The following is a 72,089-nucleotide window of genomic DNA, read 5'->3' as shown; positions in this document are numbered from 1 at the left end:
GCCCAGCGGAGCGGTGCTTGACAGGAAGGGCCCAGCGGAGCGGTGCTTGACAGGAAGGGCCCAGCGGAGCGGTGCATGACAGGAAGGGCCCAGCGGAGCGGTGCTTGAGATAAAGGGCCCAGCGGAGCGGTGCTTGAGATGAAGGGCCCAGCGGAGCGATGCTTGACAGGAAGGGCCCAGCGGAGCAGTGCTTGAGATGAAGGGCCCAGCGGAGCGGTGCTTGACAGGAAGGGCCCAGCGGAGCGGAGCATGACAGGAAGGGCCCAACTGAGCGGTGCATGACAGGAAGGGCCCAGCGGAGCGGTGCATGACAGGAAGGGCCTAGCGGAGCGGTGCTTGAGATGAAGGGCCCAGCGGAGCGGTGCTTGACAGGAAGGGCCCAGCAGAGCGGTGCTTGAGATGAAGGGCCCAGCGGAGCGGTGCTTGACAGGAAGGGCCCAGCGGAGCGGTGCTTGAGATGAAGGGCCCAGCGGAGCGGTGCTTGACAGGAAGGGCCCAGCGGAGCGGTGCATGACAGGAAGGGCCCAGCGAAGCGGTGCTTGAGATGAAGGGCCCAGCGGAGCGGTGCTTGACAGGAAGGGCCCAGCGGAGCGGTGCTTGAGATGAAGGGCCCAGCGGAGCGGTGCTTGACAGGAAGGGCCCAGCAGAGCGGTGCTTGAGATGAAGGGCCCAGCGGAGCGGTGCTTGACAGGAAGGGCACAGCGGAGCGGTGATTGACAGGAACGGCCCAGCGGAGCGGTGCATGACAGGAAGGGCCCAGCGGAGCGGTGCTTGAGATGAAGGGCCCAGCGGAGCGGTGCTTGAGATGAAGGGCCCAGAGGAGCGGTGCTTGAGATGAAGGGCCCAGCGGAGCGGTGCTTGAGATGAAGGGCCCAGCGGAGCGGTGCTTGACAGGAAGGGCCCAGCGGAGCGGTGCTTGACAGGAAGGGCCCAGCGGAGCGGTGATTGACAGGAACGGCCCAGCGGAGCGGTGCATGACAGGAAGGGCCCAGCGGAGCGGTGCTTGAGATGAAGGGCCCAGCGGAGCGGTGCTTGAGATGAAGGGCCCAGAGGAGCGGTGCTTGAGATGAAGGGCCCAGCGGAGCGGTGCTTGAGATGAAGGGCCCAGCGGAGCGGTGCTTGACAGGAAGGGCCCAGCGGAGCAGTGCTTGAGATGAAGGGCCCAGCGGAGTGGTGCTTGACAGGAAGGGCCCAGCGGAGCGGTGCATGACAGGAAGGGCCCAGCGGAGCGGTGCCTGAGATGAAGGGCCCAGCGGAGCAGTGCTTGACAGGAAGGGCCCAGCGGAGCGGTGCTTGAGATGAAGGGCCCAGCGGAGCGGTGCTTGACAGGAAGGGCCCAGCGGAGCGGTGCTTGAGATGAAGGGCCCAGCGGAGCGGTGCTTGACAGGAAGGGCCCTGTTCAGCGGTGCTTGTCACGGCGGGGCCCTGTTCAGCGGTGCTTGTCACGGCGGGGCCCTGTTCAGCGGTGCTTAACAGGAAGGGCCCTGTTCAGCGGTGCTTGTCACGGCGGGGCCCTGTTCAGCGGTGCTTGACAGGAAGGGCCCTGTTCAGCAGTGCTTGTCACGGCGGGGCCCTGTTCAGCGGTGCTTGTCAGTGGGACTAATCTGGGACTGTATTCAACACGCTGTGTATTTGGGCGGTGCCTGAACCTTTGACTTTAACCCGGTCCCGTGCGACTAGATAGCTGCTGTTGGTGCTTTATGCTTTTAGGTACTATTTTACAGTTTATTATTTAAGACTCTAGCTCTATTGATTGGCTATGTCATTTTGGTCTTGTTTTTTTCATTAAATATTTCTGCTCTATATTTCTAACCTGGTGTGAGACCTTTACTTTTTTCACTGTTTTACTGTTTGAAGTGTTGTACAAATACTTTACACTTTGCCTCTGAGTTAAGCCTGACTGCTCCGTGCCAAGCTACCAGATAACTGAGTACAGGTTAATTTGAGGTTTGCTTGAGCCTTACCCTGACAAGAATTGTGGTTGCAATTTGACCAGGGCTCACAGCTTAGTCCACCACTAACCCAATTTCTAACAATAATGCAGTGATCGAAACTGCACTTTCAATCTCGTAAATTTGGGTTTTTACATTTCAACATTTCAGAGCTATATTTCTCTTTGCAACAACAGGACCAATTCACAGGAGGTCCAGTCTATATTGTATGATGTCTAGATCAGATGCCTGTGCAGTACAGCTAACCTTGGATCCTCTCTCAGCTGCAGCACATAAGCCAGAATGGGGAGTGCTTACTCCAAAAAGGGATTGATCTTTGAACAGAACCATGTGTAATGGAGGAAGTCCTCAGGTTGAGTCTCATGTCATAGCTATGGAGGGGTTCTTTTTTAAATGAAATGCCACCATCTTTGCTAAGTGATGTACATGCAATATAAATAGTTAAGCTGGATCACTCTTAACTGGGATGCAATAGCCGTTTCATGTTGGGCCATTTTGGCATCTTGCTATTCTTCATCCGTAAGTGTGCCCACATACCTTTCCCAAGACTGCCTGACTTTTTCAAAGTTGTCAGCAGCATTGCCCACCAGGGAACAAAAGTGTAAATATATTTTGTGCTTTGTCATGCCCCTCCATCAGTAATTTTGCTACTGGAAGATTGAACTCTCTGACGTCAGTCCATCTCTGATATCAGACGAGATGGCATGTTGTAATTGTAATTGTAATTGTAGTTATATAGTGCTTACTACCCCTGACAAGAGGTCAAAGCTCTTTTCGGTGAGTAGCATGGTACTCCAGAACCCAAAAAGATTAGTGGTGGATTAGTATAGGGGAATATGAGTACAGAATTAGTATTAGTATAGGGAGGTCTGATTTAATTTGAGGGGAGGATGTAAGTCTGTTAGTTGGACTAAATAGAATAATGGTGGTATAGAGGAGGGAAGAATCCAGAAGTGTTAGTTGGGGGATCATAGAAGCAAGATGAGTTCTGTGATGAATAAAGGAGAGATGGAGATGGGAAGCATCTGTAGAAATGGATTGGGGAGATCTTAGTAGCAAAATGGGGTTTGGTATGAGTTAAAGGAGAGATAAATGAGGGAGAATTTAGTAGGGTTGTTTGGGAGATCATAATAGGAAACTGAGGTTTGTGGTGAGCCAGGAGGGGTAGAGGAGGGAAGAGTCATGGAAGGATTATTATGAAGATCATAGTAGTTGAATGGGTTGGGGATGAGTTAGAGAATGGAGATAGAGGATAGATTGATAGAGGTATAGGGTGATGGTGAGAGAGTAAAGCTTTTGAGAGAGTATTTTCTTCTCTCTTCTACAGTAGGACTAAAGTAATAAATAATTGATACATGATTACACAGCAAGGGAATATATACGGAAGGAATATCATATATTGAGATTTAAGTCATATTGTATGAACACAGACTTTTAAGAGTTGCAGTATTTGAAGTTAATTTATTTGTGTACTTTTATAACATTATTTTATCTTTCCTCAATATTTCAATTGTAAAATACCTGTAGACAAGTAGTTAAGATAATATATACATATAGTGATAGATAAAACAAAAACAGAGATGTTTAAGCATCTATTCAAACAACATATATCGAAAGTATGCAATGACCTATGAACATGTTAAGCATAGAATAATATGCACATATGTATACACATACATACATACATAATATAGATATACTAATACAAACATCTACACATACATACATATATGCATGTAACCATAATTAAAATATACATTTATTAAAACAGGCATAAAGAATATGCATATCTTTTCAGCTAAAATTATTATCATACCTATATGTCCAAATACAAATACACATATTTAGATATATACATATAATTAAATTATAAATGTTTACATATAGAGGGATAGGCAGTCTATTGTTGTTTGAGTATGGTGGTTAAGTAGGAAAGAGCCAACTCTTGAGTAGTTTTCTGAAGATAAGATAGTTAGCCATGGATCTTACGTTTGGGGGTAATGAATTCCATAGTTTGGCCGCTTGAACAGAGAAAGATGTACCACCTATTGTCTTTTTCTTGTATGGTGGTGTTTTCAGACAGGGTGCCAATTTTCAACAGTTTCTTTTTTTAAATAAATTTGTGATTTTATTCCTGATGAAAAGTGGTCTGTTCCATGTATTGCTTTGCGGGTGAAACAAAGCAACTTGAAGGTGGATCTTCTGGCAACCGGTAACCAATGTAGGGTCCTCAAGGCAGGGGAGATGTTGGCTTGTGGCTTTTCATGTAGGAGAAGTCTGGGAGCAGAGTTCTGAATGTGTTGTAGTTTTTTCATTGTAGATAGAGATGATCCATGGTAGAAACAATTAGAGTAATCCAGTTTAGATAGTATAAAAAAGTAGCTTGCACCTTGTGTGGAAATGTGAGGTGGGGGAAGATGTGTCACAGAGATTTCATGGTGATGAAGCTTGAACTTGCTAATTTGTCCACTTGAGCATTTATTGTTAACTTGGAGTCTATAGTAATAACTAGGTTTCTAACTTCCTTAGATACTTTAGGAGGTGGTCTCAGATCATCAGGCCAGGCACAGAGTGGGACATGATTTTTCCAATCGCCACATATGAGTATTTATATTTTGGAAACATTCAGTTTGAGATGGCTCCATGTTATGGCTCCATGTTATCCACTGATCAACTGCTCTGAGGCAATTGAAGATTTGTGAGTTCCCAATATCTTTCGGGCATTTCAGTTTAAGGAGTATTTGTGTGTCATCTACACAATTGTAGCATGTTAGTTGAAATTCATTGATCATTGCCGGTAATGACATCATGTAGATGTTGAAAGGCATGGGTGAGATGATTAAGCCTTGATTAAACCTTGCTTTTATGAACTAGGGTTTGGATAAGAAAAAGGAGTATAGATTGCATTTGCTCTGTTTTGAAGGTAGTATGTGATCCAGTTGAGAGGAGTCCCCTCTATGCCGGCTTCATGGAGTCTTTGCATTAAGGTGTCATGATCAACTGTGTCAAAGGCAGCTGAGAGGTCCACGAGAAGTAGTGCAGCAACTCCATTGCAGTCTATTGTGTTTTTAAGATCATCCCAGATGGTGATGAGGACAGATTCAGTGTCTTTTCTTGGGCAGAATCCAGTTTGGTAGTCTGAAAGTATGGCGTTCTCTTCAATGAATTGTGACATCTGGGCGAAAGCTGCTCTCCCTATCAATTTGCCCAAGAAAGGTCCATTTGTAATAAGTCTGTATTTGTTGGGGTCATGCGGGTCCAGGTTTGTTTTCTTTAATAACGGCAAACGTATGCCTTTTTAAGGTCTTCAGGAAGAGATTATTGTAGTTAAAGAATTATTGATGATTCTTCTTATGAGTGTGGCAGCAGAGGTAGATAAAAGAATGTTATTGAAGATGTGTCGTGGACAAGGGTCAGAAGGGCAACCGGAAGGCCTGCTTGCTTTGACCAGATCAATACATTTAGTTTGTGATATTTGTCTGACGCACTTTTGGAGGGGAGTTTTGGAAATAAGTTGGTGCAGGTGGTTTTCCTTTGTTTTAGACAGGAGTCCAACGTGTCTGCATTGGTTGTGTAATGCTTTGCCAGTTTGTCTGTGAATTATTGAGTAATGGGATGAGTTCCTACCAAGCATTTAGGTTTTCAAAATTTGTTGAGAATTTTATAAAATTCCTTATTCGCAGATATATCGTTTTGAATTCTTTCTGAGTAGTACCTTTTTTTTTTTAGCTTTTTTGGTTGTTTGATTGATGATTTATATATTTTGTTAACTTTGCGTAGTTGAACTTTGTCTTGAATGTAGTTTGTTGTAAGCCACGTTGTTGCAGCCTTCTGGTTTGTGTTTTTACCTTTATTAGTTCTGAGTTTCTCCAAGGTGTTTGTTTTCTTTTGTCCTTTGAATTATTGAGTAATGAGATGAGTTCCTACCAAGCATTTAGGTTTTCAAAATTTGTTGAGAATTTTATAAAATTCCTTATTGGCAGATATATCGTTTTGAATTCTGTCTGAGTAGTACATTTGTTTTAAAGCTTTTTTGGTTGATTGATTGATGATTTATATATTTTGTTAAGTATGCGTAGGTAAAGTTTGTCTTGAATGTAGTTTGTTTGTTGTTTTACCTTTATTAGATCTGTGTTTCTCCAAGGTGTTTGTTTTCTTTTGTCCTGTTCTGTTTTCATTTGTGGTATTAGGATATCAAAAGCTCCCTGTAGCCACTCATAACGTTTTTAACAGAATTTATTGTGTCTAGATCTGTGTTGGCTGTTAGTTGTGTTTCTAAGTATTCAAAATTGAGTTTGTTCCAAGGTCGTTCAGTGGTTGTATGTAAGCTGGTCTTGGGTGTTGTTGATTTTCTCGTGTTTTATGTTGGAAAGTTACCAAATGGTGGTTTGACAATGTGACTGGTGTAATGCTTTGAACGGTTTGCAAAAATGACATCTAAGATGTGTGTCGGATTGTATACAATCTGATGTAGGTTCAATGCGACTAGGCCAGTGATTATATCTTTTGGGTGATGCATATTGGGTTTGGAAAACCAAAGGTTTAGGTTCCTAAGAATGCATAGGTTGGATTGTAGTTTTATAAGGTTTGAAATGGTGTCTAGAAATGTGGCTGGGAATGTTGAATTGCTAGATGGTGGTCTGTAAAGGAAGAGGAAGGTGCTGGGGGGAAGTTGGTATAGGGTTGCATCTGGTGATGAGGGCCTAACAACCTTGTATGGAGATGCTGTCTGTTTTGCTAAGATGTATTGCTTCTTTGAGTATAACTACTAGTCCACTGCCTCTTTTACCTATACAGTTTTGTGTGACGGTTTATTTGCCTGGAGGAACTGCTTCATGCAATACTGGGGTCATGTCATCTTCCAACCATGATTCAGTTATGAAGAGTACGTCAGGTTGTGTGTCAGTGAGTAGGTAAGAAAATTGACATTTAATTGTATATCCATATCGTATGACTCAATAGACCTTTTTCTTTTTTTTATATGCCCAGAAGATACCAGATGGCAATAATATAATTTTCAAAATTCTGTCCAGTAATACTTTAATGTAACTTTTTTTTAAAGTAATGTTGATGAATGAATTTAAAAAGTGTTTTTGTTTGTAATTCATTAGATTTGTTTTTCTTTAATTTGAGCAGCTAAACAGTATATTTCCATGTAGATACTTTGTTAATTAGTGTGGCTAAACAGGCATAATTGTTTATAACAAGTGTTTTTCATCAATCACCCATCTATTTTTCCAAAATATATGAGTACTTGTCTTTTCACAGTTGATCACATATGTATTACTTAAAGCATATACTAGCAATGTATTTACTTTTGTAAGCTCACCTACATCTAATAAATTCCCAATACATCATCATCTTTGTTAGATTTACCATTTAATGACAGGGAAGTTGAGCTATCTGCCACCAAAACATAGAAAATTATTGATCCCAGGATTCAGACCCTAGGAAGGCAATTTAATGCTGAGACAATTAAAGGTTCTCATTTGATGAACTTGTGATACTCAACTAACAACAATTAACTAGTCTCCCATTGTTCACTTATATCGAAATGGGCTAACCTGCCTTAAAGAATGCACATGGTTCCTCTCCATAAATACTATATTATTCCCATGACTTTAACTCCCCCGCCCTCACTCCCACCCAAAGTACTCCTTCATTGTGTCACTCATTAGTGTTACTTCATATAAATTGTGTTTTTAAAGAAATTGTACTTCTGGCTTCTATTGCTGTAACCAATGCTACTATATAAAGTGCTCTGTCAGCCTATTATGTCAAGATTGCTCTGTATAATACCATAAATAAACAAACAAACAAACCCAGATTGATATTACATTTTAACAGCATATATTTAAAAAGTAGTGCCTCGTTCCTTCACATAATCTCTCAGCTTCTCCCCGCAAAGATGTCTGGCAGATTTAAAACTGGCCTCAATGGCCTCACCACCTTCGCACAGTTCAAAGAGCACACACCTTTCCTCTTAGCATTTCTTACAAGCCAGTTTCTTTAACTACGTTTTGGTGAACTTAGCCGACTGAAAGGTTCTGGAAGCATCCAATACCCAAAACTACCTACAAATTTCAGTTAGTTTGGATCAATAGGTTCACTGAGACCTACGCAAAATATAAGTCTATAATTCATGATCAGACAACACTGCTGCATTTGGAAATTCATCCAAGGCACACGTTTTTTCAGTTTAAAGGCTTGACAAGATTTTGAAGTATACTTTTTGGCTGATGGTTTTGTTTGGCATTTCACATACTATTATTTGCCTGGCATAATGCTGAAAGCTTATGTACCCAAGTCTCTTATCACACAAAGGGAATTATTTTCTCTTCTTGCTATTACACTAATCAAGCAAAATGTTCAAAATGCTTTGGGGACATTTTGCATTATGAACATAAACAACAGCTCCCATCATTTCTTGAAATAGTCAAATTTTCTATTTAATGAATAGACAATAGCCTTTTCATCCTCCTTATCATATTAGTTTTTTGCACTGTGTCCTTAACCTGTAAAACTATAAGCATATTTTTTTGTTGTTGCATTGTTTGTGACCTAACATGACTTGTCAAACAAATATTGTCCATTTTAGCTATCACCACACATCATCTGCTTGTGATTCTAGACTTTCGTAATAGAAATTCAGTAAGTTGTAGCTACTCGTTTGAAAAAACAGGATGGTTAACATAATGAAGAGTATGTGGGGGTAATGATCGGTATTATTTTTCCAGTTAGTTCAAAAACTACCAGATATTGTCTAAAATGTTATGTTAACAAAGGTGTAATCTATTGTGGGAAATCAGCATAACCATACCTAGTTGCAAAGCTAGCCCTGCCTATATTTGACATTTGGAATGATTTTCCAACCTTAGAGTACTGAGGGGTTCATCGCAGTTACCCATAGTCATATTCAAATTACACAATAACCCACATTGCTGCCATACAAAATTTCCATCAGCCTAAATTCCTGAAGACTATCACTATTTACAAATGCTTGTCATCAAAATCACTATACATTATAAGGTGAGCACAAGATTGAAGTTGTGTTTGAATATTAATGTGAAAATCACCTGTGATTTGTAGGATAGTGTGCGCTATTAGTGTTTTTGGGGGTCATGGTATACTTTTGCAAAGTTGATATATTTTTGAGTTTCCCTTTAAGTGATGCTGCATGCATTAGACTCAAATAAGAGCAAGCATCCATCTTTGCAATTTGTGCTAATAGCATTGTTAATAAGTAGAGATACCATCCCTTAGCTTTTCCATGGCTTGATGGAATAATAACGTGGTAACAGTAACTCTGACCCCTAGCCAGCATAATCAATGTAGTTTGCCAATCTTTTTATGTTTGGAACATGTCAACCCTTTAGTTACTAGGCAATACACTCATCATTATCACAATTATTTCGCCACTAGTTAACATGTCAACATTGTGTCTTTCATAGGTTCCTATGCTCTAGTATTACCAGACTGCCTCTGCACTGCAAACAGCTTTCCTAGATACAGTATATATTTTTGCGGTCCTATTTTCTCTTGACAACTGTGATAATCCACATATTCATTGGTGTCTTGACTTTCACTGCTTGACTTACTAACAACTAAAAGCCCAAACCATGCAATTCATGATATCTTATTTATGTACGATGTGCTCAATTCGCCATTCATATATTTTTAGCAGTATTCAGACTACATCTATAGTGAGCACTTCCGGGCACCAATTCAATACCCATACTACTTGTTAAAAGTATTCAAACCCTCCAAAAAATGTTGTGCTTGAATAAAATACTTCATACTTTCTCTCCTTTGTGGGACAAAGATCACTTGTTATTGTCTTAATTGTATTTCTATTAATGTTAATGGGTGTAGCTTTAAATATTGTGTTGGGGTGTTATACCCCCTACAGTAAATGTAATCTGTAGTAAATAGTCGGCTACTGGGGTTTTAATTGGGTACTGTGAGGTGTTTGTCAGATTTCACCTTGGATTTTTACATACACACACACTTGTCTTAAAAAGGTTTAATTTATAAAATACTGAGTTTTGAGTACCCCAACAATCCGCTCCCCTCTCCCTTCCTACGGCTCCGTAAGCCCCCCTTCCCAATCTGCTTCTAATATAATGTAGTTTAACCCAGGTGATTATTGGGAAATCTGAAGCTCACACCCCGCTAATCTAACTGCCAAGCTCTACCCCTGCTAGTGTTACAAAGGTCAAAAATTCTATGCTCACCATGATTAGGAAAAAGGTTGAGTTGGTGGGGATGGGGGAAACAGGTGAGATAGAGGCTTTGAGGGCAAGTTTGGATGGACTGAGTCAACAGTTGGAACATTTATTACAAGGTAGAATTATAAAAAGATGGGAGGCAAGTAAATTGGCTCCTTTTGAGTATGGTGAAAATTCAGGGAAGCTATTAGCTTGGAAGAGAAAATCAGACCAAGTAAGGAATTATATTAAGGAAATTGAAGTAGATCAGTCAGGGAAAAGAGCGACGAACAGTAGGATCATTGAGTTGGCTTTTCAGAATTTTTTTGCCCAACTTTATACAGAAGAGTTAGAGGTGGGAGAGGGTATGGTTGAGGACTGGTTGGGGCCTGACATACTTCCTGGTATTTTACAGCAAGAGCAGGAAGTATTGAACGGTCCAATAACAACAGAAGAAATCAGGAGAGTTTTGAATAGGATTAAGGGTGGGAAGGCCCTCAGCGCGGATGGCATCCCAGTGTAATTATATAAGGCATTAGGGGGACATGATTATTCCAACTCTAACCGAGCTGTTTGGTGGGATTCTTGAGAATGAAATTAGTATACCAGCTTTGTGGAATGAGGCTATCATTACACTAATCCTGAAACCAGATAAAAATCCTGTAAAATGTGCTTCGTACAGGCCTATATCACTGTTGAATAGTGACTATAAATTATTTGCTAAAATATTAACTAATAGGCTGAATAAGGCAGTGAATAATTTGATTCATCCTGATCAGAAAGGTTTTTCTAGAGGAAGATATTTGCATGAGTTGACTTTTGATTTGATTGGGGCCATAGACTTGGCTACTTCTCTTGAGACCCCTCTGGCAATTATCATCATGGATGCAATGAAAGCTTTTGAAAGCTTTTGATCAGGTAAATTGGAGTTACTTAAAATCAATTTTAAGACGGGCTAACTTGGGGGGTCAAGTTTTGTAGGGTTATTGTTCAGATTTATAATATAAAGCTCCTTCGGCTAAGGTTCTAGTGGATGGGAATCTTACAGGGTCTATTGCAATTACTAGAGGCTCTAGACAGGGTTGCCCATTGTTGGAAAATGGGTTATTGGTAAGGGCAGGTAGGTACCTACACCTAGCAACAAGCCACTAACCTCCACTTAGGTCCAGTTAGGTCTCAGTAAATTAACCCCAGCTCAACCCTCTGTAGCTTGGCAACGAGCGTCAAGGCTTAACTTAGGAGACAGTGTGTAAAGCATTCAAATATCACAAAACAGTAATTAAATAAAACACAGGAAACAGTTTAAAAATCCAAATCCAAGTTTATATTTTTATCTTTAAAATGACACAAAAACGAATAAAATCGGATAAAGGGAACCGGAGATATGAATTTTTAAAGAATTATTATTTTTCTAGCTCTTAGAAACAAAAAGCGCCAATCGAGTCATCTGGTTGCACCTCGACCGGGGCAAAGTCAAAGTTTCAGGCCTACCGCGATGAAGCCCTGCTCGGCTACAGGTCGCGGGAGGCCTCGGTTAAAAGTTTACCTTCGAACTTAGGCGGTCATTCCAACCCTGGCGATCCGAGACCACCAGGGTTGGGGACCGCGGGAGCACCGCCAACAGGCTGGCGGTGCTCCCATGGGCATTCTGACCATGGCGGTACAGCCGCGGTCAGTGACGGAAAACCGGCGGTGTACCGCCGGTTTTCCGCTGCCCTTGGGAATCCTCCATGGCGGCGCAGCATGCTGTGCCGCCATGGGGATTCCGCCCTCATACCGCCATCCTGTTCCTGGCGGTTTCGGCCGCCAGGAACAGGATGGCGGTATGGGGTGTCGTGGGGCCCCTGCAGTGCCCATGCCAATGGCATGGGCACTGCAGGGGCCCCCTAACAGGGCCCCACAAAGATTTTCAGTGTCCGCCATGCAGACACTGAAAATCGCGACGGGTGCAACTGCACCCGTCGCACCCCTTCCACTCCGCCGGCTCCTTTCGGAGCCGGCATCCTCACGGAAGGGTGTTTCCCGCTGGACTGGCGGGCGGCCTTCTGGCGGTCGCCCGCCAGCCCAGCGGGAAACCCAGAATAACCGCGGCGGTCTTCTGACCGCGCAGCGGTATTCTGGCGGCTCCCGCCGGCCCTGCGGTTACCGCGGCCGGCGGGAATCAGAATGACCCCCTTAGTCTTTATTTTGAAGATTTTCTTCAGCGGGATGAACCTGCCAGTCCTATCCGACCTCCTGGAGCCCTTCTCCGGATACGCGATGCTGGAATCCTCGGTGGAGATTTTTACCTTCGGACTTAGTCGTTTTTTCGAGGTGAAAATCCTTCGACCGGGGTAAACCCCGATCTTGATCCGACGTCCATGGAGCCCTTCTCGGATACGATGGCTGGGAGGTCCCGGTCAACTTTTTACCTTCGGACTTAGTCTCTTTTTCGGAGATTTTTCTTTACCGGGACGAACCAGCAAATCAGGCCGGGTCGCGGTTGAGGCAAGCCGGCTAGAGTTGCCGCGGCGGGTCGGTCCCTCTATGGAGCTTTTTAAAAAAAAATCTCCAAACTTCTCCAAACTTCTGGGGCTTCACCCAGATGTCCTTTTAAGGTTCTTTTGGGGTCCACAGCTCACCCCAAGGGTCCAGAAGTTCTGAGGTGGTCCTTGGGGGGTGCGGACTACAACTCCCAGAATGCACCTGGCGCAAACTCCTTTTTGGCCACTGGGCAGTGGTCAGCTGGTCGCTTTCTTCAGGAGTTGGTGCAGGGGACTCTGGTTAGCAATTTTTCACCTGTAGCAAACAGGGAGTCCCTCCTTGAACCAGTTGAAGCCAGGCAAAGTCCTTCTTGTGGTGAAGCCCAAGTGTGCAGCTAGTGCAGTCCTTCTGAGTGCAGGTTCCAGGTGCAGGCCAGGGGTCCAGCAGGGCAGTCCTTCTTCTCCTTTAGTTCTTTCTTGTTGGAATCTGATGGGGATCTGAGGTGTGGGTGCAGGTCTGCCAGTTGTATCCTTGCTCCTGGGTGAAAAGCAGGGGGGTCCTGGTTCTCCAATCAGGTACAGGGTCGTCCCCCTGTGATGACCACTTCCTGGGAAGTGTGGCAAAAATCCATCCCAGAAGGCAACATTCTCTAAAAATCCAACATGGCTGAATCTGATTTTTGGAGGTTACATCTGGCTGAGCCCACCCACTGGTGTGGCTAAAAATCATAAACACACCCCTCTCCTGCCCTCTCCTAATCTAATCAAGGGGGCACCTAGTTGTCTGGGGTTGCAGGATGTGGGGCTGTTGCTGGTTGCTCCAAATGTCTTTCTCTGCCTTTGAAGACCATTTGGCAGCCCTCCCCCTTCCTGCCTCACCATCTGCTGAGGGGAGATTCTCTCCCACAAGCACATTCCTTTGTGTGAAGCCAGGCCACTTCACACCTCATCAAGGCAGCTTGGCTAAGCTGCTGCAGGCTGACCAATCAGAGCACAGCAGCAAAAACAATGCAGGGCTGAAATTGGCAACTTTTTAGGTAAAGTCTAAAACTTTTTACCTGAACAAGTTATATTAAATCCAACAACTGGAAGTTGTGGGATTTATTACAACAATTAATTTGATACCAAATTCTTGGTATGCATCTTTTAAGGAGACTTTAAAATTTAAAACAAAGTCTCCCCATTCTAGCCTATGAAGGCCATTTACTACAATGAGGGAAAAACGAATTTGGCTGTTTTTACCTCACCAGGGCTTATAAAACTATTTTTATAAAGTCCCTGCTTATAGTTACATGGCACCCAGCCCTAGGGGCACATAGGGCACACCTTAGGGGTGACTTATATGTAAAAATAAGGTAGTTTAAGACTTTGGAACTACTTTTAATTCCAAAGTCGAATTTGCATATAACTTTAATATAAAAGCAGCCAGCAAGGCAGCCCTGCCTTTAAAATGACACTGGGCACCTCAGCAGTGCACCTATGGGTGCACTACCTATGCTGTGGTCCCTAAACCTACATGCCCCACCATATACTAGGGACTTATAGGTAGGTTAACTTAGCCAATTATAATTAGCCTAATTTGCATATTGATTTTACACAGAGCACAGGCCCTAGGACTGGTTAGCAGTACCCAGGGCACCATCAGAGTCAGGACAACACCAGCATAAAGTGGAAAATGGGGGCAAAAAGTTAAGGGGCCTCTGCAATCAGCCCTGTTTTCTCACAACCATTGTCTCCTGTGCTGTTCAACTTGTACATTGAGCAATTAGCCAGGAATATTAGGCAGAATGCGTCAATTTCTCATTTTAGTTGTAAAGGTTGGGAAAAAAAGGTACTTTATATGCGGATGATCGCCTTGTATATACCAATGTCTTAGCAACAGCCCTTCCCACAGTTATAGAATTGGCTGAGCGATTTGGAAGTATTTCAGGGTATTGGGTAAATGTGGAAAAAACAGATACTATGGGGGTCATTCCAACCCTGGCGGTCGGTGTAAAATCGGCGGCCAACCCGCAAACAGGCAGGAGGCCAAAAAAATGGAATTCCGACCCTGGCGGGAACCGCCAACACAGCCCGCCACTTTAACACTCCGACCGCCACGGCGGTACAGACAAGCACCGCCCACCCTATCACAACTCACCAATCCGCCACCTTTTCCGGGGCGGGAGCCCCGCCGATAAAAACACGGCGGAAACAGACTTCGAACGGGAAAACGCTCACCTCTACACACTCCTCGAGGAATCTGGACAGCATGGAACCCGAACTACACATCCTACCAGCTATTGTCTACCTGCTCCTCTACCAAGAGCACGAACACCGGCGCAGAAGACAACGGTGAGTACTGCACCTATGACACAGGGGAGGGGGGAGGCAAAAAATTACGGGGACACACATACGCCACACACCCACCCCCACCCTCACCCACTACAACACACACATCAATGCAGAGCAACAAGTCAGAGTGACACCCCCCAACCCCCCCGGAAGAATGCAAAGACAAAATAAAATGATCATTAAAAATGAAGTATATTATAGCATAATTGAAGTTAAGTGAAATATGAAATATGAAATATATAAATAAAATATATTACATCATGAACAATATATACATAGGTTAAAAGTCCGGGCCATATTGGCTATCATCCATTGTTCGTAGGCCAATGGGCCTAAACACATGGGCAAAGCCCACACACGAGACCCGATTCCATTGGAGAGAACACTGCAGGGGCATCAGATAGTAAAACTACAGGCACCTCAGGGGGAAGGGAAGGGGGGCACCTCAGCCAGTTGAGTCCACGACGCCAGATCCACGAGGGGCCTCCATGCCCACTGTACCATCCTGGGGAGTGCAAAGCCACAGTCTCACAAGTCTCTACAGTGGGTGGGTTGCCCACTGTACCATCCTGGGGAGTGCAAAGCCAGAGTCTCTCAAGTCTCTACAGTGGGTGGCTTGCCCACTGATCCATCCTGGGGAGTGCAAAGCCACAGTCCATCAAGTGGATTACAGACTCCACTGGTTCTGGAGGAGGCATGATGCTCAGAGTGCTTCGTGAAGCCCTGGCCGACACAGATCCGGCCCTGCCAATGGGCCAGCGGTGCTTGAGATGAAGGGCCCAGCAGGGCGGTGCTTGAGATGAAGGGCCCAGCGGAGCAGTGCTTGACAGGAAGGGCCCAGCGGAGCGGTGCTTGACAGAAAGGGCCCAGCGGAGCGGTGCATGACAGGAAGGGCCCAGCGGAGCGGTGCTTGAGATGAAGGGCCCAGCGGAGCGGTGCTTGAGATGAAGGGCCCAGCAGAGCGGTGCTTAACAGGAAGGGCCCAGCGGAGCGGTGCTTGAGATGAAGGGCCCAGCGGTGCTTGACAGGAAGGGCCCAGCGGAGCGGTGCATGACAGGAAGGGCCCAGCGGAGCGGTGCTTGACAGGAAGGGCCCAGCGGAGCGGTGCTTGACAGGAAGGTCCCAGCGGAGCGGTGCATGACAGGAAGGGCCCAGCGGAGCGGTGCTTGAGATGAAGGGCCCAGCGGAGCGGTGCTTGAGATGAAGGGCCCAGCGGAGCGATGCTTGACAGGAAGGGCCCAGCGGAGCAGTGCTTGAGATGAAGGGCCCAGCGGAGCGGTGCTTGACAGGAAGGGCCCAGCGGAGCGGTGCATGACAGGAAGGGCCCAGCGGAGCGGTGCATGACAGGAAGGGCCCAGCGGAGCGGTGCTTGAGATGAAGGGCCCAGCGGAGCGGTGCTTGACAGGAAGGGCCCAGCAGAGAGGTGCTTGAGATGAAGGGCCCAGCGGAGCGGTGCTTGACAGGAAGGGCCCAGCGGAGCGGTGCTTGAGATGAAGGGCCCAGCGGAGCGGTGCTTGACAGGAAGGGCCCAGCGGAGCGGTGCATGACAGGAAGGGCCCAGCGGAGCGGTGCTTGAGATGAAGGGCCCAGCGGAGCGGTGCTTGACAGGAAGAGCCCAGCAGAGCGGTGCTTGAGATGAAGGGCCCAGCGGAGCAGTGCTTGACAGGAAGGGCCCAGCGGAGCGGTGCTTGAGATGAAGGGCCCAGCGGAGCGGTGCTTGACAGGAAGGGCCCAGCGGAGCGGTGATTGACAGGAAGGGCCCAGCGGAGCGGTGCATGACAGGAAGGGCCCAGCGGAGCGGTGCTTGAGATGAAGGGCCCAGCGGAGCGGTGCTTGAGATGAAGGGCCCAGAGGAGCGGTGCTTGAGATGAAGGGCCCAGCGGAGCGGTGCTTGAGATGAAGGGCCCAGCGGAGCGGTGCTTGACAGGAAGGGCCCAGCGGAGCAGTGCTTGAGATGAAGGGCCCAGCGGAGTGGTGCTTGACAGGAAGGGCCCAGCGGAGCGGTGCTTGACAGGAAGGGCCCAGCGGAGCGGTGCATGACAGGAAGGGCCCAGCGGAGCGGTGCTTGAGATGAAGGGCCCAGCGGAGCGGTGCTTGACAGGAAGGGCCCAGCGGAGCGGTGCTTGAGATGAAGGGCCCAGCGGAGCGGTGCTTGACAGGAAGGGCCCTGTTCAGCGGTGCTTGTCACGGTGGGGCCCTGTTCAGCGGTGCTTGTCACGGCGGGGCCCTGTTCAGCGGTGCTTAACAGGAAGGGCCCTGTTCAGCGGTGCTTGTCACGGCGGGGCCCTGTTCAGCGGTGCTTGACAGGAAGGGCCCTGTTCAGCAGTGCTTGTCACGGTGGGGCCCTGTTCAGCGGTGCTTGTCAGTGGGACTAATCTGGGACTGTATTCAACACGCGGGGTATTTGGGCGGTGCCTGAACCTTTGACTTTAACCCGGTCCCGTGCGACTAGATAGCTGCTGTTGGTGCTTTATGCTTTTAGGTACTATTTTACAGTTTATTATTTAAGACTCTAGCTCTCTTGATTGGCTATGTCATTTTGGTCTTGTTTTTTTCATTAAATAATTCTGCTCTATATTTCTAACCTTGTGTGAGACCTTTACTTTTTTCACTGTTTTACTGTTTGAAGTGTTGTACAAATACTTTACACTTTGCCTCTAAGTTAAGCCTGACTGCTCCGTGCCAAGCTACCAGATAACTGAGTACAGGTTAATTTGAGGTTTGCTTGAGCCTTACCCTGACAAGAATTGTGGTTGCAATTTGACCAGGGCTCACAGCTTAGTCCACCACTAACCCAATTTCTAACAATAATGCAGTGATCGAAACTGCACTTTCAATCTCGAAAATTTGGGTTTTTACATTTCATCATTTCAGAGCTATATTTCTCTTTGCAACAACAGGACCAAATCACAGGAGGTCCAGTCTATATTGTATGATGTCTAGATCAGATGCCTGTGCAGTACAGCTAACCTTGGATCCTCTCTCAGCTGCAGCACATAAGCCAGAATGGGGAGTGCTTACTCCAAAAAGGGATTGATCTTTGAACAGAACCATGTGTAATGGAGGAAGTCCTCAGGTTGAGTCTCATGTCATAGCTATGGAGGGGTTCTTTTTTTAAATGAAATGCCACCATCTTTGCTAAGTGATGTACATGCAATATAAATAGTGAAGCTGGATCACTCTGAACTGGGATGCAATAGCCGTTTCATGTTGGGCCATTTTGGCATCTTGCTATTCTTCATCCGTAAGTGTGCCCACATACCTTTCCCAAGACTGCCTGACTTTTTCAAAGTTGTCAGCAGCATTGCCCACCAGGGAACAAAAGTGTAAATATATTTTGTGCTTTGTCATGCCCCTCCATCAGTAATTTTGCTACTGCAAGATTGAACTCTCTGATGTCAGTCCATCTCTGATATCAGACGAGATGGCATGTTGTAATTGTAATTGTAATTGTCGTTATATAGTGCTTACTACCCCTGACAAGAGGTCAAAGCTCTTTTCGGTGAGTAGCATGGTACTCCAGAACCCAAAAAGATTAGTGGTGGATTAGTATAGGGGAATATGAGTACAGAATTAGTATTAGTATAGGGAGGTCTGATTTAATTTGAGGGGAGGATGTAAGTCTGTTAGTTGGACTAAATAGAATAATGGTGGTATAGAGGAGGGAAGAATCCAGAAGTGTTAGTTGGGGGATCATAGAAGCAAGATGAGTTCTGTGATGAATAAAGGAGAGATGGAGATGGGAAGCATCTGTAGAAATGGATTGGGGAGATCATAGTAGCAAAATGGGGTTTGGTATGAGTTAAAGGAGAGATAAATGAGGGAGAATTTAGTAGGGTTGTTTGGGAGATCATAATAGGAAACTGAGGTTTGTGGTGAGCCAGGAGGGGTAGAGGAGGGAAGAGTCATGGAAGGATTATTATGAAGATCATAGTAGTAGAATGGGTTGGGGATGAGTTAGAGAATGGAGATAGAGGATAGATTGATAGAGGTATAGGGTGATGGTGAGAGAGTAAAGCTTTTGAGAGAGTATTTTCTTCTCTCTTCTACAGTAGGACTAAAGTAATAAATAATTGATACATGATTACACAGCAAGGGAATATATACGGAAGGAATATCATATATTGAGATTTAAGTCATATTGTATAAACACAGACTTTTAAGAGTTGCAGTATTTGAAGTTAATTTATTTGTGTACTTTTATAACATTATTTTATCTTTCCTCAATATTTCAATTGTAAAATACCTGTAGACAAGTAGTTAAGATAATATATACATATAGTGATAGATAAAACAAAAACAGAGACGTTTAAGCATCTATTCAAACAACATATATCGAAAGTATGCAATGACCTATGAACATGTTAAGCATAGAATAATATGCACATATGTATACACATACATACATACATAATATAGATATACTAATACAAACATCTACACATACATACATATATGCATGTAACCATAATTAAAATATACATTTATTAAAACAGGCATAAAGAATATGCATATCTTTTCAGCTAAAATTATTATCATACCTATATGTCCAAATACAAATACACATATTTAGATATATACATATAATTAAATTATAAATGTTTACATATAGAGGGATAGGCAGTCTATTGTTGTTTGAGTATGGTGGTTAAGTAGGAAAGAGCCAACTCTTGAGTAGTTTTCTGAAGATAAGATAGTTAGCCATTGATCTTACGTTTGGGGGTAATGAATTCCATAGTTTGGCCGCTTGAACAGAGAAAGATGTACCACCTATTGTCTTTTTATTGTATGGTGGTGTTTTCAGACAGGGTGCCAATTTTCAACAGTTTCTTTTTTTAAATAAATTTGTGATTTTATTCCTGATGAAAAGTGGTCTGTTCCATGTATTGCTTTGCGGGTGAAACAAAGCAACTTGAAGGTGGATCTTCTGGCAACCGGTAACCAATGTAGGGTCCACAAGGCAGGGGAGATGTTGGCTTGTGGCTTTTCATGTAGGAGAAATCTGGGAGCAGAGTTCTGAATGTGTTGTAGTTTTTTCATTGTAGATAGAGATGATCCAAGGTAGAAACAATTAGAGTAATCCAGTTTAGATAGTATAAAAAAGTAGCTTGCACCTTGTGTGGAAATGTGAGGTGGGGGAAGATGTGTCACAGAGATTTCATGGTGATGAAGCTTGAACTTGCTAATTTGTCCACTTGAGCATTTTTTGTTAACTTGGAGTCTATAGTAATAACAAGGTTTCTAACTTCCTTAGATACTTTAGGAGGTGGTCTCAGATCATCAGGCCAGGCACAGAGTGGGACATGATTTTTCCAATCGCCACATATGAGTATTTATATTTTGGAAACATTCAGTTTGAGATGGCTCCATGTTATGGCTCCATGTTATCCACTGATCAACTGCTCTGAGGCAATTGAAGATTTGTGAGTTCCCAATATCTTTCGGGCATTTCAGTTTAAGGAGTATTTGTGTGTCATCTACACAATTGTAGCATGTTAGTTGAAATTCATTGATCATTGCCGGTAATGACATCATGTAGATGTTGAAAGGCATGGGTGAGATGATTAAGCCTTGATTAAACCTTGCTTTTATGAACTAGGGTTTGGATAAGAAAAAGGAGTATAGATTGCATTTGCTCTGTTTTGAAGGTAGTATGTGATCCAGTTGAGAGGAGTCCCCTCTATGCCGGCTTCATGGAGTCTTTGCATTAAGGTGTCATGATCAACTGTGTCAAAGGCAGCTGAGAGGTCCACGAGAAGTAGTGCAGCAACTCCATTGCAGTCTATTGTGTTTTTAAGATCATCCCAGATGGTGATGAGGACAGATTCAGTGTCTTTTCTTGGGCAGAATCCAGTTTGGTAGTCTGAAAGTATGGCGTTCTCTTCAATGAATTGTGACATCTGGGCGAAAGCTGCTCTCCCTATCAATTTGCCCAAGAAAGGTCCATTTGTAATAAGTCTGTATTTGTTGGGGTCATGCGGGTCCAGGTTTGTTTTCTTTAATAACGGCGAACGTATGCCTTTTTAAGGTCTTCAGGAAGAGATTCTTGTAGTTAAAGAATTATTGATGATTCTTCTTATGAGTGTGGCAGCAGAGGTAGATAAAAGAATGTTATTGAAGATGTGTCGTGGACAAGGGTCAGAAGGGCAACCGGAAGGCCTGCTTGCTTTGACCAGATCAATACATTTAGTTTGTGATATTTGTCTGACGCACTTTTGGAGGGGAGTTTTGGAAATAAGTTGGTGCAGGTGGTTTTCCTTTGTTTTAGACAGGAGTCCAACGTGTCTGCAGTGGTTGTGTAATGCTTTGCCAGTTTGTCTGTGACTTATTGAGTAATGGGATGAGTTCCTACCAAGCATTTAGGTTTTCAAAATTTGTTGAGAATTTTATAAAATTCCTTATTCGCAGATATATCGTTTTGAATTCTTTCTGAGTAGTACCTTTTTTTTTTTAGCTTTTTTGGTTATTTGATTGATGATTTATATATTTTGTTAAGTTTGCGTAGGTGAACTTTGTCTTGAATGTAGTTTGTTGTGAGCCACGTTGTTGCAGCCTTCTGGTTTGTGTTTTTACCTTTATTAGTTCTGAGTTTCTCCAAGGTGTTTGTTTTCTTTTGTCCTTTGAATTATTGAGTAATGAGATGAGTTCCTACCAAGCATTTAGGTTTTCAAAATTTGTTGAGAATTTTATAAAATTCCTTATTCGCAGATATACCGTTTTGAATTCTGTCTGAGTAGTACATTTGTTTTAAAGCTTTTTTGGTTGATTGATTGATGATTTATATATTTTGTTAAGTATGCGTAGGTAAAGTTTGTCTTGAATGTAGTTTGTTTGTTGTTTTACCTTTATTAGATCTGTGTTTCTCCAAGGTGTTTGTTTTCTTTTGTCCTGTTCTGTTTTCATGAGTGGTATTAGGATATCAAAAGCTCCCTGTAGCCACTCATAACGTTTTTAACAGAATTTATTGTGTCTAGATCTGTGTTGGCTGTTAGTTGTGTTTCTAAGTATTCAAAATTGAGTTTGTTCCAAGGTCGTTCAGTGGTTGTATGTAAGCTGGTCTTGGGTGTTGTTGATTTTCTCGTGTTTTATGTTGGAAAGTTACCAAATGGTGGTTTGACAATGTGACTGGTGTAATGCTTTGAACGGTTTGCAAAAATGACATCTAAGATGTGTGTCGGATTGTATACAAACTGATATAGGTTCAATGCGACTAGGCCAGTGATTATATCTTTTGGGTGATGCATATTGGGTTTGGAAAACCAAAGGTTTAGGTTCCTAAGAATGCATAGGTTGGATTGTAGTTTTATAAGGTTTGAAATGGTGTCTAGAAATGTGGCTGGGAATGTTGAATTGCTAGATGGTGGTCTGTAAAGGAAGAGGAAGGTGCTGGGGGGAAGTTGGTATAGGGTTGCATCTGGTGATGAGGGCCTAACAACCTTGTATGGAGATGCTGTCTGTTTTGCTAAGATGTATTGCTTCTTTGAGTATAACTACTAGTCCACTGCCTCTTTTACCTATACAGTTTTGTGTGACGGTTTATTTGCCTGGAGGAACTGCTTCATGCAATACTGGGGTCATGTCATCTTCCAACCATGATTCAGTTATGAAGAGTACGTCAGGTTGTGTGTCAGTGAGTAGGTAAGAAAATTGACATTTAATTGTATATCCATATCGTATGACTCAATAGACCTTTTTCTTTTTTTTATATGCCCAGAAGATACCAGATGGCAATAATATAATTTTCAAATTTTTTTAAAGTAATGTTGATGAATGAATTTAAAAAGTATTTTTGTTTGTAATTCATTAGATTTGTTTTTCTTTAATTTGACCAGCTAAACAGTATATTTCCATGTAGATACTTTGTTAATTAGTGTGGCTAAACAGGCATAATTGTTTATAACAAGTGTTTTTCATCAATCACCAATCTATTTTTCCAAAATATATGAGTACTTGTCTTTTCACAGTTGATCACATATGTATTACTTAAAGCATATACTAGCAATGTATTTACTTTTGTAAGCTCACCTACATCTAATAAATTCCCAATACATCATCATCTTTGTTAGATTTACCATTTAATGACAGGGAAGTTGAGCTATCTGCCACCAAAACATAGAAAATTATTGATCCCAGGATTCAGACCCTAGGAAGGCAATTTAATGCTGAGACAATTAAAGGTTCTCATTTGATGAACTTGTGATACTCAACTAACAACAATTAACTAGTCTCCCATTGTTCACTTATATCGAAATGGGCTAACCTGCCTTAAAGAATGCACATGGTTCCTCTCCATAAATACTATATTATTCCCATGACTTTAACTCCCCCGCCCCCACTCCCACCCAAAGTACTCCTTCATTGTGTCACTCATTAGTGTTACTTCATATAAATTGTGTTTTTAAAGAAATTGTACTTCTGGCTTCTATTGCTGTAACCAATGCTACTATATAAAGTGCTCTGTCAGCCTATTATGTCAAGATTGCTCTGTATAATACGATAAATAAACAAACAAACAAACCCAGATTGACATTACATTTTAACAGCATATATTTAAAAAGTAGTGCCTCGTTCCTTCACATAATCCCTCAGCTTCTCCCCGCAAAGATGTCTGGCAGATTTAAAACTGGCCTCAATGGCCTCACCACCTTCGCACAGTTCAAAGAGCACACACCTTTCCTCTTAGCATTTCTTACAAGCCAGTTTCTTTAACTACGTTTTGGTGAACTTAGCCGACTGAAAGGTTCTGGAAGCATCCAATACCCAAAACTACCTACAAATTTCAGTTAGTTTGGATCAATAGGTTCACTGAGACCTACGCAAAATATAAGTCTATAATTCATGATCAGACAACACTGCTGTATTTGGAAATTCATCCAAGGCACACGTTTTTTCAGTTTAAAGGCTTGACAAGATTTTGAAGTATACTTTTTGGCTGATGGTTTTGTTTGGCATTTCACATACTATTATTTGCCTGGCATAATGCTGAAAGCTTATGTACCCAAGTTTCTTATCACACAAAGGGAATTATTTTCTCTTCTTGCTATTACACTAATCAAGCAAAATGTTCAAAATGCTTTGGGGAGATTTTGCATTATGAACATAAACAACAGCTCCCATCATTTCTTGAAATAGTCAAATTTTCTATTTAATGAATAGACAATAGCCTTTTCATCCTCCTTATCATATTAGTTTTTTGCACTGTGTCCTTAACCTGTAAAACTATAAGCATATTTTTTTGTTGTTGCATTGTTTGTGACCTAACATGACTTGTCAAACAAATATTGTCCATTTTAGCTATCACCACACATCATCTGCTTGTGATTCTAGACTTTCATAATAGAAATTCAGTAAATTGTAGCTACTCATTTGAAAAACAAGTATGGTTAACATAATGAAGAGTATGTGGGGGTAATGATCGGTATTATTTTTCCAGTTAGTTCAAAAACTACCAGATATTGTCTAAAATGTTATGTTAACAAAGGTGTAATCTATTGTGGGAAATCAGCATAACCATATCTAGTTGCAAAGCTAGCCCTGCCTATATTTGACATTTGGAATGATTTTCCAACCTTAGAGTACTGAGGGGTTCATCGCAGTTACCCATAGTCATATTCAAATTACACAATAACCCACATTGCTGCCATACAAAATTTCCATCAGCCTAAATTCCTGAAGACTATCACTATTTACAAATGCTTGTCATCAAAATCACTATACATTATAAGGTGAGCACAAGATTGAAGTTGTGTTTGAATATTAATGTGAAAATCACCTGTGATTTGTAGGATAGTGTGCGCTATTAGTGTTTTTTGGGTCATGGTATACTTTTGCAAAGTTGATATATTTTTGAGTTTCCCTTTAAGTGATGCCGCATGCATTAGACTCAAATAAGAGCAAGCATCCATCTTTGCAATTTGTGCTAATAGCATTGTTAATAAGTAGAGATACCATCCCTTAGCTTTTCCATGGCTTGATGGAATAATAACGTGGTAACAGTAACTCTGACCCCTAGCCAGCATAATCAATGTAGTTTGCCAATCTTTTTATGTTGGGAACATGTCAACCCTTTAGTTACTAGGCAATACACTCATCATTATCACAATTATTTCGCCACTAGTTAACATGTCAACATTGTGTCTTTCATAGGTTCCTATGCTCTAGTATTACCAGACTGCCTCTGCACTGCAAACAGCTTTCCTAGATACAGTATATATTTTTGCGGTCCTATTTTCTCTTGACAACTGTGATAATCCACATATTCATTGGTGTCTTGACTTTCACTGCTTGACTTACTAACAACTAAAAGCCCAAACCATGCAATTCATGATATCTTATTTATGTACGATGTGCTCAATTCGCCATTCATATATTTTTAGCAGTATTCAGACTACATCTATAGTGAGCACTTCCGGGCACCAATTCAATACCCATACTACTTGTTAAAAGTATTCAAACCCTCCAAAAAATGTTGTGCTTGAATAAAATATTTCATACTTTCTCTCCATTGTGGGGCAAAGATCACTTGTTATTGTCTTAATTGTATTTCTATTAATGTTAATGGGTGTAGCTTTAAATATTGTGTTGGGGTGTTATACCCCCTACAGTAAATGTAATCTGTAGTAAATAGTTGGCTACTGGTGTTTTAATTGGGTACTGTGAGGTGTTTGTCAGATTTCACCTTGGATTTTTACATACACACACACTTGTCTTAAAAAGGTTTAATTTATAAAATACTGAGTTTTGAGTACCCCAACAATCCGCTCCCCTCTCCCTTCCTACGGCTCCGTAGGCCCCCCTTCCCAACCTGCTTCTAATATAATGTAGTTTAACCCAGGTGATTATTGGGAAATCTGAAGCTCACACCCCACTAATCTAACTGCCAAGCTCTACCCCTGTTAGTGTTACAAAGGTCAAAAATTCTATGCTCACCATGATTAGGAAAAAGGTTGAGTTGGTGGGGATGGGGGAAACAGGTGAGATAGAGGCTTTGAGGGCAAGTTTGGATGGACTGAGTCAACAGTTGGAAAATTTATTACAAGGTAGAATTATAAAAAGATGGGAGGCAAGTAAATTGGCTCCTTTTGAGTATGGTGAAAATTCGGGGAAGCTATTAGCTTGGAAGAGCAAATCAGACCAAGTAAGGAATTATATTAAGGAAATTGAAGTAGATCAGTCAGGGAAAAGAGCGACGAACAGTAGGATCATTGAGTTGGCTTTTCAGAATTTTTTTGCCCAACTTTATACAGAAGAGTTAGAGGTGGGAGAGGGTATGGTTGAGGACTGGTTGGGGCCTGACATACTTCCTGGTATTTTACAGCAAGAGCAGGAAGTATTGAACGGTCCAATAACAACAGAAGAAATCAGTTGAGTTTTGAATAGGAGTAAGGGTGGGAAGGCCCTCAGCACGGATGGCATCCCAGTGTAATTATATAAGGCATTAGGGGGACATGATTATTCCAACTCTAACCAAGCTGTTTGGTGGGATTCTTGAGAATGAAATTAGTATACCAGCTTTGTGGAATGAGGCTATCATTACACTAATCCTGAAACCAGATAAAAATCCTGTAAAATGTGCTTCGTACAGGCCTATATCACTGTTGAATAGTGACTATAAATTATTTGCTAAAATATTAACTAATAGGCTGAATAAGGCAGTGAATAATTTGATTCATCCTGATCAGAAAGGTTTTTCTAGAGAAAGATATTTGCATGAGTTGACTTTTGATTTGATTGGGGCCATAGACTTGGCTACTTCTCTTGAGACCCCTCTGGCAATTATCATCATGGATGCAATGAAAGCTTTTGATCAGGTAAATTGGAGTTACTTAAAATCAATTTTAAGACGGGCTAACTTGGGGGTCAAGTTTTGTAGCGTTATTGTTCAGATTTATAATATAAAGCTCCTTCGGCTAAGGTTCTAGTGGATGGGAATATTACAGGGTCTATTGCAATTACTAGAGGCACTAGACAGGGTTGCCCATTGTTGGAAAATGGGTTATTGGTAAGGGCAGGTAGGTACCTACACCTAGCAACAAGCCACTAACCTCCACTTAGGTCCAGTTAGGTCTCAGTAAATTAACCCCAGCTCAACCCTCTGTAGCTTGGCAACGAGCGTCAAGGCTTAACTTAGGAGACAGTGTGTAAAGCATTCAAATATCACAAAACAGTAATTAAATAAAACACAGGAAACAGTTTAAAAATCCAAATCCAAGTTTATATTTTTATCTTTAAAATGACACAAAAACGAATAAAATCGGATAAAGGGAACCGGAGATATGAATTTTTAAAGAATTATTATTTTTCTAGCGCTTAGAAACAAAAAGCGCCAATCGGGTCATCTGGTTGCACCTCGACCGGGGCAACGTCAAAGTTTCAGGCCGACCGTGATGAAGCCCTGCTCGGCTACAGGTCGCGGGAGGCCTCGGTTAAAAGTTTACCTTCACACTTAGGCGGTCATTCCAACCCTGGCGGTCCGAGACCGCCAGGGTTGGGGACCGCGGGAGCACCGCCAACAGGCTGGCGGTGCTCCCATGGGCATTCTGACCACGGCGGTACAGCCGCGGTCAGTGACGGAAAACCGGCAGTGTACCGCCGGTTTTCCGCTGCCCTGGGGAATCCTCCATGGCGGCGCAGCATGCTGTGCCGCCATGGGGATTCCGCCCCTCATACCGCCATCCTGTTTCTGGCGGTTTCGGCCGCCAGGAACAGGATGGCGGTATGGGGTGTCGTGGGGCCCCTGGGGGCCCCTGCAGTGCCCATGCCAATGGCATGGGCACTGCAGGGGCCCCCTAACAGGGCCCCACAAAGATTTTCAGTGTCCGCCATGCAGACACTGAAAATCGCGACGGGTACAACTCCTTTCGGAGCCGGCATCCTCATGGAAGGGTGTTTCCCGCTGGGCTGGCGGGCGGCCTTCTGGCGGTCGCCCGCCAGCCCAGCAGGAAACCCAGAATAACCGCGGTGGTCTTCTGACCGCGCAGCGGTATTCTGGCGGCTCCCGCCGGCCCTGCGGTTACCGCGGCCAGCGGGAGTCAGAATGACCCCCTTAGTCTTTATTTTGAAGATTTTCTTCAGCGGGATGAACCTGCCAGTCCTATCCGACCTCCTGGAGGCCTTCTCCGGATACGCGATGCTGGAATCCTCAGTGGAGATTTTTACCTTCGGACTTAGTCGTTTTTTCGAGGTGAAAATCCTTCGACGGGGGTAAACCTGGATCTTGATCCGACGTCCATGGAGCCCTTCTCGGATACGATGGCTGGGAGGTCCCGGTCAACTTTTTACCTTCGGACTTAGTCTCTTTTTCAGAGGTTTTCTTTACCGGGACGAACCAGCAAATCAGGCCGGGTCACGGTTGAGGCAAGCCGGCTAGAGTTGCGGCGGCGGGTCAGTCCCTCTATGGAGCTTTTTTACAAAAATTCTCCAAACTTCTCCAAACTTCTGGGGCTTCACCCAGATGTCCTTTTAAGGTTCTTTTGGGGTCCACAGCTCACCCCAAGGGTCCAGAAGTTCTGAGGTGGTCCTTGGGGGGTGCGGACTACAACTCCCAGAATGCACCTGGCGCAAACTCCTTTTTGGCCACTGGGCAGTGGTCAGCTGGTCGCTTTCTTCAGGAGTTGGTGCAGGGGACTCTGGTTAGCAATTTTTCACCTGTAGCAAACAGGGAGTCCCTCCTTGAACCAGTTGAAGCCAGGCAAAGTCCTTCTTGTGGTGAAGCCCAAGTGTGCAGCTGGTGCAGTCCTTCTGAGTGCAGGTTCCAGGTGCAGGCCAGGGGTCCAGCAGGGCAGTCCTTCTTCTCCTTTAGTTCTTTCTTGTTGGAATCTGATGGGGATCTGAGGTGTGGGTGCAGGTCTGCCAGTTGTATCCTTGCTCCTGGGTGAAAAGCAGGGGGGTCCTGGTTCTCCAATCAGGTACAGGGTCGTCCCCCTGTGATGACCACTTCCTGGGAAGTGTGGCAAAAATCCATCCCAGAAGGCAACATTCTCTAAAAATCCAACATGGCTGAATCTGATTTTTGGAGGTTACATCTGGCTGAGCCCACCCACTGGTGTGGCTAAAAATCATAAACACACCCCTCTCCTGCCCTCTCCTAATCTAATCAAGGGGGCACCTAGTTGTCTGGGGTTGCAGGATGTGGGGGTGTTGCTGGTTGCTCCAAATGTCTTTCTCTGCCTTTGAAGACCAGTTTGGCAGCCCTCCCCCTTCCTGCCTCACCATCTGCTGAGGGGAGATTCTCTCCCACAAGCACATTCCTTTGTGTGAAGCCAGGCCACTTCACACCTCATCAAGGCAGCTTGGCTAAGCTGCTGCAGGCTGACCAATCAGAGCACAGCAGCAAAAACAATGCAGGGCTGAAATTGGCAACTTTTTAGGTAAAGTCTAAAACTTTTTACCTGAACAAGTTATATTAAATCCAACAACTGGAAGTTGTGGGATTTATTACAACAATTAATTTGATACCAAATTCTTGGTATGCATCTTTTAAGGAGACTTTAAAATTTAAAACAAAGTCTCCCCATTCTAGCCTATGAAGGCCATTTACTACAATGAGGGAAAAACGAATTTGGCTGTTTTTACCTCACCAGGGCTTATAAAACTATTTTTATAAAGTCCCTGCTTATAGTTACATGGCACCCAGCCCTAGGGGCACATAGGGCACACCTTAGGGGTGACTTATATGTAAAAATAAGGTAGTTTAAGACTTTTGAACTACTTTTAATTCCAAAGTCGAATTTGCATATAACTTTAATATAAAAGCAGCCAGCAAGGCAGGCCTGCCTTTAAAATGACACTGGGCACCTCAGCAGTGCACTACCTATGCTGTGGTCCCTAAACCTACATGCCCTACCATATACTAGGGACTTATAGGTAGGTTAACTTAGCCAATTATAATTAGCCTAATTTGCATATTGATTTTACACAGAGCACAGGCCCTGGGACTGGTTAGCAGTACCCAGGGCACCATCAGAGTCAGGAAAACACCAGCATAAAGTGGAAAATGGGGGCAAAAAGTTAGGGGGCCTCTGCAATCAGCCCTGTTTTCTCACACCCATTGTCTCCTGTGCTGTTCAACTTGTACATTGAGCCATTAGCCAGGAAATTTAGGCAGAATGCGTCAATTTCTCATTTTAGTTGTAAAGGTTGGGAAAAAAAGGTACTTTATATGCGGATGATCGCCTTGTATATACCAATGTCTTAGCAACAGCCCTTCCCACAGTTATAGAATTGGCTGAGCGATTTGGAAGTATTTCAGGGTATTGGGTAAATGTGGCAAAAACAGATACTATGGGGGTCATTCCAACCCTGGCGGTCGGTGTAAAATCGGCGGCCAACCCGCAAACAGGCAGGAGGCCAAAAAAATGGAATTCCGACCCTGGCGGGAACTGCCAACACAGCCTGCCACTTTAACACTCCGACCGCCACGGCGGTACAGACAAGCAGCGCGGCGGTCACCGCCAACAGACAGGCGGCAGACAATGTACCGCCCACCCTATCACAACTCACCAATCCGCCACCTTTTCCGGGGCGGGAGCCCCGCCGATAAAAACACGGCGGAAACAGACTTCGAACGGGAAAACGCTCACCTCTACACACTCCTCGAGGAATCTGGACAGCATGGAACCCGAACTACACATCCTACCAGCTATTGTCTACCTGCTCCTCTACCAAGAGCACGAACGCCGGCGCAGAAGACAACGGTGAGTACTGCACCTATGACACAGGGGAGGCAAAAAATTACGGGGACACACATACGCCACACACCCACCCCCACCCTCACCCACTACAACACACACATCAATGCAGAGCAACAAGTCAGAGTGACGCCCCCCAACCCCCCCGGAAGAATGCAAAGACAAAATAAAATGATCATTAAAAATGAAGTATATTATAGCATAATTGAAGTTAAGTGAAATATGAAATATATAAATAAAACATATTACATCATGAACAATATATACATAGGTCAAAAGTCCGGGCCATATTGGCTATCATCCATTGTTCGTAGGCCAATGGGCCTAAACACATGGGCAAAGCCCACACACGAGACCCGATTCCATTGGAGAGAACACTGCAGGGGCATCAGATAGTAAAACTACAGGCACCTCAGGGGGAAGGGAAGGGGGGCACCTCAGCCAGTTGAGTCCACGACGCCAGATCCACGAGGGGCCTCCATGCCCACTGTACCATCCTGGGGAGTGCAAAGCCACAGTCTCACAAGTCTCTACAGTGGGTGGGTTGCCCACTGTACCATCCTGGGGAGTGCAAAGCCACAGTCTCTCAAGTCTCTACAGTGGGTGGCTTGCCCACTGATCCATCCTGGGGAGTGCAAAGCCACAGTCCATCAAGTGGATTACAGACTCCACTGGTTCTGGAGGAGGCATGGTGCCCAGAGTGCTTCGTGAAGCCCTGGCCGACACAGATCCGGCCCTGCCAATGGGCCAGCGGTGCTTGAGATGAAGGGCTCAGCAGAGCGGTGCTTGAGATGAAGGGCCCAGCGGAGCAGTGCTTGACAGGAAGGGCCCAGCGGAGCGGTGCTTGACAGGAAGGGCCCAGCGGAGCGGTGCATGACAGGAAGGGCCCAGCGGAGCGGTGCTTGAGATGAAGGGCCCAGCGGAGCGGTGCTTGAGATGAAGGGCCCAGCAGAGCGGTGCTTGACAGGAAGGGCCCAGCGGAGCAGTGCTTGAGATGAAGGGCCCAGCGGTGCTTGACAGGAAGGGCCCAGCGGAGCGGTGCATGACAGGAAGGGCCCAGCGGAGCGGTGCTTGACAGGAAGGGCCCAGCGGAGCGGTGCTTGACAGGAAGGGCCCAGCGGAGCGGTGCTTGAGATGAAGGGCCCAGCGGAGCGGTGCTTTAGATGAAGGGCCCAGCGGAGCGATGCTTGACAGGAAGGGCCCAGCGGAGCAGTGCTTGAGATGAAGGGCCCAGCGGAGCGGTGCTTGACAGGAAGGGCCCAGCGGAGCGGTGCATGACAGGAAGGGCCCAGCGGAGCGGTGCATGACAGGAAGGGCCCAGCGGAGCGGTGCATGACAGGAAGGGCCCAGCGGAGCGGTGCTTGAGATGAAGGGCCCAGCGGAGCGGTGCTTGACAGGAAGGGCCCAGCGGAGCGGTGCTTGAGATGAAGGGCCCAGCGGAGCGGTGCTTGACAGGAAGGGCCCAGCGGAGCAGTGCTTGAGATGAAGGGCCCAGCGGAGTGGTGCTTGACAGGAAGGGCCCAGCGGAGCGGTGCATGACAGGAAGGGCCCAGCGGAGCGGTGCATGACAGGAAGGGCCCAGCAGAGCGGTGCCTGAGATGAAGGGCCCAGCGGAGCGGTGCTTGACAGGAAGGGCCCAGCGGAGCGGTGCTTGAGATGAAGGGCCCAGCGGAGCGGTGCTTGACAGGAAGGGCCCAGCGGAGCGGTGCTTGAGATGAAGGGCCCAGCGGAGCGGTGCTTGACAGGAAGGGCCCTGTTCAGCGGTGCTTGTCACGGCGGGGCCCTGTTCAGCGGTGCTTGCCACGGCGGGGCCCTGTTCAGCAGTGCTTAACAGGAAGGGCCCTGTTCAGCGGTGCTTGTCACGGCGGTGCCCTGTTCAGCGGTGCTTGACAGGAAGGGCCCTGTTCAGCAGTGCTTGTCACGGCGGGGCCCTGTTCAGCAGTGCTTGTCACGGCGGTGCCCTGTTCAGCGGTGCTTGTCACGGCGGTGCCCTGTTCAGCGGTGCTTGACATGTGTTCCCAGGGAACCAGATCGGGCCAATATTTTCCGCTCAGTCGCCATCCGACCTTTCGCTTGCGGGGCCCTCCTATGCTGGAGCCCTGGGCCCGTGGGTGTCCTCCTTCACACCCAAAATGGAGCTGGTGGGGCCCTCCTGGGCAGCTCGCCTGCTGCCGGAAATGTCCGCCCTGCTGCCCTTGCCCTCCTTCGCCGATTCTCTGGGGCCCTTGCCTCCCTTTGTGGATGTGCCAGGTGACGGTGCCAGGGTAGTGCCTTTGGGGGCTGCCGTCTCTGGCCTCTCGCGCCGGCCCTTCCCTTTTTTAGTTTTTTTCCCAGGGGGTGGGCTGGCTGTCCCCTTGCTGCTGGCCGATGTTGCTGCCCTAGAAGCTGGTGGACTCCAATAGCCCTGGACTATGGTCCTTGTAGGTGCAGGGCTTGTGGTGGCTGAGGCGCTGTTTGGACTCTTACGTGATGGAGGGGGTGGGTCCGGTGATGCAAAGAGCTTAATTTTGGAGAGGAAAAACTTTTTAGGAGCAGTGGGAAGGGTAGGTGCAGTTGGTATGGGAGTGGAGGAAGAGGATGTGGTTGTAGGAGAGTCAAGTGTGCTGTCTTTGGGTGCAGGTGCTTGTGACGGAGGCTGTCGTGAGGTGGATGGCTCTTGGGTGGGTGGCTTCCTGCGTTTGTGTTGTTTGGAAGAGGGGGTGACAGACACACTGGGAGAGGACACAGGGGACGTGTAAATGGCAGTGGGGGTGGTGACTGCACGTGTGCGGAGTGTTCTGGTGGGAGTGCTGGTGATGGACGTACTGGCTGATGGTGGTGTGCATGCAGGTGTGAGTGGAGACGTCACAGGGAGGTAGGGGAGGGAGGAGGGAGACTAGGAGGAGGGGGACACAGAGGAGGTAGTGGCTGTTGGCATGTCTGCATGTGGATGTTGCATGTGTGAATGCTTGTGTGATCTGTGGTGCTTATGTCTGGATGAGCTGCCCTTGGGTGTTGATGTGTGTGCAGGCTGGTCTGTAGGTGTGGCTGGGATAGGCAGAGGAACAGGGGAGTTGGACTGGGATGAGGAAATTGAAGGGGGTAGGCAGGAGACAGGGACAATGGCTGCCGTCAGTGCTGAGGCCAGAGCGTTGAACGATCGCTGATGGGCAGCCTGACCCGAATGAATGCCCTCCAGGTATGCATTGCTCCGGTGCACCTCCCTTTCTACACCCTGGATGGCATTCAAAAGGGTAGACTGCCCAACAATGAGCGTCTGGAGGAGGTCAATGATCTCCTCACTAAGGGCAGCAGGGGTAACTGGGACAGGGCCTGAGGTGCCTGGGGCGAAGGAGATGCCCGCCTTCCTGGCCGAGCGGGCACGGGGCGAACGCTGAGGGGCTGCTTGGAGGGCGGAGCTGGTGCGCGAGGCGGCGGCTGTACCTGTTGTAGCGGTGGGCACGGATGTTGCCGCCACCACAAGGGAGCTCCCTTCCGAGGACGTGTCTGTGTCGCTGACGTCTCCACGGGTCCCCGTTGTGGAGCTTCCCTCACCCTCCGTCTCACTGGTGAACTCGGAGTCGTTTGCATGGCCCTCCGGGGCCATGTGAGATGCAGCTCCCTCGTGCTCCGATGCCACTTCTCCTCCGCCTGATAATGCACACATGAACAGGAAGACCACAAAAAAGGGGGCGGGAGAAAAAATGACATGTTGAGTGCATGCATTGGCAAAACCGTTGGCGGAGAGGACAGACACAGAAAGCCCCCTGCACTACGCTGCGCACTCGGGGTACACTACTCAAGTATTGTGACTTGGCCTACAAGCCTATGGACGACAACTGCACACATAGGTGACCCAGGGCCATGGATAGCTGTACTTAGCACCCTACAGAGGTGGGGGCCGGGGGCACAGGGCCATGCCTTACGGAGGGACCCAGCCTACAGAAATCGCCCTGGCCTAGAGATACCCACAGCCCTCCTCCCCCACCCAGACACCTCCACTGTGCGCTAACATGGCAGAATGTGCTGGTAGTCAACCCCTTGTGTCTGCTGTGATGTCCTCACGCGCCCATCCAAATCGGGGTAGGCAACCGCCAGGATCCAGCACATCAGGGGGGTCAATTGACGGGAACCACCCCTCCTACGTTGGGAGGCCATCCCCAGCAGAGCCTCCGCGGTCTTCCTGCTCCCGCGGCGGATGTCCTCCCACCTCTTGCGGCAGTGGGTGCCCCGTCTGTTGTGGACCCCCAGGGTCCGGACGTCCTTGGCGATGGCACACCAAATGTCGATCTTCTGATGGGCGCTGACCTATGTGACATGGACAGGGTGGGAAAATAAATATCATCATTTTCTGCATGGTCGATGTGAGTGGCCCCCCCTCCCCAACCCTGCCATATGGCACATGCTCTCATCTGTCGTGCGATGCATGCCTCATTCGCTCCCCTTCCCACCATCTTTCATCCACCCCACTCAACACAGGCATTGCCCACAAAGCATGGTCCCAGTGTACTTACCTGTTGGTCTGGAGGACCGTAGAGTAGCGCATACTGGGGGAGGACCCCATCAACAAGTTTCTCCAATTCCTCAGATGTGAAGGCAGGGGCCCTTTCCCCAGTCGCAGCAGCCATTGTATCTTCCAGACCGAGGTCACAGCAGCACTTGCAGTATAGGTCCTCTCCTGTGGATGATCAGGTCTCGAGTGATTAAGCAGATAGAAAATGGCGGTCACGCCCGCGGCGGTGCGTACCGCGGCGGTGCGTACCACGACCGCCGGCGCACATCGTCATTGGCTCCTGAGACCCATAGGGTTCAATGTTAACCAATGCTGCTTTGCGCCGCGGTCTTCGACCGCCTACCGCCACGGTGTGCCACGCCAGCGCATTGACCTCACATCCCATTGTCACACTTCACAGGTCAGGCAGCCGCCATTTCAAGGGCCCACATGGCTTAATTTCTGCTGCGTCACACAGGCCTAGGCCTTGCATTGCCACTCATACAAGCCATTCAATGCATAGCGAATCGTGTTCTGTGCAAGCTGTGGTTACGTACCTGTGGGTTGCTTGACTCTGTGCTCCATGTTGTCCTTCCTAGGCACCGTCCACTGGGACTTGCGAGGAGATGGAGGAATGTTCCTGTCTACAGACCGCTGGTGGACCTGTCGACAATGGAAGAAAGACATGTCATACTGACATACAGACTTGACCGAGCCACTATACAGGAACTGTGTGCCCAGCTGGAGCCAGACCTGATGTCCCCCATTCGCCAACCCACAGGGATTCCCCCTCTGGTGAAGGTTCTGTCAGTACTCCATTTTTTGGCAAGTGGATCATTCCAAACAACAGTGGCCATATCATCAGGGATGTCTCAGCCTATGTTTTCTAAGGTTTTGTCCAGAGTGTTGTCTGCCCTGATGAAATACATGCGGAGCTACATTGTTTTCCCTGAGGTGGGTGATTTGGCTACAGTGAAGGGTGATTTCTATGCCCTTGGCCATATCCCCAACATCATTGGTGCCATTGATGGGACCCATGTGGCTTTGGTTCCCCCCAGTGAAAGTGAGCAGGTGTACAGGAACAGAAAAAGTTATCATTCAATGAATGTCCAGGTGGTCTGTTTGGCTGACCAGTACATCTCCCATGTAAATGCCAAGTTCCCTGGGTCAGTGCATGACGCGTACATCATGCGAAATAGCAGCATCCCTTACGTGATGGAACAGCTACAGGGACACCGTGTGTGGCTAATTGGTGACTCTGGTTACCCCAACCTGTCGTGGCTACTGACCCCAGTGAGGAATCCCAGGACAAGGGCAGAGGAACGGTACAATGAGGCCCATGGGCGTACTTGGAGGGTGATCGAGCGGACCTTCGGCCTCCTGAAGGCCAGGTTTAGGTGCCTGCATATGACAGGTGGATCCCTAATGTACTCACCAAAGAAGGTGTGCCATATCATCGTGGCCTGCTGTATGCTTCACAACCTGGCTTTGCGACGCCAGGTGCCTTTCCTGCAGGAGGATGGTCCAGATGGTGGTGTTGTAGCAGCTGTGGAGCCTGTGGAGAGTGAAGAGGAGGAAGACGACGGGGACGACACAGACAACAGGGACACAGTTATACAACAGTATTTTCAGTAGCACACAGGTACGAATCAACCCCGCCATTTTACATTTACTTAAAGTCTCCTGCCTCTCTACTGTCTGTGTTTCCCCCCAGATCCTGTTAACTGAGTTGTGACTTTCCCTTCCGTTTTCAGAGCTGTGGGCCCCACTGCGTGACCTCTGCTTTGTTTGCCCATGGACTACAGCTGTGTGACAGTGGTATGTTGTCATCACAATGTAACTGAACATTTTGGCAACGTTATGTCTAATACATTTGTTCAAAATACAAGCAGACTCCAGATTTTTTAAGTGCAATAAGTGATTTTATTAAAGTGCTAAATTTAGGGACATGATTGTAAAACGGTGATGGGTGATGGTGGAGTAATGTCCATGGCAGAGTCCAGTTTTCAGTCTCACAGGTGCATTGTCCATATGCCTGTGGAAAGATGGAGCAGGGGCAGTTTAAGTTTGGACAGGGTGACAATGTGGGACAGTGGGATGACATCAGGGGGTATCGTTTGCTGGCGGGGGTCTTGGCATCCTACTCTGTCTTCTTGTGAGATCTCAGGTACCGCTTGTGGGGTGGTTATTCTTCTGCAGGAGGTGGGGTTCTGGTGGCCTGTCGTTGTATGGGGGCCTCCTGTCCACTAGCGCCGGCGGAGGTGGTAGGCTGTTCCTGGTCCATGCTAGTGACAGGGGCCCTTTGTGGTGCCACATGGTCCCGCAATGTGGTGACTATCTGGTTAAGGGCCACGACGACGGTCCCCATTGCGGAACTAATGTTTCTCAGTTCCTCTCTGAACCCCATGTACTGTTCCTCCTGCAGTACCTGGATCTCCTGGAACCTGGCCAGTACCGTAGCCATCGTCTCCTGGGAGTGGTGGTATGCTCCCATGATGGAGGAGAGGGCCTCTTGGAGAGTCGGTTCCCTGGGCCTGTCCCCCCCCTGTCTCACAGCAGCCCTCCCAGTTCTCCTGTTTCCCTGGGCCTCTGTCCCCTGGACCGTGTGCCCACTACCACTGCCCCCAGGTCCCTGTTGTTGTTGGGGTGGTGGGTCAACCTGGGTGCCCTGTAGTGGTGGACACAACGCTGATTGACGTGTCCTGGAGACAGAGGCATGGGCCCGCTGGGTGGGAGCTGTGCTGGTGTTCCCAGAGGGGGTTAGGTCTGCTGTAGCCTGTGGCTGTCTGTGGGGAACCGACTGTCCTGAGGTCCCCGATGGGCCGGGCTGGTCATCTGGGTCCAGGGAGACAGAGCTGCTGTCATCACTGGGGGCCTCTTCTGGGGGTGGGATGGACATCTCTGGACCCTCCTGGGCGGTGTGATGGCGTTCGGGTCCTGCAGGTGTATAAGAGTATGGTTATTGCTTCTGTGTGTACCATTTTGTGTAAAGGGTGGGTGGCCGTGTGCCCCAGTGCTGGCATTCCCTTGTGGGGGCTTTTGTGACGGTGGCTTGTGGGGGAGATGGGTATGTGCAGTGGGCATGCTTTGGTGATGGGTGTCCATGCTTTGGGGAGGCATTCAGGGCTAGGTTTTGGGATGGGTGGGTTGTGATGGTGAGCCATTTGCAAGGAGTTGGTGTGATGGGGGTGGGGGTGAGGGTGGGGGTATGATTTGGCATGCAGGTGGGGTGGGGGGAATGAAGTAGTGAAGATTTGACTTACCAGAGTCCATTCCTCCGCCTACTCCTTCGAGGCCCTCAGGATGCAGGATGTGCAAGACTTCCTCCTCCCATGATATGAATTCTGGGGGAGTAGGTGGGGGTCCGCCGCCAGTCCGCTGTACTGCGATGTTGTGCCTTGATACCATGGAACGCACCTTCCCCCGTAGGTCATTCCACCGCTTCCTGATGTCGTCCCGATTTCGTGGATGCTGTCCCACAGCGTTGACCCTGTCCACTATTCTTTGCCATAGCTCCATCTTCCTGGCAATGGTGGTGTGCTGCACCTGTGCCCCGAAGAGCTGGGGCTCTACCCAAACTATTTCCTCCACCATGACCCTGAGTTCGGCGTCAGAGAACCTGGGGTGTCTTTGGGGTGCCATGGGGTGGTGTGGATGAGGTGAGGGGTGGTGTATGTGTTATAGAGTGTGGTGAGTGTGGTGGTGTATGGTGTTTTGTGCGTGGATATTGTGTGGGTGATGTTGTGATTTGCCTCTGTGTGACGGTCTACTCTATGCTGTGCTGTCTCTCTCTGTCCTTCAGTCGCAATTGTGGTCGTAAGGGTTTGTGGGTGATGTGGGTGTGTGTTTTATATTTAATTGGGTGTGTGGGAGTGGTGTGTGTATGTGTCTCAGGTGCGTGTATTTTGAATTGTCCAATGTGGTAGTGTTTTGTAAAGGTGTGTGTATTTTGACCGCGGCGGTGTGTACCGCCAATGGAATACCACGGTTGAAAGACCGCTGCGGGGATTTGTGGGTCGGAATGGCATGGGCGTATTTCTGTTGGCGTGACGGTGGAGGTTTGGTCATCGCCAGTTTTTCGCTGGCCGTTGCTGTGGCGGACTTTTGTTGATGTCGGGTTTTTGGCGGTTTGCCAGTTGCGGGTCAGAATGACCGTGGCGGTTTACCGCGACCGCGGCGCTGTTATTGCGGTCTTCTGACCGGCGGTAAGCGCCTTTTACCGCCGAGGTCAGAATGTCTTGGAACATTGGGTAAGAAGGAAGTAAGGTATTTAGGTATACTGGTGACTCATGATCTCAAGCATTTAGTAGAAAGGAATCAACAAAAAAAATGCTAGCGGAGTGGAAAGGTATACCGCAAAGATGGGCACACCTCCCACTGACTATACTTGGGAGAGTCAACTTGGTTAAAATGTCTATCTTGCCTAAGTGGAATTTTTTGTTTTCAGCTATTCCTCTTATGATGCATAAAGGATAGCTGGACAAAATGCAGCAGGGTATAAATGATTTTATTTGGAGGTCAAAGGGTCCTAGAATATCTTGGAAAAAATTACACAGAAGAAAGGGAAAGGGAGGTCTGGCACTGCCAGATTTGACATATTATGCTTGGGCTTTTTTACTTAAGAATTCAAGGATGTTATTCTTATGTCCAGACACCACAGCACTTGGTCTTATGTATAAGGCTATGGTTTCAACTGTTAAAGGGGCCTCAAGATATTATTTATTTAAATTTGGAGATCCCAAGTTTTTCAAAAAGTTTAAGTTGAAAATATTGGAAGGGCTTGCGAAGTGTTGGTACCAGGTGAGAGAAGCAGCTAAAGCTACCTATTATAGTTGTAATGCACCCTTTTGGGATTCTCCAGGAACTCCAGATTGCTTTAAAGATGTTTTAGCATTACCACTTAAAAAGGCGTGGTGGATATTTGGGGGGGATCTTATTCGTGAAGGAATTTTGCTCCCATGGGAAGAGTTGATGGAGAAAACGGGAGGATCCCTGTCTGGATTGAAGTTCCTGCAGAGAAAAGAATGGGCACAGCGGGTTAAGGGGTGTCTGGGCACAGTTAATGCGTTGGAAGGTTCTCTCCCGTTGTTCTCCTCAACTTCAAGAAAGCTTGCGGTCTGGTATTGGGAAATTGCAGAAGGATTAGACGGGGATTTTAAATTGCCTATAGATCTCTGGGGCAATCTTATGCCGAGGGAAAAAGTCTGCAGGTGGTGGAAGAAGTCTTTGTTGATTCTGTTCGATGTAGTCAAACCAGCTTCATTAAGGAAAAATCCCCTCTATACTATACATAGAGCCTATATCTCGCCAGATAAGTTGTCCAAAATTAAAAAAGGAGAGGTGGTTAAATGTTTAAACTGTGGTTTTGAAGGAGCAACAGATGTCCACATGTTTTGGGAATGCCCTGGCATTTATTTATTTTGGGAGGAAGTATGCAATACTGTTTCGGTCATATTGGGTTGGGAAATTACAGCATCTCTTCCTCTGATAATATTTGGGCAGCCACAGGAAGTGGAAGTAGTGAGTAGAATAGTAAGCAATGGAAGGCTTACATTTTTGTTTTATGTAATCCTGTTGGGCAGAAGAGAAATTTATGGGGGCGTGGTCTGGCCGTCGAAGAAAATGGCCGCCTGAGAAAAGATCTCCGCGCCAGGCAGGTCAAGCTGGCAAACAGAGGGTCTTCCCCCTGCGATCCTGACCCCTAGGGTGGCCTCCCGGCTGGCGGAGGGAGGGGGCCTCCGGAGGGGCAAAGTTGTGGGACCAGAGCGACGGCAGACACGTCCGGAGACGCGAGAGCAAATGCGGCCTCCGAGCTTCCGCGGAGTCGCGGACTAAGGTGCCGTGCCACACGGGCCCGGGACGCGGCGCGAGGGAGGCGCCCGGATCGGCCCTCTTCCGCCTCAGCTCCCCGGGCGCTGGAGCACCGCACTGCCCCCTCATGCGGATGGAGGGAGAGGGGACCCGAGAAGGATGGATCACTGAGGAACCTAGGCCTGAGGACGACCACGATGACCACGGCGGAAAGGAAAAGAAGCAATATCATACGAGGACTAAATAGTGCCTGAAGGAGACCGCACGCTGAGACGGTGAGACCCCTCAAACAACATTATCTAGCGACACCACCAGCAGCAAACAAAGGACATACTCCCCCCCCCTCGTTTATGACCTAGCGCGCAAAGAATAAGAATCTCCAAGACAGCCAGAGGGGAGGCAGAGGAAAAGGGGGAAGGGAGACAAAAGGGAGACAGAGAAAGGATCTCAAAGAGCAACAGAGGGACAAAGATTTCTCACATAAGGAACGATAAAGAAGCAAAGAAGGGGGAGGAAAGCCGGAATAGGAAGAAGAAAGAAGAGGAGAACAACACGTGTCGCACTACGCAACCTGACCCTCCAACCAAACAATAAGAGACTGATCTAAAATAAAAGATAGACAAGATACCCCCCCCCCTATTGCACGCTGCATCACACTCAAAATTCATTGATCTCTCTTCAGCTTTATATCAATGGACCTCTATCAGAAACTGAGCATATTCTAATCCTCTATAGATGCTCTAAAGCTTAGCAGACCACAGCAGATCCTATACTCCAAGGTCTGACCCATCCTTGGAAGTCGAGGAAACTTTCCGTGGACCTACAAGTGCTAGCTCTTAAAATAATATCTCCTAATGGATTTCCACCCCTTGAGAACAATGCCCAACGACAAGACCGCAAGTAAACATTCTCGTCAACTGCTATTCTCGGAAGCCATTGCTCAACCCAAAGCTATGACGGCACAAACGGCATCACAGGGGCATACATCTCCCCCGGTAGATCAACCCGCACTAGACGCCACAGACCGCATACTGCAAGAGATTGCCTCGGTTGGACGACGCTTGGAGGCAATGGACTTAAAAATAACAGACTTAACTTTAGCATCCTCCTCAATCCGCGCTGATATAGCAAGCTTCTGAGAAACAGCAAATAACCTAGATCAGCGCCTGTCGGCAGTAGAAGACCATATAGCGACAACCCCTGATCAGGAAGAAGAACTAAAGTCGCTCAGAGCTAAACTTACTGAACTGGAGGACCGAAGTCGTAGAGACAATGTACGCTTTTTCGGTATACCGGAACAAAAAGAAGGATCCGATATCAAAACCTTTCTTAGCTCACTGCTGACCAACAACTTCGGCATAGAGTTTTCACCACCTCCAGAATTTCAGAGGGTGCACAGAATTGGTCCTTCACACAAAGCGTCTGCAAATAAACCGCGCCCTATCATCGCATGCTTCCTGCGCCATGAACAAGCCCGCCAGGTCATCTCAACAACTAAAGCACGACAACCGATATCACTGGATGGACACGAAATCAGAGTGGCAGCAGACTTCTCGAGGTTAACGAATGACAGAAGAAGAGCATTTCTTGCCCTACGTCCGCAACTAAGATCTCTAGACATCAAGTATGGTCTTTTTGAACCAGCACGTATGTGGATCACACACCACGGCACATCCAGAGACTTCACTGACCCCGAGGACCTCAGCGCTCATCTACATAGTGTGACCCCGCAATCTATGGACACCGCCCCGGGCCGTCCGGACTCCCCAGCGGCGCATACAGAAACTGCTATTAGTCTGTCAACTCCATGGCCCCAGACTCAACGTCCCCCTTCGCAAAAAAGAGGCCGAGGATATGATCGGTCACCAAAGACACAGGAATCCCGGGAGCACATCCTGCAAGCAGTGATTGATCACACTCAAGACACGGGCAGAGACAAATCCCGCTCCCCCCTGAAACCACCATCAGAAGATCAGCATGCTGAACACTAAACCCACAGTAGGACAGCTGCCCTGGAGATCCGGACCCGCTTCTAGAACATCTACTCTTCACCTTGGGACAGAAAAGTGACATACCCATTCACCACATCTGCTGCTCACCCATTAGGGGAGTGGGGACCTACTAAAAACACATTTATCAAATACTGATTGCCACAATGTAACACATAGGTATACTTGTAGAACAGCACAGTTAACTCTCAGGCATATAACAATCGCACTGAAGAGAGTAATCAGACTAACACAACTCGGGGTCATGGCGGCTCCAAGACTACCACAAGGGGCATGCTCCCGGACGAACACTCAAAATGCAACACCGCAGGCCATCATAAGATACTAAGAATTCTCATATTCTAAGATGTCTTAGATGATAAGCACAGAACGTGTAGCGGGAGGTCCTGTGGCACATGGTCCCGGGCCTGTCCCTCTCCCCCTCCCTCCTCGTTCTTGGACCATAGCATCTACTCCGGGCCCGTGCCCAGCCCACCCCGGCACTTCATGTACCCATTTATGCACCCACACGACTGAGGCCCCCCCTCCCCACCCCTCTGGGAGGTCCCATGATACCAGGAGCGAAGTATCTATTCCCTCATCATGCCCCATTGATATAATACCCTACCGGCGCGCGGGCCTTACAGGTTAGACCCGCAGATTAGAAGGTTTTAGACAGTAGTGAGTGTTTTCATCCTCTGACCAATTTCCATTTGCAATTCCTTTTTCCTTTTCCTATTTATTCTTTATCACTTCTTTCAATTGTTCTTAATCGTTGTCCGTCTCTCTCTGCACATTCCACGCTATTCCTCTCCATCCCCCTCCCTCCCTTTCTTTTCTTTTCCCTTCTCTTCTATATTTTTCGTATTGTAACCAAGGGGAACTCTCCCAACCTCCCAAGGCCTAACTGAACAAGAAATCCATATTCCTTGCCTCTCAGCCCAGTCCTTACTTATTTCACGGTCCCACCACACGGACCATAACATATTCAATACACCATAAACCATGACACACCCGGCGCCCTCGGGATCGACAACCCCACTCACGGCACTGTCCTGGAATGTACACGGCATGACCCATTATATTAAACGACAGAAGATACTGTCCTATCTCCGCTCCAAACATACCGACATTGCTCTACTACAGGAAACACACCTCTCCTCGACGGAATCAGAGAAATTACGTAGAGATTGGGTGGGAAAAGTAATATACAGCGGAACACCACCCATGTTGGCAGGTACACAAGGAACGGGAAGAAAATGTGGAGTGGCAATACTCCTGCGTCGCTCCCTGCAATTCCGACTAATTAAAACATGGCATGACCCAGAGGGACGCTACGTACTGGCTAAGCTAGTGGTGGGATCCTCCACAATATGCATAGGCTCCATATACGCCCCCACCGGCTCGAAGCGCACCTTTTTCCTCTCCCTCAACCGTCTTCTGACACAGATAGGTGCCTCACAATATATTCTTGGAGGGGACTGGAACATAGTCCAAGATGCCATTCTAGACCGATCAATTGGTCTTGACACGGGTAACAATGCAGATAGAGCCGTTTTCAAAGACATCCTCTCAGATCATGGCCTAATAGATTGTTGGCGTCTATCCCACCCTTCCAATAGGGAATATACTTTTGTCTCTTCGGTCCACGGGACCCAGTCACGACTAGACTATTTCTTACTTAATCATAGAATACTACAAGCGGTTAAGTCAATAGAAATACTGGTAGCCGCACTATCAGACCATTCTCCGGTAGTAATAACCCTGGAACTCGGAATGATTACACCCGGCCGTAAACCCTGGCACCTCCCTAACACTAGATACCGATCCCCGACTGGGAAGGAACAACTTAAGACCCATATGGCCACATACTTGAAGGACAATAAAGGCTCAGTGACCTCACCACAACTTCTCTGGGCTGCGGCGAAAGCAACTATCAGAGGGCAATTAATGAGAGATGCAGCTATCTCCAATGCCATAGACGGGCCCGACAACACACGCTAGAAGACACAATACCACAGGCCATGAGGAAATACACACAACAACCCACCCCCCCCAATCGCCGCTCCCTAGAACAGGCTAAAATGGAGCTTAACACCCTCTACACCTCATAGGCAGAATATGCCCTACAACGGCTGAAGGGACGCCACTATGAGCACGGAGAGAAAGCGGGCCGCTTACTGGCTGCCCAACTACGCCAACGGGAAACAGCACTTGCTATACCAGCACTACGCACCCAGGATAACTTACTCATTACACACCCCCAGGAGATTGCAGAAGAATTCGGCCGGTACTACCAAACTTTATATTCCTCAGAAACATCGGAAGACACTGCCCGCTCAGACGCATTCCTGCAGAGGACGCACATCCCCCATCTTACAGATGAAGGCAGGGCTCTTCTAGAAGGGGATATTAGTAAGGAAGAGATACAACAAGCAATAGCTAATCTATCATATCACAAAGCACCGGGGGAGGATGGGTTTACATCTGAATTCTATAAATGGACGGGAACCGACACTGTAGATGTCTTATACGAGGCATTTCAAGGGGCCGAAAGGGAAGGCTCCATACATCCTATGTCTAATAAAGCCACTATCACAGTCTTGCTGAAACCCGGAAAAGACCCACTTCTTAGCGGAAGCTATCGCCCTATCTCCTTATTGAATGGAGATATTAAAATATTAGCGGGAATACTGGCCACTCGCCTTAAAAAAGTTATCCCCTCGTTAATCCATCACTCCCAAGTAGGCTTTGTACCGGGCCGCTCCTCCAGGAATCACCTCCGCACACTTTTCCATGCCATTTGGGCCGCCCGCGATACACGAGAAGAAGCTCTAGCCCTCTCGTTGGATGCCGAGAAAGCGTTCGACCGAATAGAATGGTGGTATCTCTTCGAAATCTTGAAACGATTCGGGCTAGGAGAAGGCTTCATTAACAAGGTGCACCTCCTATATGGCTCCCCGACAGCACAGGTAAACTGTGGGGGGTTCCTGTCGGACACTTTTGAGATCCGGAGAGGGACACGTCAAGGATGCCCACTATCACCCCTCCTATTTCTACTCACGGTGGAGCCTCTGGCGGCAGCCATCCGTAGTTCCAACCTCATATCAGGAATCCCGCTACCAGGCGGAAAATCTGACATATACTTATATGCAGACGATATCTTACTTACCCTCACTGACCTGCCCACTTCCATCACTGCCCTGAGGGAGATTCTAACGGAATTTGAATGCATATCAGGATATCGAATCAATTGGGACAAGTGCGAAGCTCTACCACTTTCCCCAGTCACAGTGAGTGCCTCCATACAAGGCTTACCGATTAAATGGAAACACTCCCGACTAAGATATCTAGGAATTGACGTAAATACAGGGTTGGTCAATGTGGTGTCAGACAATATAGATCCACTGATCAATACCATGAAACGGGACTTTGAGAAATGGGGCCAGCTGAACCTCTCCATGTGGGGCAGAGTACAGGCGGTGCGGATGGTAACCTTGCCGAGGTTCCTATATGTCCTAGGCATGCTCCCCTTACAGATCCCCTTACCTGTATTAAGAGAGATAGACCGCTGTATCCGCTCCTTTGCTTGGGGATCCATGCGCCCACGACTACCCAAAACCACCTTGATAGCCCGTCGGGAATGCGGTGGATTAAGCCTTCCCTCAATCGAACACTATTCGCACGTGTTACATCTTTCACAAATGGCCCTCCTACTCCCGACTGTAATAACCCCGCCGCTATGGGTGGACGTAGAACGAGCGCTTACAGGGGCCCCCTACGGCCTCCAGCTATTATACGATACGAGCCAAAAATGCCCCCGACCCACCAATCCTATGATAGGAGCCATGAAGAAAACCTGGCAGCGGGTACATCGGCTCCTTAAGATAGACCCCCACTTACATGACAGGGCTCCGTTATGGGGCAACAAAGGGTTCCAAATCGGAGGGAAAACTATTACCTGGAAGGATTGGGGTCAACGAGGCATCAGACGAGTGGACCAACTTATATCAGGGGAAACCTGGAAAACTTTTAGGGACCTACAGGTGGAATTCAACCTCCCGGAATACCACTCATGGCGTTACCTCCAACTCAGACATTGTCTTAAACAGAGACTAGGTGCCCTTCCCCGACAGCTCCCGCGCTCTCCTATACTACACTATCTAGAGACATGGGGGAAGATGAAAGGTGCGATATCGGGACTCCAGGCATTGCTGAATCGCCACCTCTTCTCACTCCCACTCCTGACTTCCCTCAAAAACAAATGGCAGACGCACCTACAAACTGAATATGACCTGGAGGACTGGACTGACCTGATCGAAGCCAGGGACCGCGGAGCACGCGAGGCTCGTCGGAAATTCTGCCTCTTTAAGACACTACATGATTGGTATTGGACCCCACAAAAATTACATATGGCAAGACTTCTCCCCCATGCAAACTGCTGGAGGTGCCCACACACACACTGCGACTTACTCCATATCCTACACGATTGCGCATCCGTACAACTTTTTTGGAGAACAGGGGGAAACACCCTCCGAGAATCCCTACCCCTCCCACCACTCCTCACCCCGTCTCTTCTATTGCTACACGACATGGGAGAACTCCATAAGATCACACGAACTCAAAGTAGACTCCTACACACCGCGCTAGCAACGGCCAAATTATGCATCCTTAGACACTGGCGTGCACCGACCGTCCCCTCCTATGATGAATGGTTGACAGCAATGTACCAAGCAGCCACACACGAATGACTTATCTACAGTTTACAGGACAGAACGGAGGTGTTTCTCCAGACCTGGTCATCCTTCATCTCCGGACACTAGGACCAGATTACCCCTAGAGAACTCCACAAAATACCATGTAGTGGGAATATGCCATTCCTGCTATCATACCCATGCAGGTACATCCACCCATACCTAACACACCATCCCTCCCCTCCTGGACTCAGATGACCCCCCCCACCCCCTCGATAGAAAGGTAGAAAGCTACCGGATAACCTATGATAAAAACCGCTGCTCACCATCCACTATTCATTGACCTTTTTGGCATAACCTATTCCGTTATTCATATCCCAATCCTTATACATATTATTGATGTTCACATCACCGTGTCATTCCCCGATCCATTAACCCCCCACCACACCCCCCTGTCTCAAAACATCTTATAACACTTTATAGTCTGGCTCTATTTTTCTCTTTATATGGAAGCAGCCACTATAATGATTTGCCTTTTGAATTCACACGGCCCCCTCCCCTTGGTCACTATCGCTATCACTATCACTACTAATATCACTACTAATGTTAACATCATTATTATTACAGTGATTTTTATTGTTACTATCGTTGCCACTTCTTTATTCTTCCTCTGCCTATTAGACACCATGGACACTAATACAATCCATATATACGCCCTCTTTCCCCTTCCCCCTTCCATACCCTCCCTCCCTACTCTACATTTTCTATACACTTAGATTCCTACCCAGACACCTCTCCCCCTCACCCGCCACCCCCCCCTTCCTTCCCCCATTCTCATAACCCACACTAATCACTACTTTTCTTTATATCCCTCAGTACACTCCTAATGGTCCCCCACTACCCTTGACCGTATCCCACCCTTACCACAAAACATTATGACTCACACTCTTTAAATGTCTTGCATCATATTCCAGGGAGACTCAAGGAGATGGCAAATGGGACACCTGGTTAGTATTGACCCCGACTGTTATTACAGTAGAATTGTATAACGAGGACATCATGGAGCAAATGGATCCTTGTTTTTTTTTTGTTCTCTCCCTCTTCTTTTATAAGTTGGTTTCATTGAATCGTTTAACATATCTCTGATTGTATATGCATTATTATAAGAAAAAAGCCGCAACTATGGCAAATGGCATAGCAATAGACAAGAGAGATATAAAATAACAATTGTACATGTATAATGCCTAGAAAAAACAGACATGTGTATTGATAATGACTCATAGGATGTAAAACTGTACTTGTTGTCTTCCCTATGAGAAAACCTGATTGGAAACAGAAATGGCTTAGGTTAACAGACTATTCACTATACTATGTAATATGATGCAATTAACAATAACAAAAAATACAACACAAAAAAAAAAAGAAGAGAAATTTATAAAAAATGGATGGCTGGTTCCCCTCCGACACACTTGGAGTGGCTCAATGCGGTTTTCCAAACTTCGGATCTGGACTTGAACTTACGAGGTACTAGGAGAACAAGGGCAGACTTTTGGGCCCCTTTATTAAAATGGAGAGAATCTATTTGAATGTTCCTTTGTGAATGGGTGGGCTGTATGTATTTAATGATGAGCTTTTTTGAGATGTCCAAGGATCTCCTGCCCGATAGAGGCTCTGTCCCTTTCCGGTGGATGATTGTATGGGAGTTAAACGGTGCCCCCTGGATTGGACCTTCTCTTACTGAGAGGGTGAGGGCGGTGTATTGGAAAAGAGTTGGTTCAGAGACGGGGGTGAATGGGGACAAAAAAAACAAAAACAAAAAAAATCTATGCTCTAAGTAGAGGATGTTATTCCAATTTAAGGTTATTGGCATTTTACATCCCATTGAATAATTTTGAGCCTAATTGAAAAAAAGATGATGCTGCAATCAGTAGCAGTTTTTGTCTGTGTGTTAACTGAATTATTCTTTCCAAGCTGCCTATGTTACTATTTGCAGTTTTATATTTTCTATTACTTTTTTCTTAAGATCTAGCGTTCATTCTCCCTTACATATTTTATAACCAAATTCATATTAACCTGCTCGCTAACATTGGAAAATTCACTCAATGATTCATGTCACAAAAATGAATTCTTGACAATGCTGTTCTATAAGGCCAAAATGACTACTCTGGAACTCCAAAATGTTGTGGCCAAGATTTACTAAGAAATCGTGCAGCAAGTAAAATTGCTGTACTGCATTGCATGAATGGGCAAGAGAGCAGAACAGTGCCATATCTATTATGGTGTGGCACTTTTCTGCTCTCTCCCTTTACTAGGGCATTTTATGCAGCCATGCACCAATTCAGGCACCTGCCTTGTGGCGGATAAGAGTCTTAAAAGTACTCCCCTTCAAAGACAAATTTCCAATTCTAATCAGAAATGCAATCAGATACCGACCATTTTTAAAATAAAGATATCGAATCCTCTCCCACGTCCATGGCAATGCCAGCTATGGTCTCCAGCTCTAACAGTGTACTAAAATATCCTCTGCTCCCTGACATCTTTCCTCTTGAAGTATTTCTGTTGATGCATTGTAGAGCCTTTGCTTCTCCTGCTGATCCTTCACCTGCTAGTCTATGCAAAGAATAATTAGTAATGGACCCAACCTGGGCTAGAGCTTTTATTAGCTCCTCTTCAACAGAAGGCAGAGTTTGGAAGCTTTTTAAAAGGGCACCACCTTTTTCACAGCTAAAAAGCACAGGTTGGATTCTGAAGTGCTCTCCAGTTATAGTCTGGTCTCTCAGTTGCCCTTCTCTGCATAGAACTGGAGAAATAATGTTTTGACAGCTGTCTAGTTCCAGTGCAGCCAACAGTACACAGCTCACCATATTGTCAATGTTGCATGATCTGAGATCATCTGCAGTCTCAGACACTCCTACTGCACTGAATCTGCTGGACCTATCTGTCCAGTTTGACGCCATAAACCACACAATCCTACTTACTAGACTTTTTCGAACTCGGTATTCAGGACATGACCTTATGTTGGTTCAGTGACTTCCCAATAAACAGATGCTTCTCATTCAGGCTGAGAATCCTCTTCCAAGCTTGTGCCATTTCCTGAGGCTGTATTCTTTTGCCACTCCTTTTTAATTTGCATTAAATCCCTTTCGGCTGTCACTGTTAGACTGGACTCTGCAATAATGGAGCATGCCACACAGACTTGCTCCGAGATTATGGTAGCTGTCAGTAACAGGGACTGGTGACACTGACAGGGTTGACTTCAATGGTGAAAGATGATGATAACAGTCTGCATTGGCAGAGTAAAGCAGGAGTATGTTCCCCCACCTTCCTGCTTTGGCACTCAGTGTCAGCATGCTCCTTTCTCGGTCTTTTCCTAACTAATTATAGCCCCCTCTGCAAACGGGCACCTGGCTTACATGACACCCATAAGATCATGCCTTGCCCAAATCACAATGCAGCCTCCAGCAGAAGCAGGGATTGTGGAACTGGGTGCTAAAGGCAGCAAAAGTAAAAATCTTGAACAAGCCCTACACTGCACATGTGAGTGAGTGCAGTAAGTGAACCCTATGCTTTCCACTGTAGCAGAAAGGGCTCCTTCAAGTAGAGCAGCTAGTGTTCTATGAGAGTGCTGGGACATATATATCAATCTTCAAATAGATGTGGTGATCTTAGCTAGCAAGCCTGACTTTCTGCCGCAGTCATGAGGATGTTTTCTGTGGAGAAGAACAGACAGGTTCCTTGGTAAGGCTTTTAAATATAAATTTATTTGCAACTACACGACCTAGCGTCCAACCATCACCGAGAGAGGCCAGTAACTCCCTTCTCTGGAATGTCAGGATGCTGACATTCTAAGGAATCTTATATATGAACAAAACACAACACATCCTCTTTCCTTCCCCTTATAAATCACTTAGACAAGAAAAAAGGCAGAACAAGGAATGTCCAATAGCTGAGAAATAAAATTAAAAAAACAATATCAATACATAACATAATCATCTAGGTAAGCTGGAGACTTATATGTTCTCATTCTTATGAAAGTTTCAGAATTTCATTATTTGAGTACAGGTACATCATGTGTGTCATTTCCTATACCTGGTGCATCCTGACAATCATCTCTTGCACTAGAAGTCACAACTTCACCTGGTCCATCTTCAGGATTCTCACCTGTACTTGTGATAACACCTTCTTTGTCTTTCTTATCAGCCAAGAGAAGTACACCTGAGCATCCTTCATCTTCCCTCCTTTCACACACACCACCCTTCTGGTACAGTGCAACATTTCTAACATTCCACTTCTCCCCTCCTTCCACGTCAACTTGGAATTTCCCAACTTTCACAACACGAAGAGGTCACTTGAATTTTGAGATACCACTTTTGATTCTACCAGATTTGATCTTGACCCAGTCTCCCACATTCAGTTTAATCGTACTTGGAGTGCTCACACCTCTCTCCCCACTGAATTCAACCCACTCTTGAAGCCAAGAGGGAACCAACTTTAAACACGCTGAACGCCCCCTCATTAATTGAAAAGGACACTTGTTAGAGATATTGTGAATCGTAGTCCGATAAGCCCACACCATATCAGAGATCAACTTCTGCACACTGCAATGATTAGTTAAAGCTAACTGTATAGTGCCCTTGACCAACCTATTAGCCCTTTCCACAATACCATTGTCCTGTGGATGATACAAAGAGGTCCTAAAATGTCTTACCCAATAGTGTCTCAAAAATGAACCCATCTCACTGGAAGTCAACTGAGTACCATTGTCGGTAAGAAGAACCGAAGGAAATCCTTCCTCAAGGAAAATCTCTTCCAACACCTTCATTGCAGTATTCGTGGTGATATCCCGAATGAATTTTACTATAAGCCATCTTGAATGCACATCAACAACTACCACTGCAAACCTTAACTCAACCGAAAGTTCAGAAATTTGTCCAATAAAATCTAGACAAATAGTATGCCATGGTTTACCTGGATCTTCAATATGTCCACAAGTCCTCCCAACACCTACTTTCAACCTTTTTCACTCTCCTTGCATAATCTGCACTTCTCAACCCAGTCCTTAACCTGTCATTAAATCCTGGCCACCAAAACACCTCTTTTAACCTTCTACACGTAAACCCTTGACCTACCTGGCCTTCGTCGGCCAAGCTAAACAATTTGAACCTCAGACCTTGAGGTGGAACATATTGATCACCACGCATCAAGACACTGTCTCCACAAACTGACAATTCATCTAAGACACCTATATAAGGTCTCACAGACATCAGCAGAGTACTTTCTCTCCTAGCTCCCTTATAGATCAATTAAAAAACTTGCCTAAAACAATTGTCCGCATTCATCTCATCCACCCATTCCTCTTGTGTGAATGTACCCAAACCACACTCAACTACATCAAGGACTGATGCAACAGCATCCTCAGTGTCACTGTTCTTTACAGACTGTGCATCAACCTTTTCCCAATCAAGGGTCAACCTAGATAAACAATCCGGTTGCACATTCTTCCAACCTTGAACATATTCCACCCGGTAAAGATACTCTTGTAGCCTAGCCGCAAGCCTAGCTAACCTCGCTGAACCCTTACCTGCTCCACCAGAATACAAGATTTTAAACAATGGTTTGTGGTCACTCAGCAAGACAAACTCCAAACCCCAAAGATATGTCCTAAAATATTCGGCAACCCAAACAGCAGCTAAAGCCTCACGTTCAATTACTGAAAAGTTGCGCTCAGCTTTGGTAAGCGTCCGAGAAGCAAATGCAACTTTTCTTTCTTGATTACCATGCATCTGAGATAAAACAGCACCCAAGCCTGTTGCACTTGTGTCCACTGTTAATACAGGATGCAATTTAATGTCAAAAGCAGTGAGTATATCCGCATTGCAGATTTCATTCTTGATATTACCAAAGCAATCAGACTGCTCACTTGGCCAAGTGAATCTGTTCCCCTTCCGCAGCAACTTCCGCAGGTTCTCAGTTTTGTCAGCAAACTTGTCCACAAATTTGGAATAATATTTGATCAAACCAAGAAACGATCTCAACTGATCCTTGTCACTGGGTGCAGGTGCCAATCTAATAGCTTCCAATAGGCTCTTCTTAGGTTTGATATTCCATTTTGAGATAGTATATCCCAAATAAACAATTTCCTCCGCCAAAAATGTGCTCTTTTCCTGATTTAATGTCATGACCATACAAACTTGCCAAATCAAATCAAAGAAATGCTTGAGAAAAGCAAAGATATATCCTCAGAGGAGACAGCAAAGCCCAAACTGGAAGAAGGTTTGCAGAGTAATCTTGCGCTTATTTCAAAGGAAGAATCAAGAAGAGAAGATACAAGATGGCCGTCGTGAGTCCTGAAGGTTAGTTACAGTTCTAGTCTTGCAATCGGTTGGTTGCTAGGTTACGAGCTCACCAGCTGGAAGCTTGGCACTTCAACTGAGGTCTGACAGGAATCAGCTGTGTGGAGAGAGAGCGTGCTTCAGAGCAGAAACTCCTGTGAGGTAAAATTACTCTTGAAGACTATTTTACAGAAAACGTGATAAATATTGTCAAGGTTTATTTGAGGAGTTTGATAGTAGACCGTTCCAGTGGAGGTTTGGCAAGGCTACAGAGTTTAATGTATGAATAAAGCTTATGTTTACAAGGTTCCTGTTTAAGATACCAAAGTCAAAAGAAAAAACGAACTTTAACAAGCAAGTAGTTACAAATACCAAGGTTATAAACTAAGGCCGAGTTTAACGGAGAAATGAATGTTAACAAGTAAGCATTTACAAATACAACGGTAATAAACCAAAGTAGAGTTTAAAAGAGAAACGAACTTTAATAAACAAGTATTTTCAAATACAAGTTATCGACAGATGTCGAAGTAAGAAAGGAGAAACTAACTTTAATAAACAAGCATTTACAAATACAAGTTATCAACACATGTCGAAGTAAGAAAGAAGAAGTAAACTTTAATAAACAAGCATTTACAAATACAAGTTATCAACACATGTCAAAGTAAGAAAGAAGAAGCGAACTTTAATAAACAAGCATTTAAAAATACAAGTATTGACAGAAGTCAAACTAAGACAGGAGAAACAAACTTTCACAAGCAAGAATTACCAATGCAATAAACGTAATTGAACTCTCTAATGTAAAGTAGAAACCAACTAACATCAGCTGATTTGGAGAACGCATTATCACCAACTATATATATATATATATATATATATAACAACATAAAACCAATCTCTAACAAAGGTTGAGAAGTTCTTCCAGAATCAGTAATAAGCATTTTTAAGAAGAGCTTATCATTCATAGAGAGAAGCAAGGCTACAGAGAACTCAGGGTGAGTGAAGAAATAATAGAATTAAAGAGAATTAAGTGTTTAGAGTAGAAAGTGTAAAACTGATGTTGTATGTCCCTAGTAATTGCGACTGTGACTCTTGCAGGTGCTGCATCCAATCTTAGATGTGAAGAGGCAGACTGAGTACTGACGTTCATCATCTCTGTGGCAGTCTCTGTACAATCCCATTCCCCTTTCCCCCTCAGCACGAAGGATTAAAATTCGTTGTGAGTAGCTCGGGTCGGGACTGAGGAGTTATCTTCTGCTTCTGAGGAAATCGAATTGAAGTATCCTGACATTTAAACTCAAACCAGATTCTCCTATAACCTTCAGAACCTTCTTCAAAGTGAGATTGTGTTCACAAACAGTTTCACCTAAAATTAAGATGTCATCCTGGAAGAACAACACAATCTTAATGTTGTCAAAAATGTTTGTCATCATACGCTGAAATACACTCGCAGCAGACGCAAGGCCAAAAGGCATGCAAGTGAACTGAAAAGTACCTTCAGGGGTCACAAACGCTGTCAAATGTTTAGATTCAGGATGTAGTTTAATCTGATGATAGGCATTCTTCAAATCAAGCTTTGAAAAATACCTTCCATTTTTCACAGCCATCAACAATTCATTGATATTAGGGAGAGGATATGTGTCAACCACAATATTCTGATTTAAAGATCTTAAATCAAAACATAACCTCACCCTGCCATCTGATTTCCGAGTGATAACTACTGGAGAGATCCATGGAAACCCTTCAACAGGTTCTATTATACCTTCAAACAACATATTATCAATTACTTTCTTGACTTCATCTCTCACTACAAAGGGAATTTTGCATAGTTTGTGCTGCCTCAGCAAAGCATCATCTTTTAATATGATCTTGTGTACATAGCCCTTCAAACATCCCAAAGTTTTTTTGAACACATTCTTGGCCCCCTCTAATATATCATGCAATTGTACATCCTCAACTACAAGAATTTGGTTGGGTGCTCTTGGATTGATCACAATATTTAGATCAAATTGATGCATCCAACCTAAAATAGGCGGACCTTCTAGGGCCACATAAATTTTCCACATGACACTCCTCCCTTCAAACTGTATTTGCTTTAACATATATTCCAACAAATGATTTTTTCCTCCTTGGTATCCACCCAGAGAAATATCTCTCCTTATCTCCTATCCTCACAGAGAATATTATAACCTTCTCCCACCACATTTATGCCTGTCTTTACATCTTTAGGAGATTTACAGTTTTCTCTACACATGCAAGCATAGTGCCCCTTGCAACCACATTTACGACACTCTTTATTGGTGGCAAAACACTTTTTAGAATCAGCCATATGGTATGCACTACCACACCAAGTACATCATTTTCCCTTTACTTTGGGAAGAACTGTTTTTTTATACTACATCTACTTCCTGCTGAGTACACACACTGTCAGTAGACAAAACCATAACATCTGCAGACTTATCTTTCGTTTCTAGTTCTTTTATACACCGCTATGACTCTTCAAAAACTTTTGCCATCTCAATAGCCTCCTGCAAAGTGGGATTTTTAGCAGCCCATAGCCTCTCTTGGATTTTCCTATCACGACACTGTACAGTGAGCTGATCCGGTATCAACTCTTCAGTCATAGGGCCAAACCTACATTGACTGATAATTCCCTAAATCTTGATACAAATTCGTCAATCGTCTCATCACGATCCTGTGGTTGATTGTAGAACTTATACCTAGCTAAGACTAAATTGATCTCCTTTGCAGACCTAATCTCCAACCTTTTGATAGCCTCTTTAAATACATCGTCCATTGGTTGACCATTGGGACCTAAAACGGAAGGTAAGTATTTAAAAATGCACTGACCCTCACAACCCAAAGTACTCAATAAAATAGCTTTTTTTCTTTGAGAAGAAAAATTCTGTCCATCTAAAGCCACAATATAATTTTCTAACATTTCATTACAATCTTTCCAAGGCACCACAGGTGCCCCTGGAAGAGGTAAAAATAGGGATGGGGAGAAATATTACTCTGAGTGGCCATACCTAAACTAAAATACTTGTTCTTGAACCAAGATCTGTTATGCCCCCTGGAACAAAACTGGTGTAATAGACACAGGTGCAAGAATTCTGGTTAACAAACCCTGGTTAACAATCTAGAATTTTGATTGTACAAAACAACAGTTAAAGAGTCACAATAAACACGTAGAAAAGGTGTGCAGATCACCGTAGAAACTGCACATAATGTTATGCATGACATCTCACCAGGGAACACTACACAAATATAGACTAGTGTGCAGTTAACTATACATCAAAAAGGGAGGGCGCGTCCACTACTCGACTTGAATGTCCCTCCTCATCTCCAGTGAATGCTGCACGAATATGGGCTAGTGTGCAGATCACAGTATGACCTGCAGTAGACTGAACATCAAAAGAGAGGGAGCGTGTCCACTATTCGACTTGAACACCTCTCCTCATCCCCGCTCTGGGCATAAAAACATCTCCTAGGCAGCAGGCGTAAGTCAGGCAGGAAGGGGCACGTCGGCTACCAGACCTGGACGCTCCTCTTCTTCCTCAAGCCGTGTGTCCGGAGATGGGCACGTCCTGTTTCACTTCCTGAAACTGGATGCTAGAGCGCGTCTATCACTAAGGACGCGTTCCTCAACTTCTGCTTCCCGAAGCTGGACACAAGCAGCAGGGCGCGTCTGGACGCGAGCAGCTGGGCGAGTCTATCGCTCCACCCTCGCCCTTGCGTATCCAAAAGAAGAGCGTGTCTCTTCGTCGGCGTGTGTCCTTTCTTCCCCACTACACCTGGCTCTCAAATCAGATCTCTGTCTCCGCACCACTGCTAGCAACGCCAACTTCACGGCCCACCAGCACAGCACAGGACTCGGAGCAGTGGGAAACCCCAAGATCCAGGAAAAGGGTCCGCACTGGCTGACCTAGGTCATGTCCGAGCATCAGCTCGTCGCAAAAATGTGGAGAAGAACAGACAGGTTCCTCGGTAAGGCTTTTCAATATGTTTATTTGCAACGATACGACCTAGCGTCCAACCAACAGCGAGAGGGACAGCGAGAGAAGCCAGTAACTTCCTTCTCTGGAATGTCAGGACGCTGACATTCTAAGGAATCTTATACAAGAACAAAACACAACATTTTCCCAAATGGAATTTTTGTACACAACTGTTCTCACATAACTGTGCAATGAAAGTAAACTCCTGAAATATTCCAGTAGTTTCATGGTGCCAAGCACTTGGTGTGGCTGACCGACCATAGTTGTGTCTGTGGTTTACTCACCCTAAAAACTTGGGGAAAGTGACACATGTTTTAGCACAATTCTCTAAGGTCTAAGATGCCATATAATACAGTCAGTATGGGAAACTGACTTTCAAAATTGTTAGAGCATCTTTCTTTACATCTGCATTTTTTACAGCCTGCATTTTCACTCGCATTGTGTAACTCAAAATATGCTTTTAAAGTGCAAGGTAGAACAATAAAGAAGCAGACAGTTATGGGAACAGAAACAGTGGAGCTGCAGACAGCAATAGTGATAAGCAAGCAAATACAGGTTTGACATATATTTACGGAACTGCTAATTTTGTGCCCCAACATATTTTTTTCAGTTTATGAAAACACATGACCTTCGCTACTTAATACAACCTTATAATTGACTTTAGAGCACTAAATTCAATTCTTCCAGTCATAAGGTGATTGCTTTAATAAAACAACCTACGATTTAATTCTGAGATACAACTTTTTTGTACTACTGCCATACATGGAAATATTCTTACTTGTGTGCCCATGTGTCACCATTGCAGCAATGCAAGCGCACACTATCCTACAAATTACCAACATTATGCCATGGCCAACACCATGCAAAAGGTGGGCAATGTCAGTGTGCAGGTAACCCGCTCACATGTTTGTGCAAATCTTGCTGTCGGTATTTTTTATCAATTAAAAACCTGTTTTTGTACAGTGCTGAGAAATGCAATGGTGCCATCACTAAGCTCTGTACAAAACAGATGACATGGTTACTAAATCTACAGGGACTTGATTTACTGACCTCAGAAAGATGGAAGGCTGAGTTGGTATACTGAGATTGCAGGTTATGACTTGGAGGGCTCACATAGATGCCAGGGCGAATGCATACCTTACTGAGCTTTCTTTTCAGCTTTTTCACATTTAATGAAACTGCATTTTTGATGCATGACAATACAATTTTACAGCTGCTTTGTTGTGGAGCTTTTCAGGCCTTTGCCATTCTCATGTCTGAAATTGTGTAATCTCTGTAACCAGAAAATGAAATATGACAGAGGAAAAATGCTTCTTTTAAACAAACTTCAGCTACACACTATTTCTGTCATGGAACATAATAATGGCAACGTTTTACAAACGTACAGTGACAGCATACTGTATGTGTTCTTCACTCAGTGTCACTCAATGTACAGCTGAGAAACAAATCATATTATACTACTTGTAAAGGAAAGATTTTGTTTTAGTTTTTTGCTGTATGTTTAAATCCATTAACAAGTATTACTTAAATCATATATTTGAAAGCGAAAGTAAGTCTGGGTTACTTCAATAGAGAAAATTGCCTGTGTTTGGGAACCACTCACACCTGCTCTCTGGTCAGCCTCTCGACCCCTCTAAATTAACACAAAAAGCAAATTAACCCACTGTGTCACATGCTGCTGCAGTTTGAGAAAATCTCTATTTCATACATGCCAATAGGCCCGACTTTAGCAGGAGACTCTCAATTTCAAAGCCAAAAATGGCTTTATTTAGGTCTCTCCCACTTAAAATGCCTTTGCTTTAATATATGCCTATGAGGAAAGGATATTCCCCAGATTTGTTTTTCAAAATCTTCCACTTCCTTGTTTGAAATATTAGCAAGTATGTTATAAGGCCCACCAAGGCTTGCAATATCTCCATGTTCTCCCCGGCTCTCTTCTTCATATCACTGAGACCCATTCCTGCATGGTATGTCTATTACACTTCCGTTGGGCAGGCATGCGTTTAGGTGACCGGCTCAGGGCTACTTACAGCACTCATGCTAGACATGCTTAGTTAAAGCACTTGAGAAACAAGGAGCTAACATGCATTTAAAATGTTGCAGGGCCAGATTATCATGAATCAAGCTGCAAAATTGTAATTGCTTAAATTAACCTTGAGTGGGAGAGGAGCTGAACATGAACTGCTTACCAGGCCTTCACATATTTGAAAGCGGCCATTCCGGTCCTCTTGTAAAAAGTAAAACGCCTGTCATTTTTAGATGGGGGGACACTCAAATAAAGAGGGTCAGACATTCCTAATCCTCTGCCCTAGCCCCCCATGGGTATGGCCCCGAGAGAGCAAAAGATGAAAGAAGGTGTGATAGCAAAAAGCTACAAATGTGGACAGGGATGGCAGGGAAACAAAGCAGACGTGAAAGAGCAAGTGAAGAAGACATGCACTCTCATGGAGTGCTCAATAAAAAATCAAATAGTCTACTCAATGCAGCAGAGGAAGGATGTAACTCATGCTATCAGAAGCAATGTAAGACCAATGCTCCAGGGGCATTGCAAACACACGAACATGGACGAAAAGGGAGGAAACCTTTGAATAAGGGACAGTTGTAAGAAGACCATCCATCCAGGATCAATGGGCTGACCCAAATCCAACACTATGCAATGTGTCGTAGACCAGTGGTTCCCAACCTGTGGTCCGGGGACCCCTGGAGGTCTGCGAAGCCTCATCACGGGGTCCGCGACAGCTTAGAAAAATAATTAATATTAACAGATTAGGTCCCCAGCTTTCAGTAATGACTCATTAGGGGTCCCCGGATTCCAATAAGGATTCAGTGGGGGTCCCCGGATTCCAGTAATGATAAAGTGGGGGTCCACAGATATCAAAAGGTTGAGAACCACTGTCGTAGACAATAGGTCTTCCAAAATAACCAGTTAAATCTGTCAGTAGGCAATACCTAAAAATGGGTCACTATCCTAATGTCTGTGTGTGGTACTGTGTGCCCAATCTAATCTCTCCAATGTAATAAAGGACTATAGATTCAATATGTAATTCTTATAAACCATTGTAAATCTCCAGTCATTTTAAAATACTTTGAAAACGAGTAAACATCACTTGTGGTACCTCTGAATAAGTATACTCTTTCAGGTATTAGATTTCTGCATTTTAGTTCAGGAAACAGAGAAAAATACACACATTTTGAAAGGAAAGGAAATATAGCTGTAAAAAGTAACTCATGTTCAGGTATACAGATGGCTGATATCTTTTGACAGGATGTCAAAAATCAAGGAAAGCTGAACCTTGAAATGAATTGGAAAAAGTTGCCAACTTTCTGGTTTCCATGGCATCAATGACAATAATGAGGGAAGATCTCTAGTAGCACATTATTACTGTAAACAGTGTTAAAAAGAAACAAGAGATTACAAAAAACAAATTATTTTATGGAAAGGTTATTCACCCAATTGGGGTTTTGGCCATATGTCATCGGCATCACCTGATTACGATTTCCGTGGCTAGTTAAATTCAAATACAATACTTAACATATTGCTTTTATAAATCAAAATCATACTTTGTAGCTTCATTTTTAAGCCTGTTTTTTTCTAAATTGCAATTCACATTCCCAAAATGCTGTCATTAATGTAGTAGCCACTTTGTTCCTTGACAGAGACACACGACCAGATCCAGCAAGGGCTGCAAAGGGAAAGTTGCTTGAAACAGAAAAGATAAAGCAAGCATATCAGTCAGTCACCAAATCACACTTGTATGATCACAGTTACCCACAAAAATAAACATTGCAAATACGCAGGCAAAATACTTCCCCAAAATTCATCAGTCCCTGAAAGGTAACACCACACATGGACACAAACATATTGAAAATCTGAAAGACATAAAATTAAATATGGCAAATCTTTACAAAAAAACACATCCGCAAAATACTTGGCAAAAAAAATTACAATGCACAAGGGAACGTGGTAAAACATGTTGCATATTTTAGGTAAAACGAAGACAAAAGCAAAAACATGCCACAAACCTGCATACAAGGGAGGAGTATAAATTAAAAATAGACAACATATAATTAGAGTTACTTGCCACGTCACCATCACTAAACAACCGATTAAAGGATGACGTGCATCTAGGACATTCTCATACAACAGCCACAAAACGCAGACCATACCATCCGTTCCATGAGCAAATGCACACATCAAGCCACACAGTGACTATGTTGAGGCAGAGTTTGAGAGCAGACATCCTAGAAATGCTTCAAAGACTGCAATGGACACAGTAGGAAGCAGAGCTATGTGATTTCAGACACACCCCATGTTCAGTGCTGGATTTCTAAATAGGCAGAGTAGCACTGGTCTATGGGCCGCACTCCTTTTAGGGACCCTACAGTGACGGATCAAAATAATATTGATTTGTTCATGAAATAAAATTTCAATCAAGCTTTCTTAAATTGTTTCCAAAAGATAGAAAAAAAATTAATAAACTCAAAGAAATAAAAACTTTACATGAAAGACTCTATAGAGAAACTACTGTATTAATGGTATGTACCCATTATGGACTTAAAGTACATTAACCATAGATATCAGATTCACAAAACAGTTTGGGCCTCATTCCGACCCTGGCGGTCTGTGACCGCCAGGGCGGAGGGCAGCGGAAGCACAGCCAACAGGCTGGCGGTGCTTCCTGGGCTATTCTGACCGCGGCGGTAAAGCCGCGGTCAGAAAAGGGGAACCGGCGGTTTCCCGCCGGTTTTCCCCTGGCCCAGGGAATCCTCCATGGCGGCGCTGTTTGCAGCGCCTCCATGGGGATTCCGACCCCCTTCCCGCCAGCCGGTTTCTCTTTTGGCGGTCGCCCGCCGGCCCAGCGGGAAAGTTGGAATGGCCGCCGCGGTCTTTTGACCGCGGACGGTCATTCGGTGGTAACGGCATGGCGGGCGGCGACCGCCACCCGCCGCAGTCAGAATGACCGCCTTTGTCTCTTAAAAGCTCATCTTCTGTCAGCTGTCAGTTTGTAAAACAAAAAAAAAGGTGAAAAATATGTACCTGTAATATTTAATTTTGTGTTATAAAAGTGGTTCATTAAAATTGTTGGTTGGTAAAATTAAAAACGTTTTAGGAGGTAATTTACGAAGGTTGCCCCAAAATGGCAACTGCCTAGGGGCCTCCACAGGGTTTAATCTAGCAATGCCCATGTTTCTTACCACACGGTGCATTTCTTGTGCACCGAGTGGTTATTCTCTGAAAACCTGAGTGATCTTGGAGCAGGTCTGAATCATCTGATATACTGTGTGATTTTTGTCACGTTCTGTATTCTCTTAAACCCTGTATTGTACCTCTTTGTATTGTGTGACACACTGAATGAGGTCAGACATACTCTTTATTGCCTGGCACCTTGTATGATGATGCTGGGCAGAGCTCTGTGTCATCTGTCACCCTGAGTGATCCAGCCAGTCATGAGGCCCTGCCTTGTGGTACTCTTCTGTTAGTTTCTGTTAGTTTCCTTCAGAGAGCTCCACAATCGTGCAAGGGTTCTCCCTGTCCTATGGTTTAGACCACAGAGCTGTGCCCTGTGGTTGAAAGGACATCTAATGTGTACCCCTCTTTATTATTGTGACTTTTCTTCTCTCTACCCAGGTCATGTTGGACAAGTGGCTTTAGCAATGGTTAGTAGTGAAGATACAATCCATTTAACTGTGGCCTTCAATGGGAGATGCCTATTAGTCTCCCCACGTAAAAGGTATGCCCAGTCCTCCATAATAGTGGACCTTCACCTGCAAAGGCGTGTGTCAAGCATACAAGCTGTAGGTGCACTTCTGTATGCTGGTTGAGACTGAGATCTGTGTGCAGATCTAACTGAGTCTAACTACATGTTGGATTCCAATTTACCTCCACTAATGTGTGGCAACACAAACTTGTGGAAGGCTCTGCGTTGGGCTGCCCAGGCCTCTGCTGACCTGGGAGACACACGTTTTAATCCTTTCTTTCCTATTCCTATTACAACTTTCCTGTGGGCCGAGTGCCAGGCCATCAGGCCTTGGAAGTTGCAGCACTGTCTTTACCAAAGTGACCCCAACACCTCCCCCACCAACAGCCCTTGATCTGTATCTTGACCTAAAATATGGTCTACAGTCTGAAACCTAATGCAAATTATACCAGGGCCATTTAGAACTACCCCAAGTGGAGTCTACAAACCCCCCTATATGCCCTCATAATGCATTGTCCATGCCTTTTGAGGTTGAAGTAGCACCCCCTAGAATACAAACAGTAAAAAAGAGCTGATAGGGTAGCTTCCCACATAGGCACTAACCATTTCAGCCAGTACCGTGTTACAGGACCTCTCATCAACAACAGTGCGGCCAGTGCAGCTGAGGAGGAGTGTGACCCAAGGGTAGACCCTTCACTGTTTCCTATAAAACTGATGATAAGTCTGACCTGAATCCTGATTAAGGGGCTGCTAAACTAGCCTTTGAGGAGAGAGCTCTGCCTCCCATGGAAGAGAATGCTAGACTGAAGTCTACAGAGGAACGCCCTTCGAGCAGTCAACAGAAGCGCATCTACTTCTGAGGCTTTGTTACATTTGAAGTGTGGTCTGTACTCGTCTGGCACTAAGGTTGGCCATCTGCTGATCAGGACGCTTCCCCCAAATGCATTCTCATCTTCAATTGCATCAGCTCAGCCCAGAGAAAGAGTTGTCGCTTTCTGAGTCAGTCTCATAGAGATCAAATTTTACAAATACATTAGTGGCGTAGAAGTTAGCATTTGGTGACTTACAAACCTTCAGTTTTAAAGTCTAACAGAGTAATTAATGTAGAAATTTAAAACGTGCATGTTTAAATTAGGATGGACAATGTGGCTGCCATTCGTATTTTGACATCACGTTTAACATGAAAAGCATTGTGCATTTATATTAGAGCGTATTCCTGATGTGAAACAATGCAAAAAGTACTTTACTAGATGAATATTTGAAGTGAAGGTCTCTGGTTGGCAGTCAGTTTGCACTCTGTCCAAGCAGGGACCCTGACTGTAGTCAGGGAAATGGAGATACACACTTAGATAACCCCTGCTGACCCCCTTGGTAACTTGGCACAAGCAGTCAGGCTTATATCAAAGGCAATGTGTAAATTATGTGTACCAACACACACAGTAATACATTGAAAACACCACACCAGTTACAGATAGCCAATATTGATCTAAATCAAACAAGAACAAAACAACACAAATTCAACATACACAAGTCAAGTTTTGATTTTTTAAAGTAAAAAGAGTCTTACTCCATAGAAAACAATGGAAATGTTGTTGTTACACAAAATATCTGGTTTAATAAAAAAATAAAGCCACACAGGCGAGCGTGCATCGGAAAAGTCAGAGAGGCGTCGAGTCCTTACTTGCAAGTGAGGCCCTGCGTTGTTTCTTCTCCAGTCAGGTAGGTGATGCTTCATTTTTCTCTCCCACAAGAGAGCTATGTGTCGATTTCGGGATGGGGCACCTCAGATCCGTGGAGGTTCACGATGATTTTGACGCCCAGCAATGTTGCATGTGAAATACAGCCGCACGGTGATGGAAAACCGTGCTGCGTGGGGGTTGCGTCATTTTTAGCAGCCACAAGTGGTTGTTGCATCATTTTCCCAGCCGCGATGCAGGTGTTGCATTGATTTCAGCTGCGATGCAGCTGGCTTGTCGTTTTTACAACTGCTTTCTAGGTTGTGCGCCAAAACTTTCCCTGCACTGCTTCCTGTAAATGGATTTCAGTCCTTGTTCTGCCAGCTTCTCCTTTCAAGGGCACAGGGTCTGGATAGGGCACCACTTGGCAGGGCAGGAGTCTCAACAGAGAGTCCAGCTGCTGGCAGAGGAAGTCTTTGATGGCCCTGAGACTTCAAAACAGGAGGCAAGCTCAATTCAAGCCCCTACAGAAACTTCTCAAGCAGGAATATACCACAGAGTCCAGTCTTTGCTCCCTTTATCGGGCAGGAGCAGCAACTTCAGGATATCCCAGCAAAGCACAGTCACAGGCAGGGGCAGCACTTCTCCTCAGGTCTTCTCTTTGGCAGAGGTAGCTATTGGTTCTAGAAGTAATCTGGTTTTGGGTCCACTACTTTTATCCCTTTCTGCCTTTGAAGTAGGCAAACTTCAAAGGAAAGTCTCTGTTGTTCACAAGATCCTGGCTTACCCAGGCCTGCATCGGACACACACCAGGGGTTTGGAAACTGCTTTGTGTGAGGGTGAGCACAGCCCATTCAGGTGTCAGTGACCACTCCTCCCTCCACTTTAGCCCAGGTGGCTCATCAGGATATGCAGGCTACAACCCAGCTCCCTTTGTGTCACTGTCTAGTGGAGATTCAAAAACAGCCCATTTGTCAGTCTGACCCAGACAGGGAATACACAAGCAGGCAGAGTCACATAATGGTTTAAGGAAGAAAATGCTCACTTTCTAAAAGTTCAATTTTCCAACTGACAATTTTAAAAGCAGCTTTGCCAAAATATGTATTTTTAAATTGTGAGTTCAGAGACTCCAAACTCCACATCCCTATATGGTCCTAAAGGGAAACTGCACTTAAAAGATATTTAAAGGCAGCCTCCAAGTTAACCTATGAGAGAGATAGGCCTTGCAACAGTGAAAACTGTTAAGACATGTAAAACACACCAGTACATGTCCCACCTTTAACATACACTGGGCACCTCTAGGACACTTTACTAGGGACTTATTGGTAAATCAAATATGCCAATCAGGGATAAACCAATCACCAATACAATTTACACAGAGAGCGTATGCACTTTAACACTGGTTAGCAGTGGTAAAGTGCCCAGAGTTCTAAAGCCACAAAAACTGGTCAGAAAAACTAGGAGGAAGGAGGCAAAAGGTTTGGGGGTGACCCTGCAAATAAGGTCAGGTCCAACATGAAGTAATAAATGAATATGAATGAATCGTACTTGTATTGAATTACACGGATGTTATGAACATGAGTTACATGTGTGCAGAGAAATAAATGCAGTTTTAAATTGTTCTGACATCTTTGCAATAAAATAATTTGCTTTTATGATTTAATTGTAAGGTGCGCAATAGGATTTATATGTATTAATTGTATTAATGTGCATTTAGGCTTTCTTTAGCTTAACTAGGCCTGAGAGAATTATTCTTGCAGCAGTAGAGGAAAATTACTTGTTTATTCTGTTTCCTCTGAGCTGAATTCTTTTCCTAGGTTGCCAACATGATGTTGAATGTCCTATTGCATTGAAGATGAAGAACATGTTTCAGTATTAATTATGTAACAATATTTGTTCTAGTTGCCATACAAGACACAAAACTTATCACTCCTATGTGAAACAGTCATAGTTTATTTTGTGTTTTGTGAGAAAGTATTCTGAAGTAACAAATGAATAGAAAAGTAATTTTTGGCTGAATTGTATAAAATCATTGAAATGACAAGCTCTTTTGCTGAGAAAATCTGGAATTGTTGCAGACTTGATGATGGCATCAACAACCATTGGATGCTGAATCTGACACCTAAGATGAGCCCACCTGAAGGACCAATCAAGAGGACCCTTAATATTTCTAATTAGTGAGAGACTTTGAAACTGAGAATAAGTTAATGTTAGAACATTGAGAGAGTCCATCTAATGTCCTGAGAGAGTTAGCTGCTGTTGCCACTGTCTTCCCCAAGTCTTCCGATGAGTTTCATCTTATACTTAATTTCCTCATTTGTTTACACTGTTCAGTACTGATATGCCTAACTAAGACTGAACTGGTGATCCTTCCTATGTGCAGCTCGTGTTCTGCACTGCCATGACGCTGCTGTCTACAGGTGTCGGGAGAAGGTGAATGCTCTTTGATGAATTATTCCTGTCTGTGGTCCCATGAGGAGAAGTATAACTAAATGTGGTTTCTAGTTTCCTTTTCAGCCTAGGTACTTACCCAGCATATTTTTATAGTGAGTTGCCCTAGTTAGAAGATTTTTCGCAAATTATTTTTGTCTTTCCGTTGATTTTGTCTGCATGTGCTAGCCCGCTCCCACACATTTACGTCTGAATTTGTGTAAGAGATAAAGACGGCCCAGCTCTGAAATTGACTGTTAAATTTTTATTTTGATGATTTACTGGTGTTACTATCATTTGTTTTGAAATCCGAGAAGAATGTGCATGTTGTGGTTTTTCTGATTTATGTTATTCTGTTGGAATAATTAACAGCATTGATGTTTAGTAGGTTAAATCTTTTTAGACATTTTGGTCAGCCAATGGTATTCATGTATGTTTATAATTTAGTTTTGTGCACCATATAGGTAACATTGATTTTGGGATTGTAATAAAGTTTTGAAACTTTATTCAGTTTGGAGTTTGATTTAGTGTTAAATTGGTTATGGTGTCTAGAATTGTTTATGATATTGTGTCATTGATTTGTGATTGAATTAATCAGACTACTACACTCTTCGCCAAGTCCAAAGATCTAGTCAACATCTACTGGTGGGAATAATGATGATGTCTCAACCGCATGCTTGTGGTTTCTGAACCCGAGGTGGAAAGAAGACCCCCGTGAGTGCTCCAGCAAGTCTGTTAGCCTGCTTTATCCCTGACCCAGTTTGCTCTTCCTGAAAGCCTGTCCATGACTTCCACTTGCTTCCAGAGAACTCAAGAATTACCTCCACTTCAACCCCTTGAGGTTAGGGGGGAAACTGGAGGTTGTCATCCTAATTCTGGAACCACCAGTCGCTGTAAAATCTGTCAAGTGTTTCTGTAAGTATTCAGATTTATCTCTCACTGATCCATTTTCTTTCATGGGGAGGTTGCTTAACTCTGTGGTCCCAGGCCAGTGGGGCTCTAGGAATTGTAAAATTTCAACAGTGATCAGCACTTTCTCAGTTCTCCATTTTAAAGACCTTGTGCCCAACTGTGCAGATTCAGGGCTGCTGGCAACTGAACCAATTAGGTCCTTCAAATATAATTCCAGTACAAACACCCAAAACACAATTTAGTGCTGTGCAAACAAAAAGATACATTTTACATTTTGGGGGTCACAATAGTACTGTGTTCTAAGGACACCAGTGCTAAACACTTTATATATCTGAAGCCCAGTAATGCCTGACTTGGGACCGCTAGAACCATGTTCTCAAACATGCTAAAATAATCTGAGGAAAACACAAGGATGATGGGTGGAATGCTTGCACAAGTCTAAGCAGCTGCCAATTGTTTGCAACTTTTCAAGCACATAATTCTTTTTCCACTATCCCATTTCAGAGATCCCCCTTTTGCAATTCAGCCTTGGTCTTGCTCCAATAGGAAGAGTCCAGCCCAAACTGCTGGGCCAGGCCAACTCAGACCAGAAACACAAAGCATACCAGCCACACCTAGGAAAATACAAAGGTGCTGAGGGGAATGTTTGCAAAACCTCAGCTGCTGGCAGTTGCTCAGGCTCACATTCCAGTCATTTGTTTCCCCCCCCAAGCTACTACAGACACCAGCCCTATGAAAATCACCCATGGTCCCACTCTAAAAAGAAATGTTAAGCCAGACTTACCAGGTTAATTCCCATGTGTACAGCAACGCAAGAAATGCCAGTATAATCTGAGCAGGGCACTCTCAGACCCATGTGACCTTAGGTATAGTCTATTTTATCTGGCACCCTGTGGTTGTGGGCTTTGTCTTGATTTTTTGAAACCACAAGTGACCTTTATCAGGCTCTATGTTCTCTGATGTCTTGAGTGATTCTGTTCATTTTCTATATTCTCTGACACCTCCTGTGATGCTTAGGAGTACATTGTATTCTAACTCTGCGAATAAACTTGACTAAGACAGTATGTTTCTCACAAGATGTATGGCTTTAGGCCAGATGCTTTATAATTTAGGCCCGTATTTATACTTTTTTTAGCGCTGCATTTGCATGGTATTTTGCAAGTTTGCGCCGTTTTTGCGTCAAAAAACGACGCAAATGCGGCGCAAAAAAAGTATTAATACGGGCCTTAGTACCTTTTGTGAAGCTTGGCTTGACTGCCTTTTTACCCTCTTGCACCCCGTGTGGTCCTTGGCAGACTTTGAATTTCTCATAACACCAATATTCTCAGACAGCAAGTGTGATATTTGGGATATTTTGTGTTCTTTCATACTCAGAGTGATTTTACAAACAAATTCTGTATCTTTCCACACACTGTGTCATTTTAGACATGCTATCCTTTGCATTGACCTTGTCACAGACAGCCAGGCTGGCAGTCAGGTAATCCTGGCCAGAAGCACCAAGGCGATATTTGTTCTGTTTGCAAAAGTTACGTTTATCAATGAGGTGAGCAGACATCAACTGTCTTTGCCAGCCTGAGTCACCACAGCCGCACCAATGGTGATATACATTGTTGTGTGCTGTAATCATGTGGACTTATCCAGGTGTCTGCTGACCTGGGAGACACACTCTTTTTTATCCTTTATTCCTATTACAATTTTCCTGTGGGTGGAGTGCCAGGCCATCAGGCCTTTAACGTTGTAGCGTATACCCCATAAACATATTTGAGATTACCCTCTCCCATTAAGGATGCTACACAATATGTGATTCACCACAATAAACATTCTAGTGCTTAGCTTCTTATTATTGGAGTCCATAGAAACATTAATCTAATTTTTGGAATCCAAAAAGGACTACAAAATTCAGTTCTGTTTGCAAAACATCCAAATAAGATTATTGCACCTTTGTAGCACTGATGCCCTCTGCACCAGTAAAATCTGCGGCCATCTTGAGATGGGTTTTTATTTAGTGGCTCATTATGTTTCACTTGCAAAGCTCCTAACCATCTTAGACATTTTCATTTTCATAACAGTTTCACTCACATCTTTGAATCTACATGAATAACTATAGCATCACAACCCCCAGAATTCAAGAAGCTAGTACTGAAGAATTTAAAAAACAAACTGTCATAAAACCTATTGTGCTATTTTTTCACAAGTTGAACAGTCCCAGCTTGGTCCTTTTTTGCCTCCTTACCAGGTTTACCCATGAGTGGCTGTGTGGATGAGGCTTGTAAAATCACTCTACATCAAACAGCTTCCCAAAAAGGTGACATGCACTGGTTGGTAGATAAAGTGAGTGTCTGAGGAGCAGTTGGTCACTAGGCAAGTGCCAGGGAAGCACTGCTCCCAGAGCCTGTTGCATGCTTCCTTCAGACTCCAGAAAGACAGAGTGAGGCAAAGGAGCCTCTGGCAGCACATTGCACAGCTAAACCTAGCAAGACACATTTTGAAGTACAGTATCAGCAAGCATGCTCCATCCATCTCTGCTTTTTGCTGTCAGAGCATCATATCCACCTCGACAAATCAGATGACTGTTGCCAGGGATACATTGTTTCAGCTTTCACCTGTTGGGAGAAGTTGGCCTATGGTGCTGATGTCCAGTTGGTGTTGAAGATGAAGCAGGCTCACCTTACACATGGAACAGTCCTATGTGGAAAAACAGGGCCTAATAGTATTTGACTGGCGGCTGTGAACCGGAGTCGCAGAGCTAGTGGGAGGCGGTGGAGAGGTCAGCAGTTCTCTGGACCTATCCGAAATGGAATATCTCCAACTCAGTGGGAGTAGTGGTGGGTCTGCTGAATGCACTGGTTCTACCCATTGCTCCAGTGGCCTGGGTGTTCTCTTGAACAGAGGTGAGTTTGAGGCCCTGAATACTTACCCACATCTGTACGGATATTTACTATGATGGTGCCTGTCTTGGTCTGGCAGTTGTGACTGTGCCATGGCACATAAAAGTTAAAATGTGAGCTGTGGGGACTCCTTCAAATCTCTTTTCCACACACAGTGCAAAAATTAAGGGGATTCAAGACTCAGGTTCGTGCAGAGGATGAGTTTTTGTCTTCAGGGAAGCATGCGTCACTGAAGTCAATGTGAGTTCTGCAGCTGATCTGGGTGCAAAGATCAATATTTCTGATCTGTGGTACAAGTGATTGAAATGAAGATGAAGTCTCTAGAAGAGAAAGTTGAGGTAGTGGAAACATCCTAAATGGAGATTGATACAAGGTTGGGCACCTTTGAATGGTTGAGGAACGGAACAGCCTCAGCTCCTCAGCGAAAGGCGTAAAGTCATTAGAGAGTGGCCTTGTGGAACAAATGCTTCACATAGAAAATAAACTTGAATTGCTCAACAATCTTTGTAAGGTGTTGGTCTGTGACTCTTCAGGGTTCCCACTGCACTGTAA

This window comes from Pleurodeles waltl, chromosome 8, assembly GCF_031143425.1.
Source record: "Pleurodeles waltl isolate 20211129_DDA chromosome 8, aPleWal1.hap1.20221129, whole genome shotgun sequence".
In the NCBI taxonomy this organism is placed as follows: Eukaryota; Metazoa; Chordata; class Amphibia; order Caudata; family Salamandridae; genus Pleurodeles; species Pleurodeles waltl.
Note: the sequence above shows the minus strand (reverse complement) of the source record.